The following is a 72,089-nucleotide window of genomic DNA, read 5'->3' as shown; positions in this document are numbered from 1 at the left end:
CAACATTGAGATAATGACGACGGAAACAGTATTCTTCTGTAATGGCCAGCCAGTCAAAATGCAGTAGATTTGTGAATTACGGGTCCAGATATCTCTAAAATGTAACCTCAGCGCTGGGTAGATATGGCTGCGAGCAGTAAGGCTTAGCAAAGAAACAATGTGTAAAGCATTTAATAGCACCAAACAACATTATAAGATAGTTGCAAGACACAAAAGAAATAAGACACCAATTTATTAAAATATGTTAGATTTTCTGAACCTGTTGGGTTCAGGCATCACTGATGGCGTTTTCATGGATCTCATATGTCTTCTGTTTTTATCACAGTGCATCTTCTGTGTTGAATCATTTGCAATTAAAAGATTTATAATTTTTTTTTTTTGAAAGATTAGATTTGAATACATTTTTAGAGACGTTAGGCATCAAAAACCACTAGAGTGTTCTGAAGATACAGATTTTAGAAGTAATAAATAACCCCAAACAAGCATTGGCCAACAAAAAGTTTGGAAACTTTTGAAAAGTTTGTAAAAGTTAGTTCAACAATTCCGACCTGAGTTGGGTGACTAAGTTCAACAGGATAGAGGTCTAGAGGGCCAGGAAGCATATTTTGAACAGATACCTGGCCACACAAGCATTTTTGAGGCAAGATCCAAACTTTCCAGGATGACCACCATAGATATCAATGGAGTGGTCCTGATACTGAGGAATGCAGGCAAAAAGATGCTCAAAGGATGTTCCGTTTGTGGTGGGGTTGACTGGGGTGCCTTTTTGATGATTCCTCAGTTGAAGTGGGGCAAACTTGGCCACAGAGGTTGGGGTCTTGCAAAGTTCTCTACATTGCAGTGGCCGGCCAGTCGGTGCTGGGCAGCGGTTGGAGCAAAATCCTTTGGTTGGAGCAAGTATCCCTAGGGTATGACAAATCCGGTCATGAATAGCACTCACGGGGTCAGAACAAATGGGTGCAGGTTTTAGCTGTCTTGGATGTGTCCCCTTGGGTGTCTGGCGATTGGTAGTGGCAAAACTTCTGCAGTGCCTACCAATTTGGCAACTTCAGCCCTTGTGTCTTTGCAGCTGGTTCCAGGAGATCAGCCAACTGAGCCTTGGAGTCACTCCTGTTGTTGGATGTCGGGAATCAACTTTTCCCCAAGCCAGGAGCTGCAGGCACAGTCCAATCTTTGCTAGCCCAAAGTGCAGCAAGTGCAGTCCGTCCAAGCATGCAGCCTCTCTTTGTGCAGGTGCAAGGGCAGCTTGGCAGTCCTTCTTCGGTCCGCTTTCCAATTCCAGAGTGATCTGAGGGTCAGGATGCCAGGGTTCCATATTTATCCCAGGAAAGTGCCCTGAGGGACCACATGGTTATTAGTCAGTGGGTTGTAAGGTCCCCTCTTACCTATTGACAAAGTTCCTGTGATGAGTGGCATCTGGCTACCCAAGAATGCCTCATTCCTGCCCCTCTGAAGATGGCACGACCCTTCCTCAGTCATCAGGAGTTTGGTAGCCCACCGTAGGGGTGTGGCTACCTGGGGCTAAAACACCCACAGTAAAACTGTTTTGGGGTATGTTTCCCCTCTATGACCCTGTTTTCCATGCTGCCTACAGGAAAAAAGGCATCCTGTTCAGGGGTTTTGGGCCAGGCAGCCCATCAAAGGCTTCTTCCACTTTAAAGCTCGCCTCTGGCCTAACCATCCCCCTGTCCATTACTCCCCCTCCCAACCCCCTTCGAGTGGGCATTCTGAAAGAGAAGGTGAGACCTTGATTGCTGCAGCACTGCCTTTGTTACTGAGCCTGGGAGTCATTCATCAGTCGCCCCACATGGGCAGAAAGCTGTCTCTATGTGTGTTTGTGCCTTTGAGGCTACTCGACAAGCAGAGCACAGAGTGGCAACTTTCTAAAACGTGCCTACCTACAATAGGACATTAATTTCGACCTGGCCATCAGGTCACATTTAATGCCACCATCAATTTGATACCTTTCATGACCCAGTTTATTTGTCCCAGTCAAATGTTATAATGTTAAGGCATAAATCTTTGTCATTGGTTTGAACGTCAAAGTTGAAATCGCAGTGAAAAGACTGTCCCTCCAGTCTGCAGTGGCAGGCTGGTAGCCATTTTGTACCTTGTCATACGAAAGGTGGCACAAACAGTGCTGCAGCCCTGAGTAGACACTCTGAGGGTCATTCTGACCCTGGCGGCCGGTGGCCGCCAGGGCCACCGACCACGGGAGCACCGCCAACAGGCTGGCGGTGCTCCAACGAGCATTCTGACCGCGGCGGTTCAGCCGCGGTCAGAAGCGGAAAGTCAGCGGTCTCCCGCCGACTTTCCGCTGCTCGTGTGAATCCTCCATGGCTGCGGAGCGCGCTCCGCAGCCATGAGGATTCCGACCCCCCCTACCGCCATCCTGTTCATGGCGGGAAAGCCGCCATGAACAGGATGGCGGTAGGGGGGGTCGCGGGGCCCTGCCGTGCCCGTGCATGGGCACGGCAGGGGCCCCCGTAAGAGGGCCCCGCAAAGTATTTCAGTGTCTGCCTTGCAGACACTGAAATACGCGACGGGTGCCACTGCACCCGTCGCACCTTCCCACTCCGCCGGCTCGATTACGAGCCGGCATCCTCGTGGGAAGGTCGTTTTCCCCTGGGCTGGCGGACGGTTTTTCAGCAACCGCCCGCCAGCCCAGGGGAAAACTTGTAATACCCGCCGCGGCATTTCGGAGGGGGGAATTCTGGCGGGCGGCCTCCGCCGCCCGCCAACATTGGAATGACCCCCTCTGTCTTCCATGCCCATATACTAGGGACTTATAAGTAAGTCTGGCCTTGCCAAATGAGTGCATCAAATTCGGCAAATACTTTGTATGAGGTGAAAACACTGGCACAGAGGTCTGACTAGCAGGGTTTTATGCCCTGGGAACCGCCACCTCCCCGGTGCTCATGTAAAATTTATTGTGGTGCAGGCAGCTAATTATGTTGTGTTTGGGGAGCCCCCCCCGCAGCTCCAGGGACTGCCACCTCCCCGGGGCTGATGTGATATGCTATGCAGGAGGCCACCCGCCCACAGCCCCAGGGACTGCTACAGAGGAAACTATTGCTCGCACATCCTGCCCTCGCAATGCACTGCTAATTACCCCACAAATTCTGTGAAAATAGATATATGAATATATATATATATACATATACATATATGTATATATATATATATATATTATTATTTTTTTCACCTAAAAAGCCAAAGGTTGGGGTGTTATAGTTAGGCTGACATTTGAACCTTTGGATTTTTAAGTATATATATATATATATATATATAGAGATATTCACTTAAAAAAAACAAAGGTTACGTCACATAGTTGGGCTCACACCTTAAAAGTACCAAACCATAGAAATTCACCAGTTATAGTTAGTTACCTCTAGTAACTATAACTCGGGCCCTAAGGTTACTATAACTCACGCCCTCGCCATGCATTGCTAATTACCCCACAAATTACAGCAATCATGCCATCTTTCATAACATCATTGATAATATCAATGTAATATTTGCAGTAACATTTTTGACAAATAAACTGTGCATGGCAAGGACCTGAGTTATAGTTACCTTAGGGCATGAGTTATAGTTGCTTGAGGTAACTATAACTGGTGAATTTCTGTGTTTTGGTACATCTAAAATGTGAGCCTAACTATAACGTCCCTGTAACCTTTGTTTTTTAAAGTGAATTTCCATGTTTTTTAAATTCTATTTCCTAAATATAAAGTCCCTGTAACCTTTGTCTTTTTCAGTGAATTTCTATGTTTTTTTTTTAACGTTTAGTAATTTAATCACTATACGTTAATCCAGCCACCACTGCGCCAGGCCCTGAGGCCAACCCCTTATAAGCAGTCAACCTTGCACTGTGCACAGCCTTCACCCATGCGCAGGTGAGGCTGCCTGCAGTCAGCACCCCCTAACCACCGAAAACCACGATGTACACAGCACTTTGGCCGTGTGCAGCAGAACATGGCTGCGGCATCACAGGGTGTGAGAATAGGAGTGAGAGGGTGTGGCTGTGGTGAGAGTGTCTGTCAGATGCCTGTCTGGGTGTGAAAGTGTAGACATTAGTGTTTTACTGGGTGCATCAGTGTGTGCACGGGACTCTGAGAGGGTGTCAGTGGGTCTGTAAGAGGGTGCATGAGTGTCTGAGCTGAGTGTGTCCGTGAGTGGGTGCTTAAGTGTCTGAGTGGAAGAAAGCGATTGAAAGAGAGAAAGAAAGTGAGTGGGAAAGAGAGTTTTTTAGGCTTCAATATTTCATATACTTAGAATGAGATACTTGTGTTCGATTTAAAATAAAAAATGTATTTATTTTAAATAAACTATTTTTTTTATTGGTAAAAAAAAGGGAAATTCGTCCAGCTGGACTCAAACTGCCAAAGCTCAGTGTGAGCTATGGGGGTTGTGTTTTTTTTTTTATTTCTTTTTTAAGCCCTTTATGGGCTTTCTTGGACCGCGAGGGAGCCCTCAAGGGCTCCCTCACAGTCACTATATATATTTTTTATTTATTTAAATATATATTTTTTAATAATCAAAAGCCCTTACGGGGTACCTGGCACCGCGGGGTAGCCTTAAGGCTTCCCTCGCAGTGCCATTGCTTCAGCAAGTGTTAGAGAACAAGTTAATTTAAAAAAAATTGAAGTATTGATGTGTTAATTAACAGATTAAAATGTGTATTTAAAGGTCTGTTTCAAATATGATATTAACAAAAAATATTATCATGTAAAGTAGTGGAATTGGGGAACACCATAAACAATATGTGTTAATGGAAAATAATAATGTTTAATGTAGAAATGTTTTGTTATTTATTAATATGAACTTTAATGCAATTGAATTAAATGATTATTAGGTTTAAATGTGAATTAAAATGTTTTACTAAATGTTTACGTAGGCCATGTACGCCTCAAGCTAATTCTACGTTTAGCATTTTTCTAAAGGCCTGTGCATGCCTCAGCAGTTTCTAAAAACTCAGGTGCTCATTCCGGGTCTGGCGGTCTTGAGACCGCCAGACCTGGGGTGGCCATCGGACCGCTGCGGTAGTGGTGGTCCGATCTGTCACATTCCAACCACGACTGAAACGCCGGGAGAATACTGCCGACACTGCCACGCCGGAGATGGACTTCAGCCTGGCGGTCACAGCGGTTGTAATCTGCCAAGGCAGTGCTGCAAGCAGCCCTGCCTGACGGATTACGAGTTCCATTCCGCCAGCCTTTCCATGGCGGTTCACACCGCCGTGGAAAAGCTGGCGGAATTGGGGTGCCGGGGGCCCCCTGGTGGCCCCTGCACTGCCCAGGCACTTGGCATGGGCAGTGCAGGGCCCCCCAGCACAGCCCCGTCGTGCATTTCACTGCCAAAATTACGAGCAGTGAAATGCACGATGGGTACTGCTGCACCCGCTGCACTGCCACATTGGCGCCGGCTCGATTCCGAGCCGGCGTCAATGTTAAGGCCCTCTTCACCGCAGTGCCGGCGGAAAGAAACACTGTTTCTGCCCGCCGGCCCTGCAGTGAAGTCAGAATATGACCGGTGGTGTCCTGACGGCACCAGCGGTCAGGTGGCGGTTTGAGTTTTGCGGGCGGCCTCTGCCACCCGCCGACCTCGAAATGAGGGCGTCAGTGTTCATTGTTCACTTGTTTGCTGACCTGTCAAAAACGTCTCAAATGTCCTGAAATTTAGTTATTCAATATCCTGTGTAACTTGCTTATTGTGGAAAACGTATGTTCTTCTACTTTTTGCATATGTCCTTCCCGAGGTGAGATAATGTACTGTGAACAATAGTCTTCAGTGTTCATGTATAACCTGCAACAATTGTATTCTGCTGCTGAAACTGGTGACTGGGAGCGAGAGAAGATGGTCCAATCATGAAAGCAGGAAATGAAAAAAAAAAATTTGGGAACGTGGAGCAAAGCTTATTGGCTACGACCTAAACCACGCCACAGTCTGTTCAATAGAATTTTAGCTTGTTGCTTTCTAGGGTTTAAATATAGCAATGTTTAGATGATGAAAGTTAGTTCTTCTTTTCTACTCTGAAATTATGTTTTGTGTCCTTAGCCTTTTGCCATTGACGGTTCTGATACAATAAGGCCAAACATTATTAAACTGTATCCCTTGTTCTCGACCTATTGGAGTGAAGACCGAAGATGCTCTACTGATGAAGACTTTACTGCTTGCTAATCCATTAAGGAGAGGTATAAGCAAATGTGCATTTGTCTTTTTGTAGGTTTTCATGTTTTCTCTCTTTTGGAAATCCAACCACATTTTTGGCTAGCGCCCTAGCTAGATGTTTTATCAATTAATTTTTGCCTTCTTTTTCTTTTTGTATGTATGCCCCAACATTCATGTCTAATTAGTGTAATAATTAAGGATATCAAATTCTAAATTTGATTGTGAATAATTCATCTGTGCTAACTAAATGTATTCTGTTTGTCTATCATATTCTTCTGTTGTTATTCAGTATTGTTATTCTTGATTGCTTAATGATAAATGTTCTAGTTAGATTGAGATTCTTTAGACGTTTCGGTCGGCCAGCGTTGTTTCTGTATTTGTATCATTTGGTTCTTCGTATGATTTACATGAACTTAGTGTTGTTAATCTAGGGTAATAAATGTTTTGAACTTCACTAAACTGGCGTGGTGACTCATGGCCACATAGGTCATGGTGTTTGGAAATTAATGACTCCAAAAATATTGACTGTTGATTTTAAATTGTAATATTAGTGATTAATGTTGTTTAATGTGTTGTTAGGATGTTATCACACTCCTATCTGAGCCCAAAGGTCCGTGTCAACCTCTAAGGGTAATTGATGGTTACCCTATACAAGACACATTATAAATAATAATAAAAGATTAATAAGGCTAGTCACGCCCACAGAGGTCCGTTATTTAGACTCAGCTGGGCCTTTGGAACGGTGGAGACTTCAAAAACAGGCCTTTGAACAACACAGGGGTCCTGCCCTTCCTGACCTAGCTCCAGACTCAACAGGAAGTTATGCAGCCCTTTGTGTGGGGACAGGAGACAGCCTACTCAAGTGTGAGGCTGCCCTAGCTCCTCCCTCCCATCTTCCCAGGATGAACCGTCAAGTCACACCTAAGCTCCAATTGTGTGTGGCTGTCTAGGGGAAATACATAAAGCCTCGCTGTCATCCACCCCAGACAAGTGATCAGAGACAGGCAACTTTCACCACACGGCTAAATTAAGAAAATGCCAACTTTCTGAAAGTGTCATTTTCAGAATTACAACTTAAAATCTGACTTCACCATATGTTGTGATTTTAAATTGTGATTCCAGGGACACAAATCTGGAAAAGGTTATCTCTTCCAGTTTGTGAATTATACTTAGAAGATGTAATAAGGTAATCCCAGAGTTATCCTATGGGAGAGATAGGCCTTGCTGTAGTGAAAAATGACTTTGGGAGTTTATTCACTACCAGGACATGTTAAACGTAAAAGTACGTCCTGTTTTTTTTAAATACATCCAACTGTCCTCTCTGGGTTGTTCAGGGCCTACCTTAGGGGTGACATATGTATAAAAAGGAAAGGTTCATGCCTGGCAAAAAGGTTATTTGTAATGACAGGCCTGAGGCATGGTTACAGGGCTACTTAAGTGGGTGGCACAATCAGTGCTGCAGGCCCACAAGTAGCATTTAATTTACAGGCCCTAGATACATGTAATTCCACCATACTAGGGACTTACAGGTAAATTAAATATGCCAATTGGGGATAAACCAATATTACCATGTTTTAAGGCGAGAATACAGGCACTATAGCACTGGTTGCCATTGGTAAAGTGCACAGAGTCCTAAAATCAACTAAAACCAAGTCAGAAAAAATAGGAGGAAGGCAAAAATATTGTGGATGACACTGCACGAAGGGCTGTTTTCCAACTTAGCCTAGGAGGCCCACCAAGGGGTCCAAGTAACTTACACAGTCTGTCATTGTGGACAAAGTTTATACACTGCAGGACAGGCCCAGGCTTTTTGGAGGAATCCAGCACCGGGTCCACAACACTGTAGGTATTGGCCTTCCTTCCTCAGGCCAGATCTGTGCATGCTCACTGGTGTGTAATAGATTTGCCGCAGATATTTGTAATGAATGATCTTAAGTCTGCTACTGGAAGTCACCTGCCCCGTCTGCATACAGCTACATCTCCACATCTAATCGTTAATCTCGCAGCCCAGTTTTCCCCCGCTTAACACCTATGGGACAGTCTGCAGTATCCTCTTTGGCCTTGCCTTATAGCATTGTGATTAGGTGCTTTGTAGATGTTGCATTGAGTAAATTGTCAGGGAAGGCAAAGGTGGTGGGTTCCCCAGGAAAACCCGGTGCAGCGCTTCAGCAGCTGCTTCTCATGTGGTGATGTGTAAAAACTGCCAAGGAGTTGCCTGGAGATTCTCCCCAAAAATCAGTTTGGGATAAAAATACACCATGACGGTACAGGTCTGCCCAGTGATGCAAAACGCCCTCCGGAAACTTTGGTTACATACGTTTCTTAAGCATGGCTGGTGTCAGCAGGTGATAGCTTAGTGGCAATTGTGGGGAATATATGAATTCTGCGACGTCTGTTTTTAGTTTTTTTTACCTAATCTCTCCCATGCCATGGTTGTGCAGTCAGCTGTGCTGTGTTGTCTGGTGATTTTAGTGGAGGGGGATCCTATAAAGTACTGTGGTGGCATTAGAGCCATGTGATCGATCTCCACTGCCAGGTGTGGAAGAAAGGATTTGCGATGGTACCAATGGACTGTGAAGTGATCCTGCACATATAGGTAGTCAAGCTCCATATATGGAGCTTCAAACTCTCCCTTCTGGAATGGCCAAGTGAGTGTTTCCCTTTTTAGGGTCCAGCCCGGAGTGCATGCGCTAGCGCATGTGTCTTGCTTGTGAGACTCTGTTGTGTTCCCTAAAGGGCTTGGAGCCTGCCTGTTGTTAACCATTTGTTGGTTTGCATGGCACTCTTCTTTAAAGCCTAATAATTCGCCAAGGCACACCTGCCATCACTTCCGTTTCTCTGTGTGGAGCAGAGATCAAGCACTAATTGATGTAACTTAATTAGTGCCCGTCCACTGCTCCTGACGCGATTGAGGTACTATTTGTTGTTTTTAACTTTGAGTGCCCCACAAACCGAAGGCTTGTGACTGGCAAAAACATGCCCAGCAGGCACAAAATTGCAAGTTTTTATTTTTTAAATCTAACTTTATCTTAGTTTGCAAAGTCGTCTTTTCTCAGTTTCTACTCATGTTTTCTTTTGATTTTGCTCGTGCGTGCTGTTGTCAAAAGATAACAATTAACTTGTTTGAAATATGCGAGACCTAGTGCTTTGCAAAAGCTTCTTTATGCATGGTTGTTTCCTGGTCCAAGCTGAGTGGACTAATTACGAAGAGCAGCTTCAGTAACCGTACCATCAAACGCCGACTGTGACGCCTGGAGGCAGAGGGTGCCAGCGCCAGCACCAGCACCTTCAAGGGCAGGAGCCCTTTAAATTTCAACTAGCACTCCCGCTTTGCGGGAAACGCCGATTGTGACGCCTGGGGGTAGAGGGGGCCAGCGCCAGCACCAGCACCTTCAAGGGCAGGAGCCCTTTAAATTTCAACTAGCGCTCCCGCTTCGCGGGAAACGCCAATTGTGACGCCTGGGGGCAGAGGGAGCCAGCGCCAGCACCAGCAACTTCAAGGGCAGGAGCCCTTTAAATTTCAACTAGTGCTCCCGCTTCGCGGGAAACGCCGATTGTGACGCCTGGGGGCAGAGGGAGCCAGTGCCAGCACCAGCACCTTCAAGGGCAGGAGCCCTTTAAATTTCAACTAGCGCTCCCGCTTCGCAGGACGCACGCGGGACGCGCCCGGGCAAAGCCCGGGCCAAGGGCAGGCCCGTCCTGTGCCCGTCAGAGCCCAGAGGAGGCTGGGCTGGGCCCCCCCTCTTTCGTCTGCAGCAAAGAGCCTAGCAAAGAGCCTAGCTGTCACCTAAAAGAACTGCACAGTTTAACCTGAGTAGCTTGAACCTACCGCAGACGTGAGGCCAATACACCGCTATAGGTGAGCCGTATTTGTACTTTTTGACATTCCGTATTTGTACTGTTTGATGTTCCAGTCCTCCCAATAAGGCCCCAGTGGGGTGGAAATAGGGTGCAAACAGGGGAAGCAAGTGCCTATAGTAAAAGGCTGTTCAAGGGGCCCAAAAAAAAAAAGTGAAAGAACCACCTGCTGGCTAAAAGAAATCCAAAGAGACAAGATGGGCAGACGGAAGGGGGGGGCACCCTTGGAGAAGGCCGGTAACAATAAGACCTTAGATGGATTTCTCCAAAAAGCGGTTGGAGCATTAGAAAAGGAAATTGAATTGGTGGAGCGCCGTTTAACTGCCCCGCCACTGATGGTAGCTAATCGTCTATCTTTATCCCCACTGCAAATTCCAACACAACCCCTTTACCCATCCGATTTACAGTCTGTTCTGTCTATCTCACCTCCAATTACCCAAGAGTCTATTGTGGAGATCCAGGACAATGCTACCCAGCCACCAGAATTGACACAGCCGTCCTTAGACAGGTCCGTACCCAAACCAGAGCATAACACAAAGGGTAAAAGAAAACGAGGTGAGGTAAATTTAAAGAACAAACGGGACCGCATTTTGAGCTCCCCTAATCATGGCCCCAATCTTGGTGCACTATCTCGGAATAAGGACCACATACTAGCCCAAGCATCTATTGACGATCGTTCAGCAGCTGATTATATAATAGAACATATCAAAGATGAGTTTTCCAAGAGACTACACCCTATAGTAACTCGCCTGCAAGCCATTGAAGAGAAACTGGGTGGTTTTATCAAGTCCAAGCAGATGGTCACTCCCCCCCCCCCTTACCGGACTTGCAGCTTCCCTGCCAAATTTTCCCCTCGAGCCTACCGGGCAATAGCGCCAGTCTCCTCCCCCTACCATTGGATATGGATCACAACCCTTCAATGGACTGTCTTGATCCTCTGTACCAACAAGAGAGGGTTGCAACTGGCAGGCAGGTTACCGCCTTAAAGGACAAGTGTCCTAAGACTGCCACCCCCTTTTCGAGGGGGAATGGAGGAGTTGTCTCTTCCAATGTTATGAGAACGAAATCCTACAAAGATACTCTTGACCAGAACCACTCATCAACAGATCAGACGTATATGGATGAAGGAATTAACTTGAGAACCTTACATCTACCCCCGGAATCCTGCCCATACATTCTTGTTATCACGAGCGTCCCCAGACTTACAACCAATACTCGTGAATCATTTATAGAACTGAAAAACAAGGTTATACATTTGCATTCCATATGGCACCCTCAATAATAATGGTGAGGAGGGTGGGTTGGGTGGGCCCACTCAAGAACCCCAGTATGGGGGATTGTATTGTTATCAATTTTGATTCACCCACCCTTGTCCAGCAGCTCTCTTCGAATGTGCGCAAATCCAATCCTCTAGGAGGAGAAGTATCTTTGTGTAGACTCCAGGCCTTCTACCCTCACACACTTACATCAGCTATTAAGGGGGCGTTAATGCCACTCAAAGGTTATACTAGTTCTCAGACGCAGCTTGCCCCCCAGATAGGATGCAGCTCCCTTTCACCCTCTCTTTCTGAAATCGATTGACTAAAAGTCAGTTCTGCGCATGGCCCATCTAAGCCTCAAGGAATTAGAAATTGGGATAAGAATCATCTTGTACCCAGAACTATTGGAACACAAGGAACAGGAATAGGTAGTCCTGAGGCTGATCAGACTCTTACTGCAGACATCAGAGGCCCAACACCAATCCTCCCACCAGCCCAGACAGAATTCTCCAGGATGGAAAATAGCCTCCTTCCTTCCCTTTGTGGTCAGAGTTGGGAGACCTGTACTTGGGGAGCTAGCGAAGAGGGCGAGGCTTATGAGAGCAACCCAGCCCCGGAATCAATAGGTTCCAATAACCATGGGTCTACCCCATCCGTCCAGGCACTTGAAACAACCATGTCAGGCCCCGACCTAAATGGGGCGAGTAATACTTCGGGTGATAATGTAATGGAAAATCTTACCGAGGCTAGTCTAGCTATGATTGAAAGGGGTATTAAACCCCCCCAGGGCACCCCATTTGCTAGAGGGTACCTTACGGCTAAAACTCTCCAAGGTAGAACAGATGGTTTAGACACAGTTCTTAGCTGGAACATCGCAGGTCTGGAGAACAAAATGGGTATTCCTGAATGGGGCAAATTTATAGATGAACACAAAATATGTCTTTTTCAAGAAACGTGGGCAATGGAGCCCAAATATAGAATTGGTTTCAAAAGCTATTGGGTCCCAGCACGTAAGGCGACTTCCGGGAGACTTTCAGGCGGGCTGCTCATGTGGCTCAGCTGCTCCCTCAAATGTCGGGTTGAAGCAGTAGATACGGGCTGTCCTGATCTGATGGCTTTAAAAATACGATCTCTTAAGGAGAAACCGCTCCTAATAATTAACATCTTCAACAGGAGCTTGGGCAGCAAATACGAGTCAGACGCCTTGACTATTTTGGATAGTTTCCTTTGCTGTAAAACCTCCTCCCACTTTATTCTTATTGCAGGGGATTTTAATGTTACTTTTGAGCCCTACTTGTTGGCCCAGGAACTATACAAAGAAGAGGACGCATATTGGGGTATCCCTCAATTGGTGTCGAGCAAAAGACCGAGAATGAACAGATTGACACACCAAGTCGTGGACATTACACTGGCACATGGTCTTCGGGCCTGTAACGGTCGTTCTCGTTCGGACGTCAATCTTCATCCTACATTCAGGCGTGGAGCCCAGAAGAGCCAGATAGATTATATTTTGCTTGACATTCGGTTGTGGGGTCATATGGCTGACATGAAGATTTTAGAACATGAGGAAAGTGACCATGAGCCACTGATCTTATCAGTTAGGGGTCTATTTCCTCTACTTGAAGCTCCTTGTCCTAAGATCTATGATCAACAGCTTGTACTGACAAATAATAGATGAAATGTCAAATGGGAATCTGTGAACACTGACTTAGGTTCTATGACATCTTTATATAGCCTGTTGGCTGACCAAATGGAGCGCATGTCCCTGCTCTTGGAAGATGGTGAAGGGCTTATAGCAGCCCATACTCATTTATTCAATTCCTTAAAACACATTTTTAACAAAGAGATTGCCAGTAAAGCAAAAAAGAAGTGTAACGTAAGGTGGTTTAGTACCGCTTGCAGGGAAGCACAGCACAAACTACTGAGAGCTCTAAGAGGGGGCCAGACAGAGCGTATAAGGCAAGCAAGGAAAGACTATAAACAGGAACTTAGCAGAGCCCGTAGGAGATGGGATGAGTCTAGATGGGCTTCCCTTCTGGAGTCTGCAAAAATTAATGATACTTCGAGATTTTGGAAACTGGTTGCCAATGCTAGTGGGGAATCTAACCGTCTCCCTGGTGCCTCAATACTCCCCACAGAGTGGACAGATCACTTTGGCCGATTATATTCAGGGCCCACAGATGTTACTTCCAGGGAACTGAACCATATTATGACCCTGGAGGCCCCTACAATCAACTTCACCCTGGCAGAAAGCAAGGCTGCGATTGTTTCACTGAAATGGGGAAAGGCCCCTGGCCTTGATAAAATCCCAGGTGACCTGTACAAAACAAGTCCGGATATATGGGCCCCATACCTGAACTTGGTTTCTAATGTAGTTGCCGCAGGAGCGCCTGTCCCGAGCTCCTGGAAGGGAGCGGAGATAGTTCCCATTTTTAAAAAAGGCAGCCCCTCTGATCCTGCCAATTATCGTCCGATTTCCTTGCTTGACAATTTTCAAAAGATTTTTGCAAAGCAAATCCTGTTTCAACTCGAAGAATGGATTTTAGAAACCAATGCCATCTCTAATTTGCAAGCAGGGTTTAGGCCAGCAGTTAGTACCATAGATCAAGTATTAAGATTTCTAACAATCAAATGGAAAACCGTGGAAGTAGGAGGGGGTAACCTGTATGTGGTCTTCATTGACCTTAGAGCCGCATTTGATCTGGTCCCTAGGAACCAGTTATGGCTGACATTAGCTGATATGGGTATCCCCAAAGGTCTTCTGAAACTTATGGTCCGACTACATGAGAACACCTATGCACAAATCAGGAGTGGTAAAGATGGCGTTATAACAGATCCAGTTGCCATTGAAAGAGGAGTCAGACAGGGTTGTGTCCTAGCCCCTACCCTTTTCCTCCTATATATAAACAATTGCATCAACTACCTAGCAAACTGTACCAATGACTCCCCTAAGTTGGCCCGTAATAAAGTGCCATGTCTGCTTTATGCGGATGACACTATCCTGCTGGCCAAAACTTCCATGGGAATTCAAAATTTGGTCAATCAGTTTTGTGTATTTTGCAGAGATTACGGGCTGGATATCAATGCTAAGAAAACAAAATGTATGATATTTAGCACCCCGAATAAGAAAACAAAAGCAAATATAGTGATGAATTAAGTACTTTTGGAGAGGGTAATGGAGTACGATTATCTGGGTCTCAGATTATCGGAAAAGGGCAGTTGGGATGCAGCCATAAGAAAAGGGGCACTTATTATCTGCCAAAGAGGTGGAGTGCTAGAACGAAAGGCTAACACCATAGTAAGCCCCCCTCTGATCCCTATTTCCGAAATCTATAAAGTCCAAATCCGTGCTGCTGCTTTGTACGGAGCGGAACTCTGGAGTTCATATAGACAATTGGATACCCTCCAAACCAAAGAAAACTATTTTTTCAGACACATATTTAGGCTTGGGAAGGGCACGCCGATGATTCCCCTAAGATTAGACCTGGGTATAAATAGTATTAAAGACACAGCAAGCTTAAGGCCACTCCTATATTGGGTCCGACTATGGAAAACGGAAGAACTCGAGCCCTTTAGGTTAGTAATTAAAGACCGTATACCACCTTTCCAGGGATGGGAAAAAGTTTGTTGGTTGAGGGAGATGAAATCAGCTTGGGTTAAGCTGGGCTTCTCCCATTATTGGGAGAACCCAGAGATGATTCCTGCTAATGCTAGATTGTTGATCAAAGAGCGATACTGGGGAAAAATTTACGATGAGTCATTTCATTGCAAAGGGCCGGGGCGGCTGGCAGTAGAGTTTCTGCTGGTCAAACACGAACCCCGGCCTGAGAATTTCCTGGATCTCCCCATACCAGCATGTGCCCGAGCCTTATTCCTTCAGCTCAGATACGCAACATTAGCAGTTAATAGTTTCACGGCCCGTTGGTCGACCGACAGTCCCATGTTCGATAAATGCATAAACTGCCATTTATGTAAAGAAACCCCTGAGCATGTTTTATTTTTCTGCCCCTTGTATAAATGTCCTAGAGGAAAGTGGATTATTCCCTTGTGCAAGGTATTGCTATTGCATGATCGAACTAGTGCTTATAGATTATGCAAATATGATACTTCCACGCTGATAGTAAGCTCAGTTTCCAAGTATCTGTCAGCAGCATGGTCAATTCGTAGTAGGACTATTTTAGACCCTAGTCTGCTGGCTGAAGAGAGGTCCAGCAGCTAGTGGACGAGGATTTCAGACGGTTAGGGAACTTAAATACGATTATCTAAGTTGTCTCACCTACGATATTAGATTTTACTCTTGTCTGTGTTTTTTATTGGGTTTTCTCATTTAATTCACTTATAGTATTGCAGTATATAGCATTTTGCAAATGGCAAGAGTTAATTCTCATGAATAATTTATTCAAGAAATGTGTTTAACCCTATGGTAGCCTTTTTAATGTTTGGTTTTTAATTATTGTAACCACGAATTATTTTATGAAGTACCACGAATCACTTTTTATGTACAATTTGCATTAGAGCAGTTTCTATAACATCAGAAAAGATTTAGTAAACTATCTGTTTTCCTTTTAAACAGTTTTGGTAAATGGTATCCAATAAGCCAGGAGGTATCAATTAAGGAGTATCATTTAACATTTGGTCTGTTGGACAAGGAGTGTATTAAATTGTATTATTTTTTTTTCTTTTTTTTTTTCTCCTTTGTGATGGTTATGATCCACGTTTTATCTTGTATGTATGGTTCGTTTTTATCTTTTTTAATGGCCTAATTTTAGACCGAATAAACTAATAATAAAAAAAGTACCATCTTGATTAACCCTTTTCAACCTCCTGGAGATAGGGGGAGTGATATCCATCTTGACATTTGGGGCCAGATGTATCATGAAGGCCTTTTGCGATTCGGAAATAGCGTTTTTTGAAGAAATCGCTATTTCCTACTCGCAAAATGCCATGTATCACATTTGCGAATCGGTAATAGCGATTTCTTAAAAATCGCAAATGCTATTACCGAAACGCAAATTGCGATACCGGCCCCATTCGCACCTATGGGCCTTTTGGCCCATATCTGCGAATTTTTTGCATTTCCAAAATTGCGATTTCTTAACTAGAAATCACAATTTTGGAAATGCAAAACCCCAGGGTGCTGGGGGCCTAAGGCCCCCTCTGCTGCACCCCAAAATTATTTTTTTCACCATGTAAGGTGCACACATGCCAAAAGGGCATGTGTGCTTTACATGTAAATTTTAAAAATCCATTTTAAATGCATTTTAAAAATTTGCACATGGTTACCACCAAGTTCAACCTGGTGGTAAATAGCGATTCCTAAATGCCCAAATCGCATTTAGGAATTGCTTCATACATGTGCTAAGGAATCGCAAATAAGGATTCCTTCTTTGCAATTTCTTATTAAGTGAGAGTCGCAATTTGCGACTCTCTAAACCGGGTCGCAATTTTAAGGAATCGCTATTTTAGCAATTCCTTAAAATTGCGTTCAGAGTGTCTTTCACACATTCTGAAATGGCATTTTGCATTCGCAAACGGGCATTCGCACTGTTTGCAAATGCAAAATGCTTTCATACATCTGGCCCTTGGTCAGTAATGGTGGCTAACGTGGTGTTACAATTTGCACGTAGTGTCTCTGGGTATCCAGATGCCCAGATTTTAAAGTTTGTCTGCACCCCGCAGAGAGGAAAATCTGGTGTGAACTGTAGTGTGTTACTTATCAATGGGAATATCCATGTTTTCCCCCAATTAATCTGCACCCCAGAGAACGCGGCAAACTTGATAAATTCACACATTATGGCATTAAAACTTACGCTAGGTTATAGTATGTAAAGGGTAATATCATCCACTTAGAGCAAAATCAATATGTCCCTGTTTTAAAATGAAGAGCATAGTGCGAATGTAGCTGTCTTATCCTAGCTGCTAGGGGCTTCACCGCCAGCTCAATAAGGAGGGGCAGAAAGAGGGCATCCCTGCCTGGTGCCCCTTGCCAATCCAAATGATTATGTAAACCCCTTGTTCACTCTTATCTCCACCATGGGCTGATTGTAGAGCAGGCGTATCCATCCTAGAAAGGATGGTGGCTTTCCCATCCTCTCAAATATAGAAAATAAATAGTACCACTCCAGCAAATCAAATGCCTTGATGGCATTCAGGTCTATGTTAACTACCTGTAAAATGTGAATAAAGTACACAGATTTAAAGTCGTGGCGTGCTCCAGGACAAATACCAATTGGTCTGGTCTCATCAAGTGAGGCATGAGTAGCACAGGCCTGTTTGCCACCTGTTAACCAGTATTTTAGCATCACAATTGAGCAGCAATAGCAGTTGATATGACTCACATCGGGAGGGATCCTTTCTCGGTTTCAAAAGCAAGATAATCACCACTCCCTGCATAGATTGCGACAGAGTCCCGAGCTGGTGGGCCTCTTCAAATATTTCTAGTAGCTGAGAGAGTAGTAGATGGGCATAGTAGTTATAGAATTCTGCTGGTAGGTTCTCTATTCCTGGTTCCTTTGTATAGCGAGCAAATCTCTAGAATGTTTTAGTCTAGTGGACAGACTGGTTCAGAAAGTGTCTGGGTTTGTCACCCAGGCACCCCAGGGCTACCGTATCCCCTAGCTACTGCTTAAGGGACTCTATGGGGAGGGTGACTGTAGATGGATAGGTATCATGTCCTGGCATCTTTCACCCTGTGCATTTCCAACCTCTGTAATCTCATTAGTAGCCCTCGGGCATCTGATCAGTGTGGCCAGAAATTTCCCAAGTCGCCCCCCTCTCTCCATAGTCCCTGGCATGTATGTATTTTCCCCTGTATTCGCAATGTCTATCCGCAACCTCATTAAATTCGCTGGTTGTGGATCTGAGCTTTCCTCCCTTCGCTAGCTTATGTTGCAGTATTTTAAGTGCACCTGATAGCGCGTCCAGCCCTTATAAATTACTTGTACTTGGACACGCTGGAGGTCGGTGAACCTTTTAGCCGAGTTGGGCTCTCCTCATCCTAGAATAGTCGGATCACTTAAATCAATAATCAATCACTATTGTAATTGATACCCAATACTCAATTAATAGATCAAAATAACACATTAGGAATCAATAACAGTTGGTATTTCGACACACCATGACCTTTCAGTCATGAATAACCACAACAGTTTATTAAAAGTTACTGAGTTTATTTCCCTATATTAACAAAGCTAACACAATATATATGAGTCTCAAAATCAAATGATATATGTATACGAACATTACTAGGTGTCCATAATGGCGGAAGAAACGCAATCTACGCAAAATCTGGATTATGATACACTCGGTTATAGCGATGCAAATCACTAATATGAGTAACTGAATTTGACTAATTGCATACATCGGTCAGCATAACAAGATTTCAATTCAACATGGTGCATCAAGTGAATACCTCAACTAACCTCTAATTAGCATTGGCATGTGGGGCTTCATGCAAAATGAATTCAGTCAACACAAATTTAGAAAACTTCTAGCTCGGGCCCTATCAAAATAGCAGTTGGTACCTAAAGGGAAAAACACAATGCATAATACAATTATCCTTTCATAATTACCAAATATAGTCAGCATTCAAGAAAGTCATCGTCCTTCAGGTACCGGTTCGATCAGCATGGGGCAGATTTCAAGGGGCAAAGTTAAGGGCAAGTTTCCTTGCGGCAGCAAGGAGAATGGGGCAAAGTTACTGCATGGGCAAGACGGGGCAAATTGAAGCTAAAGTCTCTAGGGTGAGAATTCTTAAAGTCTCTTTCTCTGGAATAGAGAGAAGGGCATCAAGATGTCGTCTAAGATGGCGTCTGGCATTTGGCTTCAAAGATGGCATCAAGGAAAATGGCTGACTTCTCTTTGTCCGGTGGGTTTAAGTAAGAAACATTCCAAATTCTGCAGGGTCTTCCATTGGAGGGTTCATAGGGTGGCTTCAATTTGACCAATGAATAGCGTCTTTCTCCTAGTACTCATTTATGCATACATTGTCCTTGAAGCCTTGGAACACAAGTTGCAACAAAGTTTGCCAATTAATTTTATCTTAGAGCCTTTATTGTCTGCACCTGCAGGAGCTGACCTTGCATCAAAGAGGATGAAACCGGCCTAGCACGAAACCTTGGAGATAAGTGTATTAGTCATCTCTACTGGAAAAATACAGCCTTAGTGTAAAATAATGTCTTTGTTAATAAAAGTGAAAACCACGCAGTTAGAATTTGAGACCAGGCGACTAGGCCAAAGCCTCTGCTAAATTTAAGCTAAGCATATAACAGTTTCAACAAGAAAATCATAGAATACATTTTCAATTATGACGCATTACTACATTTGTCAATTCTTCATGATTAATTAAGCTCGTTTATAATAATGGCAAACTACTCCGTGGACACAATTTCCTACGTACATTATATTCTTTGCTAAAATCACACTACATTATACGATTTTGGTTACATGATATATGAATATACGTTGGTCCTTCTTTTTCTGCGTCATCAATCCCTCCTCTGATGACTAATTATGTAATCACATCAAATCTTCCACCACAAATTTTACTTCATTAAAATTCTGTTTTAGTAATTTGGCACTTCAGTCAATTCCCTCTTTCTTTTGGTTCCCTTTGATTTTTCTCTGTATATTTCTACTATTTTGTTTTCTATTTTCTCTTCTCTTCTCTTCTCCTTTTGTTTCTTGTTTTCAATATTTTAATACCTTTCCATATTCCCCAAATACCTAATAAACAAATTAATACTATTAATATTCCTTTTACTATTTTCAGTAACAATCCATTCCAAATGTTGCTGAGCCAATTTCCCACAGAAGCAAATCCTTTTCCAACCTTCTCCCATACTCCTGGTTCTTTCAATTCCTTCAAATCTGTACTTTTGTTAGTTAAATTTGTAAGCATTTTTCTAATTTTCCCGCTGTTGTCCGGAATATAAGAACACAGTGACGTGCACCAAGCATTTTGCAAACACCGCCATCCTTTGCTAAAAGAATGTCTAAAGCAAGCCGATTTTGAAGAGTCATAGCTCTTTCCGCAGCAAGTTCAGCATCCATCAGGATTATAGCTCCTGAGAATTTTGTCAGCATGTTATCCACCATAGTAGACAACTTTCGTATTTTAATTGAATTCAATATGACTCCTACTGAAGGAATCATTGCTCCAAATATATCTCCTACCACACCAGAAGCTGTCTCCCTTTTCTGAACATGATGTGATTCAGGCAGCTTTGGAAAATTCTTTAAGTCGTCCAGTTGATAAATCTTTTGAAATACTATTCTCAAATAACATCTCCCATGCCATCCTTTAAGAAGACGATAATAGGCATTAAGTCCACAAATATAATATACCCCTGGAATAACTGGTTCTTGTCCATTCAGCATGAACGTCCATTTAGCTTGAAACAAAAACGTATGTTTACATTCACTCGTTCCCACAAAGATTGTGTCATAATATGATTTAGGTCTATGTACACAGAGCCTCCCTACTTGTAATGCATCTAAAGCTAGTTTCCCTTGTGTCTTTATTGCGGCAAAAGCATAGTTATCTACAGATGTCCTTTTGTGTAATTCCCTTTCTAATTTCTCCTTCCCCGCTTTCCTCCTATCGTCAGTGTGATCTAAAAAGCTTTTCTCCATCGGTGAAAGCAAGCATGTAAGGTTTTCTCTGTGAGGTTAAGCTGTGTGAAAAGGTGACAATGGCTCAAAGAAACCCCTCATTAACTTCATATAATAATCTCTTGCTACTTTACTCAGGTACTCTATTATGGGGATATATGCAAATACAACATCCTGATTGGAATAAAAGTAGTGAATATACTCCTGGCCATAAAATCTGGTCATTATTAAAATACATGAAATTCCATACGTAAGAGGCATGCTTTGATATGTCACTCCTTCCATTACTGAGGTAGGTATTTGTGTGCATACATAACAATCTTTCGCATCCATTGTCTCAACATACTCATTCAACAAGCAATAGAAAACGTTGGACGAAAGTTCCTTCTTATCATGCAAATGTCTTTTGTCTTGTTCGAGTTTCTTCAAAGGAGTTAGTTCAGTAGTAGGTTTAGAAGTAGAAGCATCATTCGCGTCTCTCTCATTCTTTCCATGCATTCCAAAAACTATTGCTATAATGATTAGTACACATGCAGTTATTAGACCTATACACATGTATTTACAACACTTCATCTTATATCCCTCTGTAGTGTAGCCTGTCATGATCTATATAGAATTAGAAAGTTGAAGACACTTTATCAAATCAGATTTGCAAATATATATAAAGCTGAACGAGTTCAATGTTCACACAGTTCTTTTTAGCAGCTTTGTCTCTTGGCGGTTTAGCAGCTTTGTCTCAAGATCGGTTTCAAAGTCAATCAGGTTAGCAATGTCTCATCCGGTTCAAAAGTCAATCAGGTTATCAATGTCTTATTCGGTAATGTTCATGGAATTTTCACTTTTCAGGTACCAAAGTTTCGTTCTGCTTCTTCGTTCTCAAGACTGAGAGATAGGAATTCGTCTGACCAATCGTTAGTGGCTATGTATGCCCACTCCGGACCAGAAAATCTTCTGCTCTGTATTCTATTCGCATCTCCTTTTGATTCTCTCTCGCTAGTGCTTTCTTCCTTGGCCAGGTCTTTCTCTTCACTTGGTGTTGTTATTGCGACAGACACTTCTTTTCTTTTCTCTTTCAACTTTGGCCGTTCACTTTCGTTTAATATTTCTCTAGTCCTTAACTTCACTGGCGATATGCTTTGCCTCCGTTTCGTACTGTTTTCACCTGATGGACCTGCAACCGGTTCTGGAAGAGTTTGAACAGTTTCACTCTGTCCTGTCTTGTCTTCTCCCCCTAGGAGGTCAATCAGGTTTTCCTTTTCTTTTCCTGTATCGTCTGCTTCTGGGAAAGCCCTCCTCTGATCAGGCTCTCCTGCTCCTTCACCTGTCTCAGGCTCTTTGTCACCTCCAGGATCTTTGTCACTTCCTGAGGCTTCTCCTTGATCCTCCTCAAATGAATCAGTTGTTTCTTCCTCATAAAATATCTCCCCTTCCTCTATTTCTGCTTGTTTGCCTCCAGGTTCTCTTTGTTCTGTCTCGGTGCCTGGTACTCTTTTGTCAGTCACTGGCGATTTCAGCACTTCAACTTCCTCTTCTGTGGGGCACGTCACCCTTTTCGTGTGACTGGCGTGAATCCAGTTGGGAACTCCTGCACACTTCACAGCGGTGGTAGTTGTCAGAATCACTTGGAAAGGTCCTTTCCAATGGGGTTCCAGACACGATTTCCTCACATGCTTCTTTATCACGACCCAGTCACCTGGTTTCAGGGCGTGTCCTGGACCTTGGATCGGTGGCAAGGTGGTTGCCTCCACCTGGTGAGAAAAAGAGCGCACCACATCAGCTAGACCTTTGCAGTAGTCCAACACCATATCATCTGTAATATTCAAAAGAGCATTTGCAGGAACTGCTGGAAGCCTCATGGCTCTGCCCATGAGGATCTCATGCGGTGACAGTCCAGTTTTTCTATCAGGTGTGTTTCTCATTGACATTAACACCAAGGGCAATGCGTCAGGCCATTTTAAGTTTGTTGATGCACATATTTTCGCCATCCTTGATTTTAATGTGCCATTAATTTGCTCCACTAATCCTGATGCTTCAGGGCGGTAGCTACAATGCAATTTTTGCTCAATGTTCAGCGCTGCACACAGTAATTTTATTACTTCGTTATTGAAGTGACTTCCCCTATCTGATTCTAAGGAGATCAGGAATCCGAAACGTGGTATTAGTTCTCTCAAGAGTAGTTTTGCAACTGTGAGACTGTCATTTCTGCGTGTAGGGAATGCTTCAATCTAGTGACTAAAAATACACACGATCACCAACACATACTTCAAGCCTCCATGCACAGGCATCTCAATAAAATCCATTTGCATCCTGCTGAATGGACCACCTGCTCTTCCAATGTGGCTCAAATTTACTACTGTTCCCTTCCCTGCGTTCATTTGTTGGCAAATGACGCAACGATGGCAAACTGCTTCAGCAACTTGACGGAATTTGGGATTAACCAATCAATTTTGAATAGTCTAAACATGGCATCCCTTCCAAGATGGGCTTGTCCATGATACAATCTGGCTAACTGTGTCAAAAGACTGTTTGGCAGAACCAATCTCCCTTCACTTGAAACCCACAAATCATCTGGTTTCTTTACGCATTGTAATTTGCTCCATGAGAGTTTATCATCTTCACTAACATCGTTCTGTAGAGATTTCAATTCTTCTATTGTATCTACAACCTTTAGAGCAAAAGCTTCACTTGGTTCAAGTTCTGGCTCATTTATCAAGTTCCATTCGTTTCTGAGCAATATACAGTTCAATGCGCAAAACCTTGCGACTTGATCTGCATATCCGTTTCCCAAAGAAACATAGGCGGTCATTCTGACCACGCGCCACCTGCCATGCGGTCACCGCCATTTGGCCGCTCTGCGGTCAAAAGACCACGGAGGCCATTCTGCCTTTCCCGCTGGGCCGGCGGGCGCCCGCCAAAGGAGCGCCCGCCGGCCCAGCGGGAAAGGCCCTGCAACATAGAAGCCGGCTCCGCATGGAGCCAGCGGTGTTGCAGGGGTGCGACGGGTGCAGTTGCACCGGTCGTGATTTTCACTGTCTGCTATGCAGACAGTGAAAATCATGCTGGGGCCCCAAGGGGCCCCACGACACCCATTCCCGCCATCCTGTTTCTGGCGGTAAAAACCGCCAGAAACAGGGTGGCGGGAAGGGGGTCGGAATCTCCATGGCGGCGCTGCTTGCAGCGCCGCCATGGAGATTCAGCCCAGACAGGGGAAATCCGGCGGGAAACCGCCGGATCCCCTTTTCTGACCGCGGCTTTACCGCCGCAGTCAGAATGGGCAGGGAAGCACTGTGCAGGGGCAGGTGCTTCCGTGGTCCTCCACCCTGGCGGTCGATGACCGCCAGGGTTGGAATGACCCCCATAGTCTTGTGATTTCGAGTGTGCACTGCATTTTACCACTGCTACTTCTCCTGGTAACTGGATGGCATGTAACAATTCTCCTATTCTTTCACCATTTTTCACTGGTGATCCTGAAGAGGTCATGAAGCCTCTTTGTGACCACAACTGTCCAAAGTCATGCACTATTCCAAATCTGTACTGACTGTCAGTGTAAATGGTGACTTTCATTAATGCGGAAAGTTGGCAAGCTCTAGTAAGTGCTACCAGTTCCGCTACTTGTGCAGAGTAAACTCCTTGAAGCCAAGATGCTTCCAGAACACCCGTTATTGTACATACAGCATATCCTGCTTTCAATATTCCTAGTGCATCTCTTAAACATGAACCACCAAAAAAAATAACTTGATTGTTTTCTTCCAATCGGGTGTCTTTGATATCAGGTCTTGGTTTTGTACAAAATTCAGTCACCTGAAGACAGTCGTGCTCGATGTCTTCAGCGTTCTCAATTTTGACATTTTTACTGGGAAACAAGGTTGCTGGATTCAACGTAGTGCACCTTTTCAGCTGCACAATAGGTGATCCCAGAATTATTGTCTCGTACCTTGTAAGCCTAGCACCGGTCATGTGCTGTGTTCGGGAACGTGTCAAAAGTATCTCGACTGAGTGAGGGACCATGACTGTTAAAGGATGTCCCATCACTATTCCTTCACTCTGATTTAGGCTGATACCAACTGCTGCTACGGCACGCAAGCACCCTGGCAGTGCTGCTGCCACCGGATCCAAAGTAGCTGAAAAATATGCTACTAGTCTGTTTACGCCACCATGGGCTTGAGTCAAGACAGACAAGGAACATGCATCATATTCATGACAAAACAAAAGGCTTTGTGTAATCAGGCATACCTAAAGCTGGAGCCCTGCACATTCATTCCTTTAATTCAATAAAAGCATCCATCTCATCTCTTTTCAGCACTATTTCATCCATCGCATCTTTCTGGGTCAGTTTCAGTAAAGGTTTGGCCAGAGTTGAGAAACTGGGAATCCATTGGCGATAGTAGCTCACCATTCCCAAAAACTTTCCCACCTCTCTTCTCGTCTTCGGTGGACTCATTTGAAGTACGCTTGTTATTCTCTCTTTCATAATTCTTCTCGACCCTTTCTCTATTTGGTGACCCAAATATTTCACTTTCTTCTGGCAGAACTGTAATTTTGAAGGGGACACTTTGTGTCCGTTCCTTCCCAAATGGTTCAATAGGGCAATGGTGTAAGCTGTACAGTCATTTTCTGTCTTAGATGCGATCAGCAAATCGTCAATATATTGTACCAAGGTTGATTCAAATGGTAATTCCAATGATTCCAAATCTTTCTTTAGAATCTGATTGAAAATTGATGGTGACTCCGAAAACCTTTGAGGAATTCGACACCAACTGTAGACTCTGTCTAGGAATTTGAAACAAAAGAGAAATTGGCTGTCCTCATGAAGAGGCACAGAAAAGAATGCTTATGACAAGTCGATGACTGAGAACCACTCAGCATCACAGGGAACTTGAAACATTATCACAGCTGGATTTGGTACTACGGGACAACATTTGACTATTATGTCATTTATTTTCCTCAAATCCTGAACAATCCGGACCTTTCCACTCGGTTTTATCAGTCCCATAATTGGTGAATTACATGGACTACTTAACACTTCTTTCAGTACTCATCAATGAGTTGGCCGACTTTCATGAGGGTGTCTTGTGCCATATGGTATTGTGGAGTCTGGGGAAAATTTACATTGGGTTTTACAGTCACTTTCACTGGTTCTACTCCTTTGACCAATCCTACTTCTTTCCCTGTCATATCCCACACTTCCTTTTCAACTGTTTCCTGTAACTCAGCAGGAATATCTGCTTCAGTGAGCATTGGATAAAGAGTAATCACGGGATACTCTTCATCAACAGTTTCCACTTCGTCACCTCCTACACTGTCCTCTTCTTCCTCATCACTGTTCGTCTGAATTTTAATTCCATCATTTGAACACATAATCGAGCATCCCAATTTACACAATAAATCTCTCCCTAATAGTGATATTGGGCTTGAGTCACACACCACAAATTTATGTGACCCTTGATAGTTACCAGTTCTGACTTGCACTGGATCTGTGATTGGGTTTGTCAGGTACCTATTTGCTACTCCCACTACTTGAACTGTTCTCCCTGAAAGTGGCAAATTTGGTACTTCAATGCTTCTAACTGTAGAGCGTGTAGCTCCTGTGCCAACCAAGAATGAAACGCGTTGACTCATAACTCTTCCTTCCACATACGGACCCTTTTGATCAACTTCCAAAAATGCTGCAAGCATACAATTTCCCTCCTCATCTGAACTTTCAGTCTCCCACGCATCGTTTATTCCATTCTCACTGTGTAACGGGAATTGGTGTACTGTGTCATTTTGGTTCATTCCTTGACCCGCGACCTGTTGAGGAAGCATCACTTGTTGCTGATTCATTGGTGCTAAGGGTGTTTGCATTTGCTGATTAGGTACCATAGGAAACTGCTGTTGCATTGGCTGCGATTGTACCATTTGTACACGGGGCATTTGCACCTGCTGCAGTTGTATGGGTTGTAAACCCTGCATCTGATTTACATTATTTTGAAAATTTGGATTTGGACCTCTCAATTTCGGTCCTCTCATATTCTGAAATGCATTGACATCATTGTTTTGCTGACCTACACATTCCTGCACCATCATTGGGCACTCCCGTTTCCAATGCCTGACGATTCCGCACGTGTGACATGGCATCACCTTCTTCATTGCCTGTATACCATTTGGAATCATAACAGTATTTAAATCAGGACCATTATTCACAAAACCTCCTCGGCCTCTGCCTCTCATCTGTGGCTGAAACATAGCATTTCCCTGCTGTTGCTGTTGCTGCTGCAGCAACTGTTGTTGAAAACCTTGCAAACCTTGCAAACCTGTCTGAGCTGCTCTAAGCTGCATCACCATCACTTTTTCTTTCAGCCTTTTCTGCTTTGTCTCAATCTCATCACTGCAGTATTTTGCATAGTTCAACACTTCGTCGATCGATTTTGACTGCCAACAAATCAAATGCATTTTAATCATCTAACTGATTTCGGGTCTCAACCCTTCCACAAATCTGAACACAAAATGTAGCATGTCCCTTGCCTCAATCGTTTCCGTGCCACTGTGATTTTAAAACACTTTCAACAATCTCTCATAGTATGCATGTATCGACTCTTTAACTTCTTGTGCTGTTCTGTCAATTCTCTGCCAATCCACATTTTTCGACACAACCTTTGTTTTGAAATGCTCACTCACCTTATGGTATAAACTCATTACCGTAGGTGATGGTGCACCTGTGTCCCTATCTTTTTCTGGTTCACTTGTTGGCCAACCTACAGCCCTTTTACAATCTTCCCATAAATCTGCCGGAACCACAATTTCGAATAAGGTGTTCAGGTCTTCCCAAAGATATTTTGCGAGTTTCACAAATCTATCTGTTTGTTGATACCACTCAATCGGTTTCTCTCTTAATTTAGGGAAATAATCCGTAAAGGATTGAATATCGCACCTATGCCACGGTACATGTACAAGTTTTCCCCCTGCTGTTTCTCTCATTGGCAATATGGTTATCAGGTCGTCATTCTGTTGTGCTTTTTCATTCCGATCTGGGGTACTTTCTTTCTTTTTGTCCTTTTTCTTGACCCATCTACTTTCCCACTAGTCTAAACATCCCCAGACCTGCACGCTCTGCAGTATCTCCTTAAGGTGTGTTTTCATCCCTGCAGATCTCATGTTTTCAAAGTCTTTTGTCTCAAAGTCTAGCCTGTAACTTCTGCTCAAGTGTTTAGTCTTACCTATATCGATCTCGTTTCTGTCTGCAATTTCTTGTAACTTCTTATGTATGCTGCTTACTTCTCTTGTAATCCTAGGGCACATGTATCTCAGCTCTTCTTCTGTGTATGATTCTAACCTGTTCAGACCCATCGTTCCCTCTACTAGTTCATCTGCTTCCATGCCCAATCTTATTTTATTCAGGTATTCTTCTCCCTTCCCGCTGGGTGTACTCTGTGGGGAGTTCAGACTGTTGAACCATTGTGTTAGCTGTTGCGCGTTCAGTCCCATCAATGTAGCACTTACATCAACTGCTACTGATGGTTGCTGTAACGTTTCAGTTTTTGAAGTTAGCGGTACTATTAGTGGTGGACTTGACCTTACCACAGTTGACGGAGCACAAATTGGAATTGGACTAAATTCCAACAAAGACCCAGATCCATTTGGCAGTGTTCCTATCGGAGTCGTTTCTGGAGTGTTTTCTATGCATCTTCTCCCTGTCTCATTTTGTGTCATTAACCCTTGATCGCATACGTTTGGGTTTGCCTGTATATACAATGGCACTGGTGGACCTACAGTGATAGGCAGAGATATTGCATCTGGATTCTGTCTGTTCCCCGAATTCTGTGGCATGTTAATCCCCACATTATGGTTCATCATTGCCGGCATACCGAACTGGCTCTCTGTTACTCAAGTGTACCTCGGCACTTCTTGTACCTGCATTTGGGGCATCAAAATTTGTGTTGATTCGGCTTGAATCAATGTCGGTCTTTGATAACTCTGTCCTCCCTGGGCCACTAAATCAGAAGTCATTCCCAGATTATGCTCCTCACAGCAGCGCCTTTGAACCTGCGGCTGATAATTATCGACAGGTTTCAATTTAGGCACGTCATGATATATTCTCTGAACTTGTGGTATTTGTGGTGTAAAAGGCATATCGGAACTGCTCTGCCTCTGTGATATTCTCAAATTCGGTGTCACATTACCTTGTATGGGTTCTGGAGGGGCAGTACTAATGCTTGAGCCTTTTTCGCTTTCCACATATGGTGGCGGGCGATCATTTAGCAATTGTATAATGAACTCCTCATCGTCTGACTCGTCTGACCTTTTTGAATTTCTGTTGTTTTCTCTATCTCTGGACTGACTCCTGTTTGTTTTATAGGTAGCTTTCCTTCCTTCCGTCTCTGCTTCGTCAGTGACTGCTGGAAACAATTTGATTCCCTGCAATACGTCTGATCTCCAAACCTTTTGTGTGCTATCCCATCTATCATCCGCTAGTGTCTTTTCTACTTTTTTTACTCTTGTCTCAAATTTCTTTTGTTGTTGGTTTCTAGCTATTAGCTCCCAAATTGCTGATGCCTCAAACTGTGCTGGTCTTGGAGGTACTTTCATGTCGTATAGCGCGAATCTTAGATTCTCCAAAACTCTTAGATTAAACGACCCATGAAAAGGGAACGATACACTTCCATGCTTTTCTGTTAATTTGCACCATTGCTTTAGCCAAAGACATGGTGCGACACCCTTTTCTTCAATCACGATGTAAGCTGGTGCACCCTCAGGCGGTGTTTCTTCTCCTACATTTGCTTTAATATATACATCTCCCCTCAAGGCACTCTTAAATGCTTTGAAGAATTTAATCTTTCCGTCTTTTATTTTTTTCTAAAATATGTAATCAATAAGTGACTTTAATTCCCGGAATACTCTTCGCTTGCCTTTCCCCCACCAATTGCGCTTCATGGACTGCGTCCAATCCGTGCGCGACCCTTCTCACCAACCAACCTATCCCAGCGCGGCTCCTAGTGACGTCACACTCACACACTGCGGCTGACAAAGTCCTGCGGCTTGTCCTCCTTCATTCAGCTTCACTCAAAACTAATTTCTGCAATATATCGCGAGCACTAACCAAAAATAAGAAAACTAATCTGTCGGTTTACTACAGGAAGGGTAATACAATCGCTTCAGAAACCTTAGGGATTTTTCACTAACCTGGGCAGTTATTCCTTCTTTCTTGGTTTCCCGCTTTCGCAAGCATAATTTGACCCGCAAACTTTACTCTCAACTGATCAATGAACTATTCTAGTGCACCTTAGAATTCGTCAAATCTCAAGTCGAAAATTTTCTTTCATTCCTCAATATTCATACCGACTTGTTGACCACGCCCAATCAACCTATTAAACCGAACAGATTACAACATCAATCAAGTGTCTCATACACTTTTCAACATACTCCGGAGTCTCTTGACCTCGCAGGGCACGTCTCAACATTAACAACCACGTGGCCAATTTTTCCTGCACAAAGCGCTACACACATGTGAAGTTCGACGACTTCCCTACTCTCACACTTTGGAGTAATACTTCTCTAAAATCTTTTAATTGGAGTTCGTAACCCCCTAAAATCCTCACAAACTTCTCAATTAATCTGCTGCAATAAGCTGTGCAAGCGCAAAACCCTAACTTCTCTCATACCGTCACTAGAAACGCCGGAAACATTCTCACACCTCCATTTCCTCTATTCGCAAGCTCTGAGATTCCAGGAAAGTCATTGGGGATTTAGGGCATCATCATCTCTCCAACTTGTTTTATCAAAGAAAATTCTAACTTGACTCCGTCTATTGTTCGGATGGGGTCCCAAAGGGCGAAACCATCAGTCTCTGCTACCATCTACTGATAGCGCGTCCAGCCCTTATAAATTACTTGTACTTGGACACGCTGGAGGTCGGTGAACCTTTTAGCCGAGTTGGGCTCTCCTCATCCTAGAATAGTCGGATCACTTAAATCAATAATCAATAACTATTGTAATCGATACCCAATACTCAATTAATAGATCAAAATAACACATTAGGAATTAATAACAGTTGGTATTTCGACACACCATGACCTTTTAGTCATGAATAACCACACCAGTTTATTAAAAGTTACTGAGTTTATTTCCCTATATTAACAAAGCTAACACAATATATATGAGTCTCAAAATCAAATGATATATGTATACGAACATTACTAGCTGTCCATAACGGCGGAAGAAACGCAATCTATGCAAAATCTGGATTATGATACACTCGGTTATAGAAATGCAAATCACTAATATGAGTAACTGAATTTGACTAATTGCATACATCGGTCAGCATAACAAGATTTCAATTCAACTTGGTGCATCAAGTGAATACCTCAACTAACCTCTAATTAGCATTGGCATGTGGGGCTTCATGCAAAATGAATTTAGTCAACACAAATTTAGAAAACTTCTAGCTCGGGCCTGTGAGAAAGTAGCCTCTTTCTAGCCTTGTTACCCCCACTTTTGGCCTGTTTGTGAATGTATGTCAGGGTGTTTTCACTGTCTCACTGGGATCCTGCTAGCCAGGGCCCAGTGCTCATAGTGAAAACCATGTGTTTTCAGTATGTTTGTTATGTGTCACTGGGACCCTGCTAGTCAGGACCCCAGTGCTCATAAGTTTGTGACCTATATATATATGTGTTCTCTGTGTGATGCCTAACTGTCTCACTGAGGCTCTGCTAACCAGAACCTCAGTGGTTATGCTCTCTCTGTACAAATTGTCACTAACAGGCTAGTGATCAATTTCACCAATTCACATTGGCATACTGGAACACCCTTATAATTCCCTAGTATATGGTACTGAGGTACCCAGTGTACTGGGGTTCCAGGAGATCCCTATGGGCTGCAGCATTTCTTTTGCCACCCATAGGGAGCTCTGACAATTCTTACACAGGCCTGCCACTGCAGCCTGAGTGAAATAACGTCCACGTTAGTTCACAGCCATTTACCACTGCACCTAAGTAACTTATAAGTCACCTATATGTCTAACCTTTACCTAGTAAAGGTTGGGTGCTAAGTTACTTAGTGTGTGGGCACCCTGGCACTAGCCAAGGTGCCCCCACATCGTTCAGGGCAAATTCCCCAGACTTTGTGAGTGCGGGGACACCATTACACGTGTGCACTATACATATGTCACTACATATGTTTAGCGTCACAATGGTAACTCCGAACATGGCCATGTAACATGTCTAGGATCATGGAATTGTCACCCCAATGGCATTCTGGCCATTCTGGCATTGGGGAGACAATTCCATGATCCCCCGAGTCTCTAGCACAGACCCGGGTACTGCCAAACTACCTTTCCCGGGGTTTCACTGCAGCTGCTGCTGCTGCCAACCCCTCAGACAGGTTTCTGCCCTCCTGGGGTCCAGCCAGGCTTGGCCCAGGAGGGCAGAACAAAGGACTTCCTCAGAGAGAGGGTGTTACACCCTCTCCCTTTGGAAAAAGGTGTCAGGGCTGGGGAGGAGTAGCCTCCCCCAGCCTCTGGAAATGCTTTGATGGGCACAGATGGTGTCCATCTCTGCATAAGCCAGTCTACACCGGTTCAGGGATCCCCCAGCCCTGCTCTGGCACGAAACTGGACAAAGGAAAGGGGAGTGACTACTCCCCTGACCTGCACCTCCCCTGGGAGGTGCCCAGAGCTCCTCCAGTGTGCTCCAGACCTCTGCCATCTTGGAAACAGAGGTGCTGCTGGCACACTGGACTGCTCTGAGTGGCCAGGGCCAGCAGGTGACGTCAGAGACTCCTTCTGATAGGCTCTTACCTGTGTTGCTAGCCTATCCTCCTTCCTAAGTAGCCAAACCTCCTTTTCTGGCTATTTAGGGTCTCTGCTTTGGGGAATTCTTTAGATAACGAATGCAAGAGCTCATCAGAGTTCCTCTGCATCTCTCTCTTCACCTTCTGCCAAGGAATAGACCGCTGACTGCTCTGGACACCTGCAAAACCGCAACAAAGTAGCAAAGACGACTACTGCAACCTTGTATCGCTGATCCTGCGGCCTTCTCAACTGTTTTCCTGGTGGTGCATGCTGTGGGGGTAGTCTGCCTCCTCTCTGCACTAGAAGCTCCGAAGAAATCTCCCGTGGGTCGACGGAATCTTCCCCCTGCAACCGCAGGCACCAAAAGACTGCATCACCGGTCCTCTGGGTCCCCTTCAGCACAACGAGCATGGTCCCTGGAACTCAGCAACTCTGTCCAAGTGACTCCCACAGTCCAGTGACTCTTCAGTCCAAGTTTGGTGGAGGTAAGTTCTTGCCTCACCACGCTAGACTGCATTGCTGGGTACCGCGTGATTTGCAGCTGCTCCGGCTCCTGTGCACTCTTCCAGGATTTCCTTTGTGCACAGCCAAGCCTGGGTCCCTGACACTCTAACCTGCGGTGCACGACCTCCTGAGTTGTCCTCCGGCGTCATGGGACCTTCTTTTGTGACTTTGGGTGAGCTCCGGTTCACTCCTCTTCGTAGTGCCTGTTCCGGCACTTCTGCGGGTGATGCTTGCTTCTGAGTGGGCTCCTTCTCTTGCTGGACGCCCCCTCTGTCTCCTCACGCAATTGGCGACATCCTGGTCCCTCCTGGGCCACAGCAGCGTCCAAAAACCCTAACCACAACCCTTGCAGCTAGCAAGGCTTGCTTGCGGTCTTTCTGCGTGGGAATACCTCTGCAAGCTTCTGCACGACGTGGGACATCCATCCTTCAAAGGGGAAGTTCCTAGTCCTCTTCGTTCTTGCAGAATCCACAGCTTCTACCATCCAGTGGCAGCTTCTTTGCACCCTCAGCTGGCATTTCCTGGGCATCTGCCCACTCCCGACTTGAGTGTGACTCTTGGACTTGGTCCCCTTGTTCCACAGGTACTCTCGTCTGGAAATCCATCGTTGTTGCATTGCTGTTGTTGGTCTTCCTTGCAGAATTCCCCTATCACGACTTCTGCGCTCTCTGGGGAACTTAGGTGCACTTTACACCTACTTTTCAGGGTCTTGGGGTGGGCTATTTTTCTAACCCTCACTGTTTTCTTACAGTCCCAGCGACCCTCTACAAGCTCACATAGGTTTGGGGTCCATTCGTGGTTCGCATTCCACTTCTAGAGTATATGGTTTGTGTTGCCCCTATACCTATGTGCTCTCATTGCAATCTATTGTGACTGTACATTGCTTGCATTGCTTTCTATTGCTATTACTGCATAATTTTGGTATTGTGTACATATATCTTGTGTATATTTGCTATCCTCATACTGAGGGTACTCACTGAGATACTTTTGGCATATTGTCATAAAAATAAAGTACCTTTATTTTTAGTATATCTGTGTATTGTGTTTTCTTATGATATTGTGCATATGACACCAGTGGTATAGTAGGAGCTTTACACGTCTCCTAGTTCAGCCTAAGCTGCTCTGCTAAGCTTCCCTTTTCTATCAGCCTAAGCTGTTAGACACCTCTTCTACACTAATAAGGGATAACTGGACCTGGTGCAGAGTGTAAGTACCCCTTGGTACCACTACAAACCAGGCCAGCCTCCTACAGGGCCCTATCAAAATAGCAGTTGGTACCTAAAGGGAAAAACACAATGCATAATAGAATTATCCTTTCATAATTACTAAATATAATCAGCATTCAAGAAAGTCTTCGTCCTTCAGGTACCGGTTCGATCAGCATGGGGCAGATTTCAAGGGGCAAAGTTAAGGGCAAGTTTCCTTGCGGCAGCAAGGAGAATGGGGCAAAGTTACTTCATGGGCAAGACGGGGCAAATTAAAGCTAAAGTCTCTAGGGTGAGAATTCTTAAAGTCTCTTTCTCTGGAATAGAGAGAAGGGCATCAAGATGTCGTCTAAGATGGCGTCTGGCATTTGGCTTCAAAGATGGCATCAAGGAAAATGGCTGACTTCTCTTTGTCCGGTGGGTTTAAGTAAGAAACATTCCAAATTCTGCAGGGTCTTCCATTGGAGGGTTCATAGGGTGGCTTCAATTTGACCAATGAATAGTGTCTTTCTCCTAGTACTCATTTATGCATACATTGTCCTTGGAGCCTTGGAACACAAGTTGCAACAAAGTTTGCCAATTAATTTTTATCTTAGAGCCTTTATTGTCTGCACCTGCAGGAGCTGACCTTGCATCAAAGAGGATGAAACTGGCCTAGCACGAAACCTTGGAGATAAGTGTATTAGTCATCTCTACTGGAAAAATACAGCCTTAGTGTAAAATAATGTCTTTGTTAATAAAAGTGAAAACCATGCAGTTAGAATTTGAGACCAGGCGACTAGGCCAAAGCCTCTGCTAATTTAAGCTAAGCATATAACAGTTTCAACAAGAAAATCATAGAATACATTTGCAATTATGACGCATTACTACATTTGTCAATTCTTCATGATTAATTAAGCTCGTTTATAATAATGACGAACTACTCTGTGGACACAATTTCCCACGTACATTATTTTCTTTGCTAAAATCACACTACATTATACGATTTTGGTTACATGATATATGAATATACGTTGGTCCTTCTTTTTCTGCGTCATCACACCCTCCAGCTGTTTCAGGTGACTGTGCAGTGTTCGTAAGACCCCACAATGTTTTGCTATGCAACTGCGCGTATTGTGACCTTGAAGTCCTCCCAAATTGTGCAGCTTGAGTTAATTGTCCCTTTGTTGCATTCAAAGAACTCTGCTATTTCCTCTTGAAATTCATCCGGAAATACAGAGTCCTGTAGGACTTCGGGAGATAGGCACTAGACATGGCCAGCCTGTGCCGCCCCCAGGATCCCCAATCTCTTAATCGCAGGAGAGTGATCCAAAAGGGTGCATGGCATGTGCTATACATTATATACCCAGGTGGCCACCTCTCTGGACACCAACCAATAGTCCAGCATTGACCATCCCCCATGTACCCCCTTGTAGAAAGTGCCCTCCGTGGCAAAGAACTCTTGTTTATCTGTGTTGGGCCATAGCAAAATCCACAAATGTAGTTATTGAGGAGCCCAGTGCCCCACATTTGATGGCACACTAACCCTGATTGTCAGTGAGAGATCTTACTTCATGAAAAAGGACCCCATGTTTGATTCATATGGCCAACCCTCGAGCGTAGGATGTATAGGACGATAGCAGTCTGTATGCGGACCGCCTGGAGATGACATTGCTCACCATCCCTGAAGTGAGGTGTGTCTCCTGTAGTGGAGCTACTTATACCTGATGTCTATCTAAGTATAAGGGTACCTTCCTTATGGTGCAGTCAGCTTACATTCCAGGTCCCACATACTAGTTAATCAGTCCTACTTTGCACATATGTCATAATGTCACTTGGAATGTGCTAGGGTTCATGTGAAATACTGTGAATAATGGCCGCATCTTGTCCCTCCCATTTTTCTAAAAATCGCAGCATCTGCGTATGCATCCTCCCTCAAGCATAAACTTACGTTAGAACTTCCCCACCCGCACCCACAGTTATAGCCCAACCCCACCGGGACAATTAGCTCTCCCTTATCTTGATAATCAAACAAGCCAAGAATGCACGGGGCAACCCATCGGGCCCAAAGAGAGCCTGTGTATGACTCTAAACTTGTCAAGGTTGTTGGAGGAATCAGTGATGTCTCCACCAGGCACCCGCTGCAACCTTCAATGGCAGCTTGAGGTTTGGTTACACTACACCCACTGATTATTGAATCTATCCAAGAACGTATCATGATGAAAGGGCTGAGAAAAGCTTGCAATCGCCCCCTCAGTGCAAGAACAGCAATTTTGCCATTATTGTTATTGCTGGTACAAGAGTTAGTGGAATCTGGAGCTTGTGGCTCTGAGAGGTTGTGCAGGAACTACGCAGCCTGGTGTGGGGTTTGAAATATTTTTTGTTTCCCCCGATGAGAGATCCAGTGCCTCACCAGGTAGAGCATGGCATCCTGAATGTTTGTGTGTGTATTTTATGTTTAACTATAGTGAAGTTCCACCTTGCCTCCTACACCGCATTAGTAAAGTCAGGCGAGAGAGACGCAGCCTTCACACACCAAAGATCACTTCTCTCTAGCTTTACTCAGAGCTCTGTCTCGGTCTCTGAAATGTAAGAGACGGGCAATGATGAGTGTAGCTGGAGCCCCAGAAAGATGTCTGCTGGCCAGGGACCTGTGGGCTCTTTCTAGCAGAGGGAAGAAGGCATCTGCACCAAAGAGACAGAAGGCGCTATCCTACATCTTACACATGTTCGCGGAATTCTCAATATCCTGATATAGCTTCAGCGCTGCCTTGCTTCCAAATCTTTGTTTTCGGCAGCTATCACCTTGAGTATTTTCCATATTGAATAACGATTTTCCTTTCACTGCTAGGCCGTTTTCTGTGTGATTTGCGCTGCTCTGACTCCTGATGTCTGATATGCCTTCCCCAATTTGTGATATTCCTTCCATTCTGGAGCCCAGAGCACCCATTTTAGATTCTGTGGATACCAAGCTACCTGGCATGGCACGTAGAAGGGACCTCACATCTACCTCCCCCCTTCCAATGGCCTCCACCAGAGTCCCCTACTTCTTGGAGGTGGATGGCTCTGTGGCTGCCGTATGCACGCTTCTCCCAGCATCAAATTGCAGCTAATACTGTCTCCCTTCCAGCTTCCCCTCACTGAATGCATCTATGGCACAGTAATTCACATGATGTGCACCGCGGGGCCCCCAGCAGCGGCACTCTAGTCTCCGTCTACCGAGGGTTACGTCTGTGGTATGGCACCTTCCAGGGTGGTTCCAGCTTCTCTGATTCTAGTAGTGGCCTGGGGACTGGACTCGGCAACGGGGCGCTGATTCGGATTTCGGTCAGCAGAGTCCAATGACAACGGTCCCGCCAAATCCCCTATATCATTGGTTCCCAACCTGTGGTCCGTGGACCCCTGGGGGTCCCCGAAGCCTCCTCAGGGGGTCCGCGACTGCTTAGAAAATTAAATAATATTAATGGATTAGGTCCCCAGCTTTCAGTAATGACTCAGTAGGGAGTCCCTGGATTCCAATTATGATTCAGTGGGGGTCCCTGGGTTCCAATAATGATAAAGTGGGGGTCCACAGAAGTCAAAAGGTTGGGAACCACTGCCCTATATAATTCCCACTCAGTTATCATGGATGGGGGGAGAGGGGAGCACGAGCACTAGTGACCCAAAGATTGCTTTCCATTTCCAGGGGCTCACATGGCATCAAGGCGCATGTTTCAGGGAGGGAAAACGAGTTGTTCCTGTTTCAGTCTCTCAGAGGCCATATTGTGTCTGATGGTACTCGTGTAGGCAAACGTATTTATTGTCTGCCTCTTTCATCTGTGTATTTATTTCATTGCTATTCCCTCTCATTTTAGAGCGAGCCCCTTGCTCGTGGGCATTTTTCTTATTGACAGTGTCATATTTAGCCTTGTAATGTCTGGGCCCGTGCCGCCAGCGTTCGTTGTCTCAGCTCTCTGAGCGGTGGGCGCAGGAGGAAGGCTGGTTGTGGGCTCCTTATTTCTGATACCAGAATTTAATGAAGTAAACTTGTCATACGTATCTCTGCGCTTGTGAATTCCTCCTCATGATACCCTGCTACCTGACACCCGCTTTGCTTCCGCTGGTTTGGTGCAGGGTACTTGGGGGGGGTGGGGGGCACTGTTCCCGTCAAACACCTCTATTGTGCCTAGCATAGGTTGACCACAGATTTTGAGGAGCAAAAAGTGGGACAGGTCAGACATAAAAGAAGGACTAAAGACTTTACTCTCAGTTTTATATCTGGCCTGTCCCGTTTTTTGCGTAGCTTTGGGAATGTATGCCTATATGTGTGTGTGTGTGTGTATACATACACACACACACACACACATATTTATTTACAAGACCACATACATAAAATTAGCTATGGCTTGACCTCCCACCCTACCCCTAACCAGCTCACCCACCAGCCTCTCTCTGCTCTCCACTCCCTCTCTCTGCTTGGAGCAGGTAGGGGATTGTGTTGCCTGACAGTAACAGATACATTACTTTAATTATTTTATAATGCGTAGGCGTCTTTAATTTATCCTTCCCTAGATGATCTGACCTTTGTCCCAAAAACCGGGACATTTATTTAATAATCTGACCTTTGTCCCAAAAACCGGGGCATTTATTTAAAATTAAGAGAAGCGTCGGGACACCGGGACAGTCCTCTAAAAATCACGACCTTCCAGGAGCACCGTTCAGCTTCTGCGGGCCCGTGATTTCCTCCCTGGGCTTGCCCTGGCTGCCCAATCGAGCCCCAGCACTCACGTTGACCCGCCGAGTGGGAGCCGTATCGAAAGCTGGCCGCACGTTCTCCCTGCTTACTGGGCCAGGCTCTCCTCTCGCCTTCCGGGACAGTATTGATACGCTGTGCGCAGTGCTTTAAATGGGCCGGTACTCACCGGTACTGAGTACTGGCACTTCTTATTTTTTTCACTCTGAGTACCGGCACTTCTCTGCTGCCAAGGAGAGTAACGGTACTCATGAAGGGTAGGCTCATTAGCTGCTAGTGCTGGTGAGCACTGGGCTCTCAGAGTTGAACCAGCCTCTGACAGCAAAGGTGCTTCTGTCGCCCTAAACTGAGCCCCGCTGAGCTATTCAGCGGGTATTATGTGCCTAATGTCTGGGTATTTACGATCACGCTGTGTTTGTCAGAACAGGGTCCATTCAGGCCCTGTGCTGTCAATCACATTTACACACTCGTGTGCTTTTGTGTAAACACAGGAATTGAGGCAGCCCCGCTGTGACAACTAAGAAAGCCATGGGAGGAAAGTTTAAAATGGCTTTGATCCCACCTGAGTCTCTTGAACGAGGGTCTGCTTATGTATGTGTGTTTGCCTGCTGGTATGTATGTGTCTTTGTGTGAGAGAAAAGCGAATGAAAGAGAGAGAATCGGGGCACTTTAAGGAGGACTGTGTGGAATGCTTTAGGTGTCCGCCTCTGCTTGTTTCTTTCTGTGTGTGCACGTTCAAGAATATATAGTATTGTGCAAAACGACAGCAAATATGTTTGCCAGTAAGATAAATAGCGTTGTGTTTCGCTTACATTTCATTTAACGAGTTAACTTGTTTTGTTTGTTCAAACACATTTCTCATGGGCCTTGGCATGTGCTGCAACTGGTATATAAGTGAAAGTATCCCATGTCTTGCTCTTAGCCCCGCCCCTAGCCCCACCCACCACACTACTAGTATATGTTAATGAGTACCTGCACTTATTTTTTCCCATTTAAAGCACTGGCTGTGCGACATCCCCGCAGTGGCGGAACCTATCCCAGCAATCAGGCCGAACCGCAAGATGGCAGGCGACATGGGCGCTGGTGGTCAGTTCTCAGTTGAGTAGCTGCCGAGGTCAAGCAGGAGCCGCAAACACATCCTTGAAGTCGAAGTCTGCAGAAGGTGCAAATCGCTTTGTTGGCGCCTCAGCGGGGCAGGCGCAAGGATGTTGTCGGATTAGATAATTCGCGGATGAGCGTCGTAGTGTGATGTGCACGGGTGGATGTTTAAACAAGCGTTCTGGACTGTTGACCATTGCTCTGCAGAAGTAAACCGTTCTCTGTGCATCACAATGTAATATGGAGATAAGCTTGACCATTCTAGATAGGACGTTCGCTCTGCTTGGATGATACAGTGCCAATAGGGTGCTGGTTGGAGACTGAGATGAGGCAGGGCCGAGCAGGAGTTCATGCTCAAATCACCGGATGGGAAGGATGACCCTTGCACAGGTCGAGATCACAATCACTAAAAAAAATCACTTGTGAGGCATGGTTCACATTGTCGAAATAATTCACATTGGTGGAACTGTAAGCCCTTACTTAGCCCATACAGGTGCTGTCACTGACAACGCATCTCCGTTATGTAGGTCTAGATCAGTGATAGTTATCAGTCTGCATTTAAAAGAGTGACTGTTTCCTCGTAGGGCTCCGAAATGCAGCACTGTGATTATAAAAGTAAAAGCTGCTTCCAAATTTATCTTTGCTAGTGCCAAGTTTTGGTGGTAATTCTAGCTGCATTATCCACGAGGAAGCGTGCTTTCCTGTCATTACCCATGGGCCCTCTATTGGATTTGGAGTGTGTTTACGTTTCAAGGCCAGCTAATCAATTGTTGGCATTTTGTTGGCATTGTCTAATATCTCCCGGAAACTCCTCCCTTTCCTTGGCACGAGACGGTGTGAAAATATGACTTACCGTGCTGCTTTCCTTTAAAAGCTGTGTTTATTCCCAGAACTTTGACTGTGTTTTTTTTTATTGGGAGTTGAAATCACGCAACGGGCCAGATATTTGCTTTACCAGCTTCTGGATGCCTTCTGTATTCCTTAAATCGCGTAGGTGTCTCACATGTCAGGTTTAGACCTAGAATTTATGTGACCAGTTTGTAGCTAGTCCCACCAAGCTCTTCGTGGCGTACCCCTTTGTCCGCTGTGTTATTTTTGGTGTCGAGCCTGCGTGAAGATGTGCTAGTGCATTTGTCTCGCTTGAAAGACACTTGTTTTCAAAAAAGGGCTTGGAGTCCACTCCTTGCTTACTGTTCGTTGGCTAATCCAAAACAATCTGACCTACTCCAATCCACTCCATTCTGCCCCACTCCAATCTTTCCCACTCCAATCCACTCCACTCTAATCTGCCCCACTCCAATCCACTCAACTCTAATCTGCCCCACTCCAGTCCACCCCACTTCAATCCAAAACAATCTTCCCCACTCCAGGCTGCCCCACTCCAATCCGAAACCATCTACCCCACTCCAATCTGCTCCACTCCAATCCAAAGCAATGTGCCCACCTCAATCCAAAACAATCCGCCCACTCCAATCCAAAACAATCTGCCCCATTCCAGTCTGCCCCACTCCAGTCGAAAACAATCTGCCCCACTCCAGTCAAAAACAATCTGCCACACTGCAATCTAAAACAATGTGCTCCAGTCTGCCGCACTCCAATCCAAAACAGTCTACCACACTCCAATCCAAAACAATCTGCCCCACTCCAATCTGCTCCACTCCAATCTGCCCCACTCCAATCCACTAGGGTGACCAGACGTCCTGGATTTCCCTGGATAGTCCTGGTTTTTAGAGGACTGTCCCGGTGTCCCGACGCTTCTCTTAATTTTAAACAAATGTCCCGGTTTTTGGTACAAAGGTCAAATTATTACATAAATGTCCCGGTTTTTGGGACAAAGATCAGATATCTAGGGAAGCATAAATTCAAGGTATGCTCTCCTTTAACAGAGGCCTACAGAGTATGCAATGATTAAAGGAATTTATCTGTTACTGTCAGGCAACACAGTCCTCTGTCTGCTCACAGGAGAGAGATGGAGTGGGGGGCAGAGAGAGGTGGGGGGGGCAGGTTGGGGGTGCAGGGTGGGAGGTCAAGCCATAGCTAATTTTATATGTATAGTCTTGTAAATGAGCATGTGTGTGTTTTTTATATATATACATATATATATATATATATATATATATATATATATATATATATATATATATATATATATATATATATATATATATACACACACACATGTATAGGCACACATTCACAAAGCTACACAAAAAAGGGACATGCCAGATATAAAAGTGAATGAAAAGTCATGAGTCCTTCTTTTATGTCTGACCTGTCCCGGTTTTTGCTCCTCAAAATCTGGTCACCCTACAATCCACCCCACTTCAATCCAAAACAATCTGCCACACTCCAGTCTAAAACACTCTGCCCCACTCCAGTCTGCCCTACTCCGATCCAGATCAACCTGCCCACTGCAATCTGCCCCACTTCAACCCATAACAACAAGCCCCACTCCAGTCTACCCCACTATAGTCCAACCCACTCTAGTGCACCCCACTCCAATCTGCCCCATTCCAATCCCCTCCAATCGGCTCTACTCTAATCCATCCCACTCCAATTTTACCAACTCAAATCCAAAACAATCTGCCCCACTCCAATCCATGCAACTCCAAACCACCCAACTCCTGTCTGCCCCACTGCAATCCAGTCTACCTCACCCCAATCCACCCACTCAATCCTAATTCATCCCACTACAATCCACCACAATCCACCCAACTCCAATCACCCCACATTAATATATTCTACCTCAATCCAGCCCAATCCAATCCACCCCATTCCAATCCATGCCACCTCTCCTCACCCCAATCCAATCCACCCCACTCCCTCCCTAATCCACCCCACTCCAATCCAATCCACCCAACTCCAATCCAAAACAATGTGCCCCACTCCAATCCAAAACAATCTACCCTACTCCAATCACTCCAGTCAGCCCCACTCGAGTCCAAATAATCTGTCCCACCCAGTCCAAATCAATCTGCCCACTCCATTCTGGCCCACTCCAATCCAAAATCCATCCCACTCCAATCTTCCTCATTCCAATCCAAAACAACATTCCCCACGCCAATTGCCACATTCCAAACCACCCAACTCCAATCTGCCCCAGTGTGCCACCACTCAAATCTGCCCGACTCCAATCCAGTCTACCTCACCCAGTCCACCCAGTCCATCCCAATTCACCCCCTCAAATCCACCAAAATCCACACCACTACAGTTGAATCCTCTACACACCAGTCCATTTTCCCTCAATCCATTCCAAACCTCTCCACACCAATCCATTCCACCTCAATCGAGCCCAACCCAATCTACCCCACTACAATCCAATCCACTTCACCTCACCCCAATCCAATCAACCCCATCCTGAATCCACACCACTCCAATCCAGTCCACCCCACCCCAGTCTAAAATAATCTTCCCCACTCAAATTCAAAACATTCTGTTCCACTCCAGTCTACCACATTCCATTCCAAAACAATCTGCACCACTCCAATTTGCCCACTCCAATCAAAAACAATCTGCACGACTCCAATATGCCCTACTCCAATACAAAACAGTTTGCCCCACTCCAATCCAAAACAATTATCTTGACTCTAAGCTGCCCCAATCCAATCCAAAATAATCTGCATCGTTCCAATGCAAAATTATCTGCCCCACTCCAGTCTAATTCACCTCACCCCAGTCTAATCCACCTCACTCCAATCCCATCTAATCACACCAATACAATCCACCCCAGTCCAGCCAAATCCAATCTACCCCACTTCAATCCACCCAAACCCAGTGCACCTCACCCCACTCCAAACCACCCACCCCAGTCCATTTCACCCCACCCCAATCTACCTAACCCACCCTAATCCAGTCCACATCAGTCCAATCCACTCCAGTCCAATCTACCCCACCCAATCCAATCCACCTCACTCCAATCTAATCCACCCCACTGCAACTTAATCTATTCCACTCCAGTGCTCTCCACACCAAGCCAATCCACCCACTCCAATTCACCCCGCTGCATCCCACCCGCGCCATTCCACCCCACTCCAGTCCACCCCACTAATCCATTTCACCCCACTCCAATCCACTCCACCTCAGTATTGTCCACCCCACTCCAGTCTACCCCATTCTATTCCACCCAATCCAATCCAAACCACCCCACTCCACTAAAATCCACCCATTCCAGTCCACCCCACCCCATTTCAATCCATCCCACTCCTATCTAACCTACCCCATCCAGTCCACCCTACTCCAATCCACCCCACTCCACTAGAGTCCAATCCACCCACTGCAGCCCAGTCCACCCCACCGCAGTCCAATCCACCCCACTCTACTCCAATCTACCCCCCTAGCCCAATTCAATCCATCCCACCCCAGTTCAGTCTACCCCCACTCAATCCATCCACCTCACCTCACTCCAATCCACTACACCTCACTCCAATCCACCCACCTCACTCCAATCCACCCCCCTCCTATCCACTCCACTCCAGTCTAACTCACTCCAGTTCAATCCACTTCACTCCTGTCCAGTCCAGTCCACTCTAATCCACCCCTAACCAGTCCACCTCACCCCATTTCAATCCACCCAACTCCAATCCAGTTCACCCCATCCAGTCCACCTCACTCCACTCACTCCAACCCACTCTACCCCAAGCCTATCCACCCTAGCTACTTCAGTCAAATCCACCCCACTACCCCAATCCACTACAACCAACTGTACCCTATTCCACCCCACTCTACTCTACACCATTCCACTCTACATCACTCCACTGAACTCCACTCCGCTCAGTGCCACTCCACTCTATGCCACTGCACTCTACGACACTGCACTCTAAGACACACTCTGCCACTGATCACTCAACTCTACTTAACGCCACAACACTCTACTCCCCCTACTCCACTCTATGACACTCTACTTCAACCTATTCGTTCTATGACACTCTACTTCCCCCTACTCCACTCTAGAACACTCCACACCACTAACGTTCAGCCGTGCTGAACAACAGCCACCATGTACAACATGGCAAAACCACACTGCCAGAGCCAATAGCTCTTGCATAGATGAGACCTATTGGCTTTACCAATGCTTGTTCTTCTTTGTGGTCACATCTACCTGAGAGTTGAATTTATACAATCAGCCTTTTGCTGCAACTTGACGGGTGACAGACTTATGTTTTCGGATGATATTTTACCTGCCAACCCTCTATTTTAATCTGTATATTTAGTACATACTGGGTAAACATTAATCGAAGTGCTTAATGTTTAAAATATTAGTATTAATTTTATTTATGGACTCGGTCATGCTTTATTCTTCTCCCAGCTGTGAAACTATGAGCAAGAATCTGGAAAAATACCTCAGAGTTTGTTCTTTGGAGAAAGTGTGCATTGACACGTTATGAGCGCTGCGTACAAGTTATTAGAGCAAATTGCTCCTCTTAGAAATGGAGTCTTTGGTTGGCAGTCAGGTTACCCCCTGTCCAAGCAAGGACCCTCACTCTAGTCAGGGTAAGTAACACACAATCCAAATTATCCTGTGCCCACCCTCTGGTAGCTTGGCACTAAGCAGTCAGGCTTAACTTAGAAGGCAATGTGTAAAGTATTTGTGCAATAAATCATACAATAACACAATATAGCACCACAAAAATAAACCACACAGTGTTTAGAAAAATATATAATATTTATCTGAATATTTGCAAGTCAAAACGATAAAAGATGCATTAAGAAATTGTAGAGATATCACTGGAAAGTTATATTAAGTGTCTTAAGTCTTTAAAAAGCAAACAAAGTCTCTTTCAAGCACAAAGTACCTGGTTGGAGTGACAAATCTCTGCAAAGGGCCGCAGAGGAGGAGATGCGTGGAAAATGGTGTGTGCGTCGGTTTCGCCCCTTCACGCACGGACTTGCGTCGTTATTTTTCACACGGGGAAGACGTTGCGTCGATTTCCGGCGCGCGGACGGGTCTCCTTTTTGTGTCGCGGGGTTTTCAGACGCCCGGGGTCTGTGCGTGGAATCCTGGGCTTGTTGACCAGCTGTGCGTCGTTCTGGTGGGCAATGCGTGGAAATTTCTCCCTCACGGCAGGCGCTGTGTCGATTTCCCCTCTGGAAGTCGGGCGGTGTTGTCCAGGCGGGCCGTGCGTCGAAGTTCCGGTCGCACCACAGGCGCTGCGCCGATCTTTTCCTTGTGAAGTCGAGCGGCGTCGTTCCGGTTCAGCGTGCGGTGAATTTTTCACCACGGAACAAGCTGTGCGTCTAATTTTTCACCACACAAGGAGTCCAGTTGCAAGAGAGAAGTCTTTTTGGTCCTGAGACTTCAGGGAACAGGAGGCAAGCTCTACCCAAGCCCTTGGAGAGCACTTCTGCAGCAAAGCAAGAGAGCAGCAAGACAGCAGGGCAACAGCAAGGCAGCAGTCCTCTGTAGAAAGCAGTCAGGTGAGTCCTTTAGGCAGCCAGGCAGTTTTTCTTGTGAGGGTGCAGGTTCTGGTTCAGGTTTCTTCTCCAGGAAGTGTCTGAGGTGGTAGGGCAGAGGCCCTGTTTTATACCCAAATGTGCCTTTGAAGTGGGGGAGACTTCAAAGAGTGGCTTAGAAGTGCACCAGGTCCCCTTTCAGTTCAATCCTGTCTGCCAGGGTCGCAGTAGGGGGTGTGGCAGTCCTTTGTGTGAGAGCAGGCCCTCCACTCTCCCAGCCCAGGAAGACCCATTCAAAATGCAGATGTATGCAAGTGAGGCTGAGTACCCTGTGTTTGGGATGTGTCTGAGTGAATGCACAAAGAGCTGTCAACTAAACCCAACCAGACGTGGATTGTAAGGCACAGAAAATGTAAGTGCAGAGAAATGCTCACTTTCTAAAAGTGGCATTTCTAAAATAGTAATATTAAATCCAACTTCACCAGTCAGCAGGATTTTGTATTACCATTCTAGCCATACTAAATATGACCTTCCTACTCCTTTCAGATCAGCAGCTACCACTTCAACAATGTATGAGGACAGCCCCAATGTTAGCCTATGAAGGGAGCAGGCCTCACAGTAGTGTAAAAACGAATTTAGGAGTTTTACACTACCAGGACATGTAAACTACACAGGTACATATCCTGCCTTTTACCCACACAGCACCCTGCTCTAGGGGTTACCTAGAGCACACATTAGAGGTGACTTATATGTAGAGAAAGGGGAGTTTTAGGCTTGGCAAGTACTTTTAAATGCCAAGTCGAGGTGACAGTGAAACTGCACACACAGGCCTTGCAATGGCAGGCCTGAGACAAGGTAAAGGGGCTACTAAAGTGGGTGGCACAACCAGTGCTGCAGACCCACTAATAGCATTTAATCTACAGGCCCTGGGCACATATAGGGGGTCATTCCGACCCTGGCGGTCCAAGACCGCCAGGGCCGGGGACCACGGAAGCACCGCCAACAGGCTGGTGGTGCTTCCCAGCCCATTCTGACCGCAGCGGTAAAGCCACGGTCAGAAAAGGGGATCCGGCGGTTTCCCGCCGGATTTCCCCTGCATGGGCTGAATCTCAATGGCCATTGAGATTCCGACCCCCTTCCCGCCATCCTGTTTCTGGCGGTTTTTACCGCCAGGAACAGGATGGCGGGAACGGGTGTCGTGGGGCCCCTGGGGGCCCCTGCACTGCCCATGCCTCTGGCATGGGCAGTGCAGGGGCCCCCTAACAGGGCCCCATAAAGATTTTCACTGTCTGCTTAGCAGACAGTGAAAATCGCGACAGGTGCAACTGCACCCGTCGCACCCCTGCAACTCCGCCGGCTCCATTCGGAGCCGGCTTCCTTGTTGCAGGGCCTTTCCCGCTGGGCCGGCGGGCGCTCTTTTGGCGGTCGCCCGCCGGCCCAGCGGGAAAGCCAGAATGGCATCTGCGGTCTTCTGACCGCGGAGCGGCCGTTTGGCGGTTCCCACCAGGCGGGCGGCTCCCGCCGCCCGCCAGGGTCAGAATGACCCTCATAGTGCACTCCACTAGGGACTTACAAATGAATCAAATAGTCCAATTTGGTGTGATCCAAGGTTACCATGTTTAAAGGGAGAAAGCATATGCACTTTAGCACTGGTTAGCAGTGGTAAAGTGCGCATAGTCTAAAAACCAGCAAAAACAGTGTCTAAAAAGTGGAGGGAGGCAGGCAAAAAGTTAGGGGTGGCCACCCTAAGGCTGTCAGGTCTAACAGCTCCCAACATCAAGATGGGTGAAGAATGGGAGGCTGGTGGATGAGCCAATACAAGGCACTCTGGGGCAAGTGGCCACTACATGAAGGTGTGTTGAGAGGTTTATTAATGTATCTGAAAAGTAATTAGGTAAGTGGGCATAGGTATATAGCCGGCATCTCTATTAAACTGATTAATCTGCAGGGCATTGGGACAAATTAGAAGGATTTGATTCATATAACCACTTCAATGACCATGCACTGGGTCGTGTTTAAGAATCCTCCTTTGAATGGTAGTAACCTTAGTGTTTCACAGTCCTACCAGTTATGTTACATATCAGAAGAAGATTATGGGTTGAGACTTTTAGTGGATGCTAGGGGTAGCAGAAGTGACACAACACACCCTTTACCCTTCGTTTACATCAGTTTTTCATACCTTTTCCCATCCAGAGCCTCTAATCAGGCTCATGTTTGCTGATGAGGGGTTAAGTAAATGTAAGGTGTGCAATCTCTAAGAAGGATTATCTCCCTAAGAGCCTTACTTGCTTTCTGTTTCTCCCACTACCGTTTTCACACCAGATTTTAAGAGTTGGAAGGGAAGTGTCGGAAGTACAGAGAGTAAGCTATTGTTAGCAATTGCGATACCTGGCAACCGTCCTCCCCACCCCCAGTTGCCATCCATGATGACAATCAAGTACATGGATGTATAATGCCTTATTTGTCAACACTAGTTTCTTTTAATCATTTTGACTTAAAAAAAATATTTGTAGTAATTTTTGTGTGCTTAAATTATGACTCCTGTTTCTATTAATTCACATCTTCCTGCGATGTGCATTAAAAAAAAAATGGGGTTCTCTTTCTTATCTAATGCCATCTGCATGCTAAAAGCACCTGTATTGTTCCATTAAAATTATACTAAACAATTATATTTTTATTTACACATAGCCACCAATGATAGACAGTAGCATGTTTTCTTTTTTTTCCTTTTTATTTTGTGGATTATGCTTGCATAAAAAAATACCATTGCACTAGCATGTGAAGGGAATACCTATTGGCTTCACCAGTGCTTGGTTGATTAGGGAGTCTATATTTTTGGTGCACCTGGAGACAGCATTAGCTGTTTGCCAATCCTCATGCCATAGTACGAAGGTACAGAGAGGCTTTCAATGTTGAATGAGCCCATAATACATCTTGCATTATGTTTTTGCATTGGTAAAAGGGTTAAACCCATCCCTCAACAGTCATGCTATGGAGTGTCCCTGCCACAAAGACTGCACCTGGTAGTCACCACAACACTGACGTGCATCCACAGCCGGGACTATAGCAACAACTATATCTCCTTCCACAGCTGAAGCTTCATCATCAACAACAACGGTCATTACGCCAGCAAACACAGCTGCTGCAAACCAGTGACCCCAGCAGATAATGCAACTGGCTCCACAGCAGCAGCAACAACTGCCAACATCATAGCAACCATAGCTGCCACCACAGAAGGAATCTCACCATGAGCTGGAGCTGTGTGTATTTGTGTAGTATTTACCTAGTGCAAACCTAGCTAATGGTAATTAGGAGCTGCCACACAGCAGCAACGATAATAGCAACCATATCTTTTACCATAACAGGCACAACAGCAGCAATAAAAATTCGAACCATAGTAGCAACCACAGTAGCAACAAGAGCATGCTGTCATGATCCGTAGCCCGTACTTCCTTTTCATACTAGTCTTGTGCAGAATGCTGTATGTGCACACCTTCAGTCCCAGAAGAGACTAGTGACATGTGTGAAGTGTGGGGGGGCATCTAGTAATAGTCTTCATGTCTCGGATATGTTTTTTGAGACAAATCATTAGAGCCAAGGAAGATTACATGTCCCGCAAACCGTAGGACTCTCACCAGATTGCCAAATGGTGGTGACTGTTAGACCTGTCAGCCTTAGGGAGGGCATTCACTAAACATTTCGCCTTCACCCTCCTATTTTTCTGAATTTGTTTTTTCTGGCCTTAGGACTCTGTGCTCTTTACCACTGCTAACCAGTGCTTAAGTACTTGTACCAACTCCCCAAAACATGGTAAAATTTGCTTAGTTTATTTAATTTACTTATACATCCCTAGTAAAGTGGTATACCGTAAACCCAGGGCCTGTAAATTAGATGCTACTAGTGGGCCTGCAGCATGTATTGTTCCATTGCAGCCTGTATGCAGTTTTAAACCGCCAATTCGACTTGGTAATAAAAACCCTTTTTCCAAGCCTAAAACACCCCTTTTATTACATACAATTCACCCCTAAAGTAAGCCGTAGATAGCGCATAGGCAGAGTGCATTGTTATTGAAAAGTTGGACATGTACTTATAAGTTTTACATGTCCTGGTCGTAAAAAACTCAAATTCGTTTTTCACTACTGTGATGTCTGCGTCTCTCATAGGATGACATTGGGTTGCCTTATTACATTCAATAAGTGTTATCTTGTGATTAGGAGCAAGTATGAAATTCATGTTTGGTGTTAGAGAAATTGTCATTAAAAATCTCTTAACCCCTTCGCTGCCAGGCCTTTTCCCCCTCCTGTGCCGAGCCTTTTTTTGGCTATTTGGAGCAGTTCGCGCTTAGGCCCTCATAACTTTTTGTTCACATAAGCTACCCACGCCAAATTTGCGTCCTTTTTTTCCAACATCCTAGGGATTCTAGAGGTACCCAGACTTTGTGGGTTCCCCAGAAGGAGGCCAAGAAATTAGCCAAAAAACAGTGAACATTTCGTTTTTTTCAAAAAAATGGGAAAAATGGGCTGCAGAAGAAGGCTTGTGGTTTTTTACCTGAAAAGGGCATCAACAAAGGGTTTGCGGTGATACAATCACCAGCTTCCCAGCTTTCAGGAACAGACAGACTTGAATCAGAAAACCCAATTTTTCAACACAATTTGGGCATTTTACTGGGACATACCCCATTTTTACGATTTTTTGTGCTTTCAGCCTCCTTCCAGTCAGTGACAGAAATGGGCATGAAACCAACGCTGGATCCCAGAAACCGCAACATTTTTTAAAAGTAGACAAAAATCTGAATTCAGCAAGGGGTAATTTGTGTAGATCCTACAAGGGTTTCCTACAGAAAATAACAACTGAAAAAGAAAAATATTGAAATTGAGGTGAAAAAAACATCAATTTTTCTCAACGTTTTACTCTGTAACTTTTTCCAGCAATGTCAGATTTTCGAAAGCAATATACCGTTACGTCTGCTGAACTCTTCTGGTTGCGGGGGTATATAGGGCTTATAGGTTCATCAAGAACTCTAGTGTACCCAGAGCCAATAAATGACCTTCACCCTGCAGTGGGTTTTCAATCTATGCCGGGTATACAGCAATTCATTTGTTGAAATATAAAGAGTAAAAAATAGCTATCAAGAAAACCTTTGTATTTCCAAAATGGGCACAAGATAAGGTGTTGAGAAGCAGTGGTTATTTGAACATCTCTGAATTCCGGGGTGCCCATACTAGCATGTGAATTACAGGGCATTTCTCAAATAGACGTCTTTTTTACACTGTCTTACATTTGGAAGGAAAAAATGTAGAGAAAGACAAGGGGCAATAACACTTGTTTTGCTATTCTATGTTCCGCCAAGTCTCCCGATAAAAATGATACGTCACTTGTGTGGGTAGGCCTAGCGCCCGCGACAGGATATGCCCCAAAACACAACGTGGACACATCACAGAAAACAGAGCTGTTTTTAGCAAAGTGCCTACCTGTAGATTTTGGCCTCTAGCTCAGCCGCCACCTAGGGAAACCTACCAAACCTGTGCATTTCTGAAAACTAGAGACCTAGGGGAATCCAAGATGGGGTTACTTGTGTGGCTCGGACCAGGTTCTGTTACCCAAAATCCTTTGCAAACCTCAAAATTTGGCTAAAAAAACACATGTTCCTCATATTTCTGTGGCAGAAAGTTCTGGAATCTGAGAGGAGCCAAACATTTCCTTCCACCCAGCGTTGCCCACGTCTCCCGATAAAAATGATACCTCACTTGTGTGGGTAGGCCTAGCGCCCGCGACAGGAAACGCCCCAAAGCGCAACGTGGACACATCCAAATTTTTGAAGGAAAACAGAGGTGTTTTTTGCAAAGTGCCTACCTGTAGATTATGACCTGTAGCTCTGCCGCCACCTAGGGAAACCTACCAAACCTGTGCATTTCTGAAAACTAGAGACCTATGGGAATCCAAGATGGGGTGACTTGTGTGGCTCGGACCAGGTTCTGTTACCCAGAATCCTTTGCAAACCTCAAAATTTGGCTAAAAAAAAACATGTTCCTCACATTTCTGTGCAGAAAGTTCTGGAATCTGAGAGGAGCCACAAATTTCCTTCCACCCAGCGTTCCCCCACGTCTCCCGATAAAAATGATACCTCACTTGTGTGGGTAGGTCTAGCGCCCGCGACAGGAAACGCCCCAAAGCGCAACGTGGACACATCCAAATTTTTGAAGGAAAACAGAGGTGTTTTTTGTAAAGTGCCTACCTGTAGATTTTGGCCTATAGCTCAGCCGCCACCTAGGGAAACCTACCAAACCTGTGCATTTCTGAAAACTAGAGACCTAGGGGAATACAAGATGGGGTGACTTGTGTGGCTCGGACCAGGTTCTGTTACCCAGAATCCTTTGCAAACCTCAAAATTTGGCTAAAAAAACACATGTTCCTAACATTTCTGTGGCAGAAAGTTCTGGAATCTGAGAGGAGCCACAAATTTCCTTCCACCCAGCGTTCCCCCACGTCTCCCGATAAAAATGATACCTCACTTGTGTGGGTAGGCCTAGCGCCGGCGACAGAAAACGCCCCAAAGCGCAACGTGGACACATCCAAATCTGTGAAGGAAAACAGAGGTGTTTTTTGCAAAGCGCCTACCTGTAGATTTTGGCTTGTAGCTCAGCCGCCACCTAGGGAAACCCACCAAACCTGTGCATTTCTGAAAACTAGAGACCTAGGGGAATCCAAGATGGGGTGACTTGTGTGGCTCGGACCAGGTTCTGTTACCCAGAATCCTTTGCAAACCTCAAAATTTGGCTAAAAAAACTCATGTTCCTCACATTTCTGTGGCAGAACGTTCTGGAATCTGAGAGGAGCCACGAATTTCCTTCCACCCAGCGTTCCCCCACGTCTCACGATAAAAATTATACCTCACATGTGTGGGTAGGCCTAGCGCCCGCGACAGGAAACGCCCCAAAGCGCAACGTGGACACATCCAAATTTGTGAAGGAAAACAGAGGTGTTTTTTGCAAAGTGCCTACCTGTAGATTTTGGCCTGTAGCTCAGCCGCCACCTAGGGAAACCTACCAAACCTGTGCATTTCTGAAAACTAGAGACCTAGGGGAATCCAAGATGGGGTGACTTGTGTGGCTCGGACCAGGCTCTGTTACCCAGAATCCATTGCAAACCTCAAAATTTGGCTAAAAAAACACATGTTCCTCACATTTCTGTGGCAGAAAGTTCTGGAATCTGAGAGGAGCCACGAATTTCCTTCCACCCAGCGTTACCCCACGTCTCCCAATAAAAATGATACCTCACTTGTGTGGGTAGGCCTAGCGCCCGCGACAGGAAACGGCCCCAAAGCGCAACGTGGACACAGCCAAATTTTGGAAGGAAAACAGAGGTGTTTTTTCCAAAGTGCCTACCTGTAGATTTTGTCCTGTAGCTCAGCCGCCACCTAAGGAAATCTACCAAACCTGTGCATTTCTGAAAACTAGAGACCTAGGGGAATCCAAAATGGGGTGACTTGTGTGGCTCGGACCAGGTTCTGTTACCCAGAATCCATTGCAAACCTCAAAATTTGGCTAAAGAAACACATGTTCCTCACATTTCTGTGGCAGAAAGTTCTGGAATCTGAGAGGAGCCACAAATTTCCTTCCACCCAGCGTTCCCCCACGTCTTCCGATAAAAATGATACCTCACTTGTGTGGGTAGGCCTAGCGCCCGCGACAGGAAACGCCCCAAAGCGCAACGTGGACAAGCCAAATTTTTGAAGGAAAACAGAGGTGTTTTTTGCAAAGTGCCTACCTGTAGATTTTGGCCTGTAGCTCAGCCGCCACCTAGGGAAACCTACCACACCTGTGCATTTCTGAAAACTAGAGACCTAGGGGAATCCGAGATGGGGTGACTTGTTTGGCTCGGACCAGGTTCTGTTACCCAGAATCCATTGCAAACCTCAAAATTTGTCTAAAAAAACACATGTTCCTCAAATTTCTGTGGCAGAAAGTTCTGGAATCTGAGAGGAGCCACAAATTTCCTTCCACCCAGCGTTCCCCCATGTCTCCCGATAAAAATGATACCTCACTTGTGTGGGTAGGCCTAGCGCCCGCGACAGGAAACGCCCCAAAGCGCAACGTGGACACAGCCAAATTTTTGAAGGAAAACAGAGGTGTTTTTTGCAAAGTGCCTGCCTGTAGATTTTGGCCTGTAGCTCAGCCGCCACCTAGGGAAACCTACCAAACCTGTGCATTTCTGAAAACTAGATACCTAGGGGAATCCAAGATGGGGTGACTTGTGTGGCTCGGACCAGGTTCTGTTACCCAGAATCCATTGCAAACCTCAAAATTTGGCTAAAAAAACACATGTTCCTCACATTTCTGTGGCAGAAAGTTCTGGAATCTGAGAGGAGCCACAAATTTCCTTCCACCCAGCGTTCCCCCACGTCTCCCGATAAAAATGATACCTCACTTGTGTGGGTAGGCCTAGCGCCCGCGACAGGAAACGCCCCAAAGCGCAACGTGGACACAGCCAAATTTTTGAAGGAAAACAGAGGTGTTTTTTGCAAAGTGCCTACCTGTAGATTTTGGCCTGTAGCTCAGCCGCCACCTAGGGAAACCTACCAAACCTGTGCATTTCTGAAAACTAGAGACCTAGGGGAATCCAAGATGGGGTGACTTGTGTGGCTCGGACCAGGTTCTGTTACCCAGAATCCATTGCAAACCTCAAAATTTGGCTAAAAAAACACATGTTCCTCACATTTCTGTGGCAGAAAGTTCTGGAATCTGAGAGGAGCCACAAATTTCCTTCCACCCAGCGTTCCCCCATGTCTCCCAATAAAAATGATACCTCACTTTTGTGGGTAGGCCTAGCGCCCGCGACAGGAAACACCCCAAAGTGCAACGTGGACACAGCCACATTTTTTAAGGAAAACAGAGGTGTTTTTTGCAAAGTGCCTACCTGTAGATTTTGGCCTGTAGCTCAGCCGCCACTTAGGGAAACCTACCAATCCTGTGCATTTCTGAAAACTAGGGACCTACGGGAATCCAAGATGGGGTGACTTGTGTGGCTCGGACCAGGTTCTGTTACCCAGAATCCATTGCAAACCTCAAACTTTGGCTAAAAAAAAACATGTTCCTCACATTTCTGTGGCAGAAAGTTCTGGAATCTGAGAGGAGCCACAAATTTCCTTCCACCCAGCGTTCCCCCACGTCTCCCGATAAAAATGATACCTCACTTGTGTGGGTAGGCCTAGCGCCCGCGACAGGAAACACCCCAAAGCGCAACGTGGACACAGCCAAAGTTTTGAAGGAAAACAGAGGTGTTTTTTGCAAAGTGCCTACCTGGAGATTTTGGCCTGTAGCTCAGCCGCCACCTAGGGAAACCTGCCAAACCTGTGCATTTCTGAAAACTAGAGACCTAGGGGAATCCAAGATGGGGTGACTTGTGTGGCTCGGACCAGGTTCTGTTACCCAGAATCCATTGCAAACCTCAAACTTTGGCTAAAAAAAAACATGTTCCTCACATTTCTGTGGCAGAAAGTTCTGGAATCTGAGAGGAGCCACAAATTTCCTTCCACCCAGCGTTCCCCCACGTCTCCCGATAAAAATGATACCTCACTTGTGTGGGTAGGCCTAGCGCCCGCGACAGGAAACACCCCAAAGCGCAACGTGGACACAGCCAAAGTTTTGAAGGAAAACAGAGGTGTTTTTTGCAAAGTGCCTACCTGTAGATTTTGGCCTGTAGCTCAGCCGCCACCTAGGGAAACCTGCCAAACCTGTGCATTTCTGAAAACTAGTGACCTAGGGGAATCCAAGATGGGGTGACTTGTGTGGCTCGGACCAGGTTCTGTTACCCAGAATCCATTGCAAACCTCAAAATTTGGCTAAAAAAACACATGTTCCTCACATTTCTGTGGCAGAAAGTTCTGGAATCTGAGAGGAGCCACAAATGTCCTTCCACCCAGCGTTTCCCCACGTCTCCCAATAAAAATGATACCTCACTTGTGTGGGTAGGCCTAACGCCCGCGACAGGAAACGCCCCAAAGCGCAACGTGGACACAGCCAAATTTTTGAAGGAAAACAGAGGTGTTTTTTGCAAAGTGCCTACCTGTAGATTTTGGCCTGTAGCTCAGCCGCCACATAGGGGAACCTACCAAACCTGTGCATTTCTGAAAACTAGAGACCTAGGGGAATCCAAGATGGGGTGACTTGTGTTGCTCGGACCAGGTTCTGTTACCCAGAATCCATTGCAAACCTAAAAATTTGGCTGAAAAAACACGTTCCTCACATTTCTGTGGCAGAAAGTTATGGAATGTGAGAGGAGCCACAAATTTCCTTCCACCCAGCGTTCCCCCACGTCTCCCGATAAAAATGATACCTCACTTGTGTGGGTAGGCCTAGCGCTCGCGACAGGAAACGCCCCAAAGCGCAACGTGGACACAGCCAAATTTTTGAAGGAAAACAGAGGTGTTTTTTGCAAAGTGCCTACCTGTAGATTTTGGCCTGTAGCTCAGCCGCCACCTAGGGAAACCTACCAAACCTGTGCATTTCTGAAAACTAGAGACCTAGGGGAATCCAAGATGGGGTGACTTGTGTGGCTCAGACCAGGTTCTCCACCCAGAATCCATTGCAAACCTCAAAATTTGGCTAAAAAAACACATGTTCCTAACATTTCTGTGGCAGAAAGTTCTGGAATCTGAGAGGAGCCACAAATTTCCTGCCACCCAGCGTTCCCCCACGTCTCCCGATAAAAATGATACCTCACTTGTGTGGGTAGGCCTAGCGCCAGCGACAGGAAATGCCCCAAAGCGCAACGTGGACACAGCCACATTTTTGAAGGAAAACAGAGGTGTTTTTTGCAAAGTGCCTACCTGTAGATTTTGGCCTATAGCTCAGCCGCCACCTAGGGAAACCTACCAAACCTGTGCATTTCTGAAAACTAGAGACCTAGGGGAATCCAAGATGGGGTTACTTGTGTGGCTCGGACCAGGTTCTGTTACCCAGAATCCTTTGCAAACCTCAAAATTTGGCTAAAAAAACACATGTTCCTCACATTTCTGTGGCAGAAAGTTCTGGAATCTGAGAGGAGCCACAAATTTCCTTCCACCCAGCGTTCCCCCATGTCTCCCAATAAAAATGATACCTCACTTTTGTGGGTAGGCCTAGCGCCTGCGACAGGAAACGCCCCAAAGTGCAACGTGGACACAGCCAAATTTTTTAAGGAAAACAGAGGTGTTTTTTGCAAAGTGCCTACCTGTAGATTTTGGCCTGTAGCTCAGCCGCCACTTAGGGAAACCTACCAATCCTGTGCATTTCTGAAAACTAGGGACCTAGGGGAGTCCAAGATGGGGTGACTTGTGTGGCTCGGACCAGGTTCTGTTACCCAGAATCCATTGCAAACCTCAAACTTTGGCTAAAAAAAAACATGTTCCTCACATTTCTGTGGCAGAAAGTTCTGGAATCTGAGAGGAGCCACAAATGTCCTTCCACCCAGCGTTCCCCCACGTCTCCCGATAAAAATGATACCTCACTTGTGTGGGTAGGCCTAGCGCCCGCAACAGGAAACACCCCAAAGCGCAACGTGGACACAGCCAAAGTTTTGAAGGAAAACAGAGGTGTTTTTTGCAAAGTGCCTACCTGTAGATTTTGGCCTGTAGCTCAGCCGCCACCTAGGGAAACCTGCCAAACCTGTGCATTTCTGAAAACTAGAGACCTAGGGGAATCCAAGATGGGGTGACTTGTGTGGCTCGGACCAGGTTCTGTTACCCAGAATCCATTGCAAACCTCAAAATTTGGCTAAAAAAACACATGTTCCTCACATTTCTGTGGCAGAAAGTTCTGGAATCTGAGAGGAGCCACAAATGTTCTTCCACCCAGCGTTTCCCCACGTCTCCCAATAAAAATGATACCTCACTTGTGTGGGTAGGCCTAACGCCCGCGACAGGAAACGCCCCAAAACGCAACGTGGACACAGCCAAATTTTTAAAGGAAAACAGAGGTGTTTTTTGCAAAGTGCGTACCTGTAGATTTTGGCCTGTAGCTCAGCCGCCACCTAGGGAAACCTACCAAACCTGTGCATTTCTGAAAACTAGAGACCTAGGGGAATCCAAGATGGGGTGACTTGTGTGGCTCGGACCAGGTTCTGTTACCCAGAATCCATTGCAAACCTCAAAATTTGGCTGAAAAAACACATGTTCCTCACATTTCTGTGGCAGAAAGTTCTGGAATGTGAGAGGAGCCACAAATTTCCTTCCACCCAGCGTTCCCCCACGTCTCCCGATAAAAATTATACCTCACTTGTGTGGGTAGGCCTAGCGCCCGCGACAGGAAACGCCCCAAAGCGCAACGTGGACACAGCCAAATTTTTGAAGGAAAACAGAGGTGTTTTTTGCAAAGTGCCTACCTGTAGATTTTGGCCTGTAGCTCAGCCGCCACCTAGGGAAACCTACCAAACCTGTGCATTTCTGAAAACTAGAGACCTAGGGGAATCCAAGATGGGGTGACTTGTGTGGCTCAGACCAGGTTCTCCACCCAGAATCCATTGCAAACCTCAAAATTTGGCTAAAAAAACACATGTTCCTAACATTTCTGTGGGAGAAAGTTCTGGAATCTGAGAGGAGCCACAAATTTCCTGCCACCCAGCGTTCCCCCACGTCTCCCGATAAAAATGATACCTCACTTGTGTGGGTAGGCCTAGCGCCAGCGACAGGAAACGCCCCAAAGCGCAACGTGGACACAGCCAAATTTTTGAAGGAAAACAGAGGTGTTTTTTGCAAAGTGCCTACCTGTAGATTTTGGCCTATAGCTCAGCCGCCACCTAGGGAAACCTACCAAACCTGTGCATTTCTGAAAACTAGAGACCTAGGGGAATCCAAGATGGGGTTACTTGTGTGGCTCGGACCAGGTTCTGTTACCCAGAATCCTTTGCAAACCTCAAAATTTGGCTAAAAAAACACATGTTCCTCACATTTCTGTGGCAGAAAGTTCTGGAATCTGAGTGGAGCCACAAATTTCCTTCCACCCAGCGTTCCCCCACGTCTCCCGATAAAAATGATACCTCACTTGTGTGGGTAGGCCTAGCGCCCGCGACAGGAAACGCCCCAAAGCGCAACGTGGACACATCCAAATTTGTGAAGGAAAACAGAGGTGTTTTTTGCAAAGTGCCTACCTGTAGATTTTGGTCTGTAGCTCAGCCGCCACCTAGGGAAACCTACCAATCCTGTGCATTTCTGAAAACTAGAGACCTAGGGGAATCCAAGATGGGGTGACTTGTGTGGCTCGGACCAGGTTCTGTTACCCAGAATCCATTGCAAACCTCAAAATTTGGCTAAAAAAAAACATGTTCCTCACATTTCTGTGGCAGAAAGTTCTGGAATCTGAGAGGAGTCACAAATTTCCTTCCACCCAGCGTTCCCCCATGTCTCCCGATAAAAATGATACCTCACTTGTGTGGGTAGGCCTAGCGCCCGCGACAGGAAACGCCCCAAAGCGCAACGTGGACACAGCCAAATTTTTGAAGGAAAACAGAGGTGTTTTTTGCAAAGTGCCTGCCTGTAGATTTTGGCCTGTAGCTCAGCCGCCACCTAGGGAAACCTACCAAACCTGTGCATTTCTGAAAACTAGATACCTAGGGGAATCCAAGATGGGGTGACTTGTGTGGCTCAGACCAGGTTCTGTTACCCAGAATCCATTGCAAACCTCAAAATTTGGCTAAAAAAAAACATGTTCCTCACATTTCTGTGGCAGAAAGTTCTGGAATCTGAGAGGAGTCACAAATTTCCTTCCACCCAGCGTTCCCCCATGTCTCCCGATAAAAATGATACCTCACTTGTGTGGGTAGGCCTAGCGCCCGCGACAGGAAACGCCCCAAAGCGCAACGTGGACACAGCCAAATTTTTGAAGGAAAACAGAGGTGTTTTTTGCAAAGTGCCTGCCTGTAGATTTTGGCCTGTAGCTCAGCCGCCACCTAGGGAAACCTACCAAACCTGTGCATTTCTGAAAACTAGATACCTAGGGGAATCCAAGATGGGGTGACTTGTGTGGCTCGGACCAGGATCTGTTACCCAGAATCCATTGCAAACCTCAAAATTTGGCTAAAAAAACACATGTTCCTCACATTTCTGTGGCAGAAAGTTCTGGAATCTGAGAGGAGCCCCAAATTTCCTTCCACCCAGCGTTCCCCCACGTCTCCCAATAAAAATGATACCTCACTTTTGTGGGTAGGCCTAGCGCCCGCGACAGGAAACGCCCCAAAGCGCAACGTGGACACAGCCAAATTTTTGAAGGAAAACAGAGGTGTTTTTTGCAAAGTGCCTACCTGTAGATTTTGGCCTGTAGCTCAGCCGCCACCTAGGGAAACGTACCAAACCTGTGCATTTCTGAAAACTAGAGACCTAGGGGAATCCAAGATGGGGTGACTTGTGTGGCTCAGACCAGGTTCTCCACCCAGAATCCATTGCAAACCTCAAAATTTGGCTAAAAAAACACATGTTCCTAACATTTCTGTGGGAGAAAGTTCTGGAATCTGAGAGGAGCCACAAATTTCCTGCCACCCAGCGTTCCCCCACGTCTCCCGATAAAAATGATACCTCACTTGTGTGGGTAGGCCTAGCGCCAGCGACAGGAAACGCCCCAAAGCGCAACGTGGACACAGCCAAATTTTTGAAGGAAAACAGAGGTGTTTTTTGCAAAGTGCCTACCTGTAGATTTTGGCCTATAGCTCAGCCGCCACCTAGGGAAACCTACCAAACCTGTGCATTTCTGAAAACTAGAGACCTAGGGGAATCCAAGATGGGGTTACTTGTGTGGCTCGGACCAGGTTCTGTTACCCAGAATCCTTTGCAAACCTCAAAATTTGGCTAAAAAAACACATGTTCCTCACATTTCTGTGGCAGAAAGTTCTGGAATCTGAGTGGAGCCACAAATTTCCTTCCACCCAGCGTTCCCCCACGTCTCCCGCTAAAAATGATACCTCACTTGTGTGGGTACGCCTAGCGCCCGCGACAGGAAACGCCCCAAAGCGCAACGTGGACACATCCAAATTTGTGAAGGAAAACAGAGGTGTTTTTTGCAAAGTGCCTACCTGTAGATTTTGGCCTGTAGCTCAGCCGCAACCTAGGGAAACCTACCAAACCTGTGCATTTCTGAACACTAGAGACCTAGGGGAATCCAAGATGGGGTGACTTGTGTGGCTCGGACCAGGTTCTGTTACCCAGAATCCATTGCAAACCTCAAAACTTGGCTAAAAAAACACATGTTCCTCACATTTCTGTGGCAGAAAGTTCTGGAATCTGAGAGGAGCCCCAAATTTCCTTCCACCCAGCGTTCCCCCACGTCTCCCAATAAAAATGATACCTCACTTTTGTGGGTAGGCCTAGCGCCCGCGACAGGAAACGCCCCAAAGTGCAACGTGGACACAGCCAAATTTTTTAAGGAAAACAGAGGTGTTTTTTGCAAAGTGCCTACCTGTAGATTTTGGTCTGTAGCTCAGCCGCCACCTAGGGAAACCTACCAATCCTGTGCATTTCTGAAAACTAGAGACCTAGGGGAATCCAAGATGGGGTGACTTGTGTGGCTCGGACCAGGTTCTGTTACCCAGAATCCATTGCAAACCTCAAAATTTGGCTAAAAAAAAACATGTTCCTCACATTTCTGTGGCAGAAAGTTCTGGAATCTGAGAGGAGTCACAAATTTCCTTCCACCCAGCGTTCCCCCATGTCTCCCGATAAAAATGATACCTCACTTGTGTGGGTAGGCCTAACGCCCGCGACAGGAAACGCCCCAAAGCTCAACGTGGACACAGCCAAATTTTTGAAGGAAAACAGAGGTGTTTTTTGCAAAGTGCCTACCTATAGATTTTGGCCTGTAGCTCAGCCGCCACATAGGGGAACCTACCAAACCTGTGCATTTCTGAAAACTAGAGACCTAGGGGAATCCAAGATGGGGTGACTTGTGTGGCTCGGACCAGGTTCTGTTACCCAGAATCCATTGCAAACCTCAAAATTTGGCTGAAAAAACACATGTTCCTCACATTTCTGTGGCAGAAAGTTCTGGAATGTGAGAGGAGCCACAAATTTCCTTCCACCCAGCGTTCCCCCACGTCTCCCGATAAAAATGATACCTCACTTGTGTGGGTAGGCCTAGCGCCCGCGACAGGAAACGCCCCAAAGCGCAACGTGGACACAGCCAAATTTTTGAAGGAAAACAGAGGTGTTTTTTGCAAAGTGCCTACCTGTAGATTTTGGCCTGTAGCTCAGCCGCCACCTAGGGAAACCTACCAAACCTGTGCATTTCTGAAAACTAGAGACCTAGGGGAATCCAAGATGGGGTGACTTGTGTGGCTCAGACCAGGTTCTCCACCCAGAATCCATTGCAAACCTCAAAATTTGGCTAAAAAAACACATGTTCCTAACATTTCTGTGGGAGAAAGTTCTGGAATCTGAGAGGAGCCACAAATTTCCTGCCACCCAGCGTTCCCCCACGTCTCCCGATAAAAATGATACCTCACTTGTGTGGGTAGGCCTAGCGCCAGCGACAGGAAACGCCCCAAAGCGCAACGTGGACACAGCCAAATTTTTGAAGGAAAACAGAGGTGTTTTTTGCAAAGTGCCTACCTGTAGATTTTGGCCTATAGCTCAGCCGCCACCTAGGGAAACCTACCAAACCTGTGCATTTCTGAAAACTAGAGACCTAGGGGAATCCAAGATGGGGTTACTTGTGTGGCTCGGACCAGGTTCTGTTACCCAGAATCCTTTGCAAACCTCAAAATTTGGCTAAAAAAACACATGTTCCTCACATTTCTGTGGCAGAAAGTTCTGGAATCTGAGTGGAGCCACAAATTTCCTTCCACCCAGCGTTCCCCCACGTCTCCCGATAAAAATGATACCTCACTTGTGTGGGTAGGCCTAGCGCCCGCGACAGGAAACGCCCCAAAGCGCAACGTGGACACATCCAAATTTGTGAAGGAAAACAGAGGTGTTTTTTGCAAAGTGCCTACCTGTAGATTTTGGCCTGTAGCTCAGCCGCAACCTAGGGAAACCTACCAAACCTGTGCATTTCTGAAAACTAGAGACCTAGGGGAATCCAAGATGGGGTGACTTGTGTGGCTCGGACCAGGTTCTGTTACCCAGAATCCATTGCAAACCTCAAAACTTGGCTAAAAAAACACATGTTCCTCACATTTCTGTGGCAGAAAGTTCTGGAATCTGAGAGGAGCCCCAAATTTCCTTCCACCCAGCGTTCCCCCACGTCTCCCAATAAAAATGATACCTCACTTTTGTGGGTAGGCCTAGCGCCCGCGACAGGAAACGCCCCAAAGTGCAACGTGGACACAGCCAAATTTTTTAAGGAAAACAGAGGTGTTTTTTGCAAAGTGCCTACCTGTAGATTTTGGTCTGTAGCTCAGCCGCCACCTAGGGAAACCTACCAATCCTGTGCATTTCTGAAAACTAGAGACCTAGGGGAATCCAAGATGGGGTGACTTGTGTGGCTCGGACCAGGTTCTGTTACCCAGAATCCATTGCAAACCTCAAAATTTGGCTAAAAAAAAACATGTTCCTCACATTTCTGTGGCAGAAAGTTCTGGAATCTGAGAGGAGTCACAAATTTCCTTCCACCCAGCGTTCCCCCATGTCTCCCGATAAAAATGATACCTCACTTGTGTGGGTAGGCCTAGCGCCCGCGACAGGAAACGCCCCAAAGCGCAACGTGGACACAGCCAAATTTTTGAAGGAAAACAGAGGTGTTTTTTGCAAAGTGCCTGCCTGTAGATTTTGGCCTGTAGCTCAGCCGCCACCTAGGGAAACCTACCAAACCTGTGCATTTCTGAAAACTAGATACCTAGGGGAATCCAAGATGGGGTGACTTGTGTGGCTCGGACCAGGATCTGTTACCCAGAATCCATTGCAAACCTCAAAATTTGGCTAAAAAAACACATGTTCCTCACATTTCTGTGGCAGAAAGTTCTGGAATCTGAGAGGAGCCCCAAATTTCCTTCCACCCAGCGTTCCCCCACGTCTCCCAATAAAAATGATACCTCACTTTTGTGGGTAGGCCTAGCGCCCGCGACAGGAAACGCCCCAAAGTGCAACGTGGACACAGCCAAATATTTTAAGGAAAACAGAGGTGTTTTTTGCAAAGTGCCTACCTGTAGATTTTGGTCTGTAGCTCAGCCGCCACCTAGGGAAACCTACCAATCCTGTGCATTTCTGAAAACTAGAGACCTAGGGGAATCCAAGATGGGGTGACTTGTGTGGCTCGGACCAGGTTCTGTTACCCAGAATCCATTGCAAACCTCAAAATTTGGCTAAAAAAAAACATGTTCCTCACATTTCTGTGGCAGAAAGTTCTGGAATCTGAGAGGAGTCACAAATGTCCTTCCACCCAGCGTTCCCCCATGTCTCCCGATAAAAATTATACCTCACTTGTGTGGGTAGGCCTAGCGCCCGCGACAGGAAACGCCCCAAAGCGCAACGTGGACACAGCCAAATTTTTGATGGAAAACAGAGGTGTTTTTTGCAAAGTGCCTACCTGTAGATTTTGGCCTGTAGCTCAGCCGCCACCTAGGGAAACCTACCAAACCTGTGCATTTCTGAAAACTAGAGACCTAGGGGAATCCAAGATGGGGTGACTTGTGTGGCTCAGACCAGGTTCTCCACCCAGAATCCATTGCAAACCTCAAAATTTGGCTAAAAAAACACATGTTCCTAACATTTCTGTGGGAGAAAGTTCTGGAATCTGAGAGGAGCCACAAATTTCCTGCCACCCAGCGTTCCCCCACGTCTCCCGATAAAAATGATACCTCACTTGTGTGGGTAGGCCTAGCGCCAGCGACAGGAAACGCCCCAAAGCGCAACGTGGACACAGCCAAATTTTTGAAGGAAAACAGAGGTGTTTTTTGCAAAGTGCCTACCTGTAGATTTTGGCCTATAGCTCAGCCGCCACCTAGGGAAACCTACCAAACCTGTGCATTTCTGAAAACTAGAGACCTAGGGGAATCCAAGATGGGGTTACTTGTGTGGCTCGGACCAGGTTCTGTTACCCAGAATCCTTTGCAAACCTCAAAATTTGGCTAATAAAACACATGTTCCTCACATTTCTGTGGCAGAAAGTTCTGGAATCTGAGTGGAGCCACAAATTTCCTTCCACCCAGCGTTCCCCCACGTCTCCCGATAAAAATGATACCTCACTTGTGTGGGTAGGCCTAGCGCCCGCGACAGGAAACGCCCCAAAGCGCAACGTGGACACATCCAAATTTGTGAAGGAAAACAGAGGTGTTTTTTGCAAAGTGCCTACCTGTAGATTTTGGCCTGTAGCTCAGCCGCAACCTAGGGAAACCTACCAAACCTGTGCATTTCTGAACACTAGAGACCTAGGGGAATCCAAGATGGGGTGACTTGTGTGGCTCGGACCAGGTTCTGTTACCCAGAATCCATTGCAAACCTCAAAACTTGGCTAAAAAAACACATGTTCCTCACATTTCTGTGGCAGAAAGTTCTGGAATCTGAGAGGAGCCCCAAATTTCCTTCCACCCAGCGTTCCCCCACGTCTCCCAATAAAAATGATACCTCACTTTTGTGGGTAGGCCTAGCGCCCGCGACAGGAAACGCCCCAAAGTGCAACGTGGACACAGCCAAATTTTTTAAGGAAAACAGAGGTGTTTTTTGCAAAGTGCCTACCTGTAGATTTTGGTCTGTAGCTCAGCCGCCACCTAGGGAAACCTACCAATCCTGTGCATTTCTGAAAACTAGAGACCTAGGGGAATCCAAGATGGGGTGACTTGTGTGGCTCGGACCAGGTTCTGTTACCCAGAATCCATTGCAAACCTCAAAATTTGGCTAAAAAAAAACATGTTCCTCACATTTCTGTGGCAGAAAGTTCTGGAATCTGAGAGGAGTCACAAATTTCCTTCCACCCAGCGTTCCCCCATGTCTCCCGATAAAAATGATACCTCACTTGTGTGGGTAGGCCTAGCGCCCGCGACAGGAAACGCCCCAAAGCGCAACGTGGACACAGCCAAATTTTTGAAGGAAAACAGAGGTGTTTTTTGCAAAGTGCCTGCCTGTAGATTTTGGCCTGTAGCTCAGCCGCCACCTAGGGAAACCTACCAAACCTGTGCATTTCTGAAAACTAGATACCTAGGGGAATCCAAGATGGGGTGACTTGTGTGGCTCGGACCAGGTTCTGTTACCCAGAATCCATTGCAAACCTCAAAATTTGGCTAAAAAAACACATGTTCCTCACATTTCTGTGGCAGAAAGTTCTGGAATCTGAGAGGAGCCCCAAATTTCCTTCCACCCAGCGTTCCCCCACGTCTCCCAATAAAAATGATACCTCACTTTTGTGGGTAGGCCTAGCGCCCGCGACAGGAAACGCCCCAAAGTGCAACGTGGACACAGCCAAATTTTTTAAGGAAAACAGAGGTGTTTTTTGCAAAGTGCCTACCTGTAGATTTTGGTCTGTAGCTCAGCCGCCACCTAGGGAAACCTACCAAACCTGTGCATTTCTGAAAACTAGATACCTAGGGGAATCCAAGATGGGGTGACTTGTGTGGCTCGGACCAGGTTCTGTTACCCAGAATCCATTGCAAACCTCAAAATTTGGCTAAAAAAACACATGTTCCTCACATTTCTGTGGCAGAAAGTTCTGGAATCTGAGAGGAGCCACAAATTTCCTTCCACCCAGCGTTCCCCCACGTCTCCCGATAAAAATGATACCTCACTTGTGTGGGTAGGCCTAGCGCCCGCGACAGGAAACGCCGCAAAGCGCAACGTGGACACAGCCAAATTTTTAAAGGAAAACAGAGGTGTTTTTTGCAAAGTGCCTACCTGTAGATTTTGGCCTGTAGCTCAGCCGCCACCTAGGGAAACCTACCAAACCTGTGCATTTCTGAAAACTAGAGACCTAGGGGAATCCAAGATGGGGTGACTTGTGTGGCTCGGACCAGGTTCTGTTACCCAGAATCCATTGCAAACCTCAAAATTTGGCTAAAAAAACACATGTTCCTCACATTTCTGTGGCAGAAAGTTCTGGAATCTGAGAGGAGCCACAAATTTCCTTCCACCCAGCGTTCCCCCATGTCTCCCAATAAAAATGATACCTCACTTTTGTGGGTAGGCCTAGCGCCCGCGACAGGAAACGCCCCAAAGTGCAACGTGGACACAGCCACATTTTTTAAGGAAAACAGAGGTGTTTTTTGCAAAGTGCCTACCTGTAGATTTTGGCCTGTAGCTCAGCCGCCACTTAGGGAAACCTACCAATCCTGTGCATTTCTGAAAACTAGGGACCTAGGGGAATCCAAGATGGGGTGACTTGTGTGGCTCGGACCAGGTTCTGTTACCCAGAATCCATTGCAAACCTCAAACTTTGGCTAAAAAAAAACATGTTCCTCACATTTCTGTGGCAGAAAGTTCTGGAATCTGAGAGGAGCCACAAATTTCCTTCCACCCAGCGTTCCCCCACGTCTCCCGATAAAAATGATACCTCACTTGTGTGGGTAGGCCTAGCGCCCGCGACAGGAAACACCCCAAAGCGCAACGTGGATACAGCCAAAGTTTTGAAGGAAAACAGAGGTGTTTTTTGCAAAGTGCCTACCTGTAGATTTTGGCCTGTAGCTCAGCCGCCACCTAGGGAAACCTGCCAAACCTGTGCATTTCTGAAAACTAGAGACCTAGGGGAATCCAAGATGGGGTGACTTGTGTGGCTCGGACCAGGTTCTGTTACCCAGAATCCATTGCAAACCTCAAAATTTGGCTAAAAAAACACATGTTCCTCACATTTCTGTGGCAGAAAGTTCTGGAATGTGAGAGGAGCCACAAATTTCCTTCCACCCAGCGTTCCCCCACGTCTCCCGATAAAAATGATACCTCACTTGTGTGGGTAGGCCTAGCGCTCGCGACAGGAAACGCCCCAAAGCGCAACGTGGACACAGCCAAATTTTTGAAGGAAAACAGAGGTGTTTTTTGCAAAGTGCCTACCTGTAGATTTTGGCCTGTAGCTCAGCCGCCACCTAGGGAAACCTACCAAACCTGTGCATTTCTGAAAACTAGAGACCTAGGGGAATCCAAGATGGGGTGACTTGTGTGGCTCAGACCAGGTTCTCCACCCAGAATCCATTGCAAACCTCAAAATTTGGCTAAAAAAACACATGTTCCTAACATTTCTGTGGGAGAAAGTTCTGGAATCTGAGAGAAGCCACAAATTTCCTGCCACCCAGCGTTCCCCCACGTCTCCCGATAAAAATGATACCTCACTTGTGTGGGTAGGCCTAGCGCCAGCGACAGGAAACGCCCCAAAGCGCAACGTGGACACAGCCACATTTTTGAAGGAAAACAGAGGTGTTTTTTGCAAAGTGCCCACCTGTAGATTTTGGCCTATAGCTCAGCCGCCACCTAGGGAAACCTACCAAACCTGTGCATTTCTGAAAACTAGAGACCTAGGGGAATCCAAGATGGGGTTACTTGTGTGGCTCGGACCAGGTTCTGTTACCCAGAATCCTTTGCAAACCTCAAAATTTGGCTAAAAAAACACATGTTCCTCACATTTCTGTGGCAGAAAGTTCTGGAATCTGAGAGGAGCCACAAATTTCCTTCCACCCAGCGTTCCCCCATGTCTCCCAATAAAAATGATACCTCACTTTTGTGGGTAGGCCTAGCGCCTGCGACAGGAAACGCCCCAAAGTGCAACGTGGACACAGCCAAATTTTTTAAGGAAAACAGAGGTGTTTTTTGCAAAGTGCCTACCTGTAGATTTTGGCCTGTAGCTCAGCCGCCACTTAGGGAAACCTACCAATCCTGTGCATTTCTGAAAACTAGGGACCTAGGGGAATCCAAGATGGGGTGACTTGTGTGGCTCGGACCAGGTTCTGTTACCCAGAATCCATTGCAAACCTCAAACTTTGGCTAAAAAAAAACATGTTCCTAACATTTCTGTGGCAGAAAGTTCTGGAATCTGAGAGGAGCCGCAAATTTCCTGCCACCCAGCGTTCCCCCACGTCTCCCGATAAAAATGATACCTCACTTGTGTGGGTAGGCCTAGCGCCAGCGCCAGGAAACGCCCCAAAGCGCAACGTGGACACAGCCACATTTTTGAAGGAAAACAGAGGTGTTTTTTGCAAAGTGCCTACCTGTATATTTTGGCCTATAGCTCAGCCGCCACCTAGGGAAACCTACCAAACCTGTGCATTTCTGAAAACTAGAGACCTAGGGGAATCCAAGATGGGGTTACTTGTGTGGCTCGGACCAGGTTCTGTTACCCAGAATCCTTTGCAAACCTCAAAATTTGGCTAAAAAAACACATGTTCCTCACATTTCTGTGGCAGAAAGTTCTGGAATCTGAGAGGAGCCACAAATTTCCTTCCACCCAGCGTTCCCCCATGTCTCCCAATAAAAATGATACCTCACTTTTGTGGGTAGGCCTAGCGCCTGCGACAGGAAACGCCCCAAAGTGCAACGTGGACACAGCCACATTTTTTAAGGAAAACAGAGGTGTTTTTTGCAAAGTGCCTACCTGTAGATTGTGGCCTGTAGCTCAGCCGCCACTTAGGGAAACCTACCAATCCTGTGCATTTCTGAAAACTAGGGACCTATGGGAATCCAAGATGGGGTGACTTGTGTGGCTCGGACCAGGTTCTGTTACCCAGAATCCATTGCAAACCTCAAACTTTGGCTAAAAAAAAACATGTTCCTCACATTTCTGTGGCAGAAAGTTCTGGAATCTGAGAGGAGCCACAAATGTCCTTCCACCCAGCGTTCCCCCACGTCTCCCAATAAAAATGATACCTCACTTGTGTGGGTAGGCCTAGCGCCCGCGACAGGAAACACCCCAAAGCGCAACGTGGACACAGCCAAAGTTTTGAAGGAAAACAGAGGTGTTTTTTGCAAAGTGCCTACCTGTAGATTTTGGCCTGTAGCTCAGCCGCCACCTAGGGAAACCTGCCAAACCTGTGCATTTCTGAAAACTAGAGACCTAGGGGAATCCAAGATGGGGTGACTTGTGTGGCTCGGACCAGGTTCTGTTACCCAGAATCCATTGCAAACCTCAAAATTTGGCTAAAAAAACACATGTTCCTCACATTTCTGTGGCAGAAAGTTCTGGAATCTGAGAGGAGCCACAAATGTTCTTCCACCCAGCGTTTCCCCACGTCTCCCAATAAAAATGATACCTCACTTGTGTGGGTAGGCCTAACGCCCGCGACAGGAAACGCCCCAAAGCGCAACGTGGACACAGCCAAATTTTTGAAGGAAAACAGAGGTGTTTTTTGCAAAGTGCCTACCTGTAGATTTTGGCCTGTAGCTCAGCCGCCACATAGGGGAACCTACCAAACCTGTGCATTTCTGAAAACTAGAGACCTAGGGGAATCCAAGATGGGGTGACTTGTGTGGCTCGGACCAGGTTCTGTTACCCAGAATCCATTGCAAACCTCAAAATTTGGCTGAAAAAACACATGTTCCTCACATTTCTGTGGCAGAAAGTTCTGGAATGTGAGAGGAGCCACAAATTTCCTTCCACCCAGCGTTCCCCCACGTCTCCCGATAAAAATGATACCTCACTTGTGTGGGTAGGCCTAGCGCCCGCGACAGGAAACGCCCCAAAGCGCAACGTGGACACAGCCACATTTTTGAAGGAAAACAGAGGTGTTTTTTGCAAAGTGCCTACCTGTAGATTTTGGCCTGTAGCTCAGCCGCCACCTAGGGAAACCTACCAAACCTGTGCATTTCTGAAAACTAGAGACCTAGGGGAATCCAAGATGGGGTGACTTGTGTGGCTCAGACCAGGTTCTCCACCCAGAATCCATTGCAAACCTCAATATTTGGCTAAAAAAACACATGTTCCTAACATTTCTGTGGCAGAAAGTTCTGGAATCTGAGAGGAGCCACAAATTTCCTGCCACCCAGCGTTCCCCCACGTCTCCCGATAAAAATGATACCTCACTTGTGTGGGTAGGCCTAGCGCCAGCGACAGGAAACGCCCCAAAGCGCAACGTGGACACAGCCAAATTTTTGAAGGAAAACAGAGGTGTTTTTTGCAAAGTGCCTACCTGTAGATTTTGGCCTATAGCTCAGCCGCCACCTAGGGAAACCTACCAAACCTGTGCATTTCTGAAAACTAGAGACCTAGGGGAATCCAAGATGGGGTTACTTGTGTGGCTCGGACCAGGTTCTGTTACCCAGAATCCTTTGCAAACCTCAAAATTTGGCTAAAAAAACACATGTTCCTCACATTTCTGTGGCAGAAAGTTCTGGAATCTGAGTGGAGCCACAAATTTCCTTCCACCCAGCGTTCCCCCACGTCTCCCGATAAAAATGATACCTCACTTGTGTGGGTAGGCCTAGCGCCCGCGACAGGAAACGCCCCAAAGCGCAACGTGGACACATCCAAATTTGTGAAGGAAAACAGAGGTGTTTTTTGCAAAGTGCCTACCTGTAGATTTTGGCCTGTAGCTCAGCCGCCACCTAGGGAAACCTACCAAACCTGTCCATTTCTGAAAACTAGAGACCTAGGGGAATCCAAGATGGGGTGACTTGTGTGGCTCGGACCAGGTTCTGTTACCCAGAATCCATT

The sequence above is a fragment of the Pleurodeles waltl genome, chromosome 3_2 (genome assembly GCF_031143425.1).
Source record: "Pleurodeles waltl isolate 20211129_DDA chromosome 3_2, aPleWal1.hap1.20221129, whole genome shotgun sequence".
Taxonomy (NCBI): domain Eukaryota; kingdom Metazoa; phylum Chordata; class Amphibia; order Caudata; family Salamandridae; genus Pleurodeles; species Pleurodeles waltl.
Note: the sequence above shows the minus strand (reverse complement) of the source record.